Source organism: Eubalaena glacialis, chromosome 4 (genome assembly GCF_028564815.1).
Source record: "Eubalaena glacialis isolate mEubGla1 chromosome 4, mEubGla1.1.hap2.+ XY, whole genome shotgun sequence".
NCBI lineage: Eukaryota > Metazoa > Chordata > Mammalia > Artiodactyla > Balaenidae > Eubalaena > Eubalaena glacialis.
Window position 1 is genome coordinate 170,016,103 of NC_083719.1, and position 69,861 is coordinate 170,085,963.

General features: G+C 47.2%; 3 protein-coding genes across 12 annotated transcripts; 2 read left to right on the forward strand and 1 right to left on the reverse strand.

Annotated features, from left to right (window-relative positions):
- The first annotated feature begins 8,720 nt into the window (after positions 1-8,720).
- Positions 8,721-17,695, forward strand: ZNF692 (zinc finger protein 692). Of its 5 annotated transcripts, none has more exons than XM_061188560.1 (12): positions 8,721-8,807; positions 9,490-9,677; positions 9,959-9,990; positions 10,335-10,598; positions 11,152-11,200; positions 11,293-11,418; positions 11,761-11,982; positions 12,070-12,147; positions 12,245-12,323; positions 13,785-13,899; positions 16,975-17,074; positions 17,217-17,695. In XM_061188560.1, the coding sequence occupies exons 2-12, from the start codon at positions 9,502-9,504 to the stop codon at positions 17,512-17,514; spliced, it is 1,539 nt and encodes a 512-aa protein (XP_061044543.1). In that variant the 5' UTR covers positions 8,721-8,807; positions 9,490-9,501; the 3' UTR covers positions 17,515-17,695. The 5 variants fall into 5 exon arrangements, with proteins under 5 accessions (XP_061044543.1, XP_061044546.1, XP_061044545.1 ...); XM_061188563.1 differs by having other exon boundaries at positions 17,024-17,074; positions 17,217-17,345; XM_061188561.1 differs by lacking the exon at positions 8,721-8,807 and adding an exon at positions 8,920-8,983.
- A 1,199-nt stretch (positions 17,696-18,894) lies between these two features.
- Positions 18,895-27,449, reverse strand: ZNF672 (zinc finger protein 672). 4 transcript variants are annotated; one of them, XM_061188568.1, is made up of 4 exons: positions 27,175-27,449; positions 23,037-23,159; positions 22,054-22,157; positions 18,895-20,750 (listed from the first exon to the last, which is right to left on the reverse strand). In XM_061188568.1, the coding sequence occupies exon 4, from the start codon at positions 20,511-20,513 to the stop codon at positions 19,116-19,118; it is 1,398 nt and encodes a 465-aa protein (XP_061044551.1). In that variant the 5' UTR covers positions 20,514-20,750; positions 22,054-22,157; positions 23,037-23,159; positions 27,175-27,449; the 3' UTR covers positions 18,895-19,115. The 4 variants fall into 4 exon arrangements, with proteins under 4 accessions (XP_061044551.1, XP_061044550.1, XP_061044549.1 ...); XM_061188567.1 differs by having other exon boundaries at positions 18,895-20,610; positions 23,037-23,192; XM_061188566.1 differs by having other exon boundaries at positions 23,037-23,192.
- An 8,784-nt stretch (positions 27,450-36,233) lies between these two features.
- On the forward strand, positions 36,234-48,549 carry SH3BP5L (SH3 binding domain protein 5 like). 3 transcript variants are annotated; one of them, XM_061190109.1, is made up of 7 exons: positions 36,234-36,334; positions 36,780-37,393; positions 42,424-42,486; positions 42,653-42,781; positions 44,268-44,429; positions 45,898-46,071; positions 46,638-48,549. In XM_061190109.1, exons 2-7 carry the CDS (start codon positions 37,211-37,213, stop codon positions 47,082-47,084), a joined length of 1,158 nt encoding a protein of 385 aa, XP_061046092.1. In that variant the 5' UTR covers positions 36,234-36,334; positions 36,780-37,210; the 3' UTR covers positions 47,085-48,549. The 3 variants fall into 3 exon arrangements, with proteins under 3 accessions (XP_061046092.1, XP_061046093.1, XP_061046094.1); XM_061190110.1 differs by having other exon boundaries at positions 36,246-36,324; XM_061190111.1 differs by lacking the exon at positions 36,234-36,334 and adding an exon at positions 36,341-36,379.
- Positions 48,550-69,861: the final 21,312 nt, after the last annotated feature.

Consider the following 69,861-nt stretch of genomic DNA (forward strand, 5'->3'; position numbering starts at 1 on the left):
TAATCTCCAAAATTTACAAGCAGCTCATGCAGCTCAATCTCAAAAAAACAAATAAGTCAATCCAAAAATGGGCAGAAGACCTAAACAGACATTTCTCCAAAGAAGATATACAGATTGCCAACAAACACATGAAAGGATGCTCAACATCACTAATCATTAGAGAAATGCAAATCAAAACTACAGTGAGGTATCACCTCACACCTGTCAGAATGGCCATCATCAAAAAATCTACAAACAATAAATGCTGGAGAGGGTGTGGAGAAAAGGGAACCCTCTTGCACTGTTGGTGGGAATGTAAATTGATACAGCCGCTATGGAGAACAGTATGGAGGTTCTTCAAAAAACTAAAAATGGAACTACCATATGACCCAGCAATCCCACTGCTCGGCATATACCCTGAGAAAACCATAATTCAAAAAGAGTCATGTACCACAATGTTCATTGCACCTCTTTTTACAATAGCCATGATATGGAAGCAACCTAAGTGTCCATCGACAGACAGATGGATAAAGAAGATGTGGCACACATATACAATGGAATATTACTCAGCCATAAAAAGAAACGAAATTGAGTTATTTGTAGTGAGGTGGATGGGCCTAGAGACTGTCATACAGAGTGAAGTAAGTCAGAAAGAGAAAAACAAATGCCATATGCTAACACATATATATGGAATCTAAAAAAAAAAAAAATGGTTCTGAAGAACCTACGGGCAGGACAGGAATAAAGACTGAGACATAGCTAATGGACTTGAGGTCACTGGGAGGGGGAAGGGTAAGCTGGGACAAAGTGAGAGAGTGTCATGGACATATATACACTACCAAATGTAAAATAGATAGCTAGTGGGAAGCAGCCACATAGCACAGGGAGATCAGCTCTGTGCTTTGTGACCACCTAGAGGGGTCGGATAGGGAGGGTGGGAGGGAGATGCAAGACAGAAGAGATATGGGGATGTATGTATATGTATAGCTGATTCACTTTGTTATACAGCAGAAACTAACACACCAGTGTAAAGCAATTATACTCCAATAAAGATGTAAAAAAAACCAAAAAACAAAAGAGTGGCCCAGAAGGAGTGGACTAGAAAGAGAGGTGGTGTTAGAGCAAGATACTTGAAATACCTAGAATACCCTTTGAGAGGAACTGAAATGTTGTCAGGAAGCAAGAAGATGCAGTGCTTAGGACTGCTGGGCAGGACTGAGGAAAGCTTTAAAGCTATTTGGCTAAATTCTACTACTGATGTGTTATTTTCTTTTCTAGATTCATTTATTCTCGATTTTTCAATTTTAAAAAATGTTCAAATTCCATAAAATATTTCATGCATAAACTAAATTCTGTACTCACCAAACATATTACACTTTGTAGTTTACACTGTTTTGCCACTTTAGCTTCCAGGCAAGTGGCTATGTAGAATGACAGAATTGTTTAACCCAAGTTTGAATCTCCATCTTTACAACCACTGTGCTATGATTTATTTTGAATCCACTATTTAAATGCAGGTGTATGTGGTACCTTAAGCCATGGAGATGCTATATGTGCCCAAAGTGAGCTCAAATGCTTCCAAACCAAACTGTTAGGAACTTACTTTGGAAGTGAGCATGTGTAGCCGAGTGGGCCAACCCAGTAATGGGAGTTCTCCAAATTAACTTCCATGTAGAATGTAATGTTTACTAAAGGACAAATAAGAATGTGCTACTTGAAGCATAAGGATCTTGAGATAGACTAACTGAACTGTAATTCTACAATTGTTTAGAATTTAGACCACTAGGAGATTTTACCTGGGTGAAGTGTTCTATCACTAACATTGTTTATGATTGATAGGGTATGATGGTAATTAAAAAGCACTGACTTATTTGGTCTTATTTTTGTATTTAAACTCTTTACAGGCAATGCCCCTGACTCTGGTTCTAACTCCACTCGGCTGCCTTTTTGCTGTTTCGCCTCCTGGATGTAGATGCACATGCACAAGATAACAATGCCCTGGGACTTAAGGTGTCTTCTTACCTTGCTGTAGGGAGCTGGGTGAAGTGGAGATGATTGGCAGAGCAAGAATTGGGGGCAGGCTGAGGAGGAGGTGGTACCAGGCTAGGGCAGGGTAGGAGTTATGGGGTGGAGGATGGAACAATAATGAAGATTCAGGGTCATCTGATTTAGAGGAGTCTTTTCTTCCTGCTCTTGGAACTTTGTCTCTTTAGTGCCTCAGGGTCCTTCCCCCAAGCTTCCCAGTTGTTTCCCTGCTCTCCTTTGACATTCCTTTTCCCCTGTCCTGCCCACCCCCAAGACAAGATTCCTTCAAGATAAACTGAGCTTTAATAGATCAGCAAGGCCCAGACCCTCAGCTAGTAATGGCTTTGGAGATCCTGGAGGACTCACCAGCGTCACTTCTGCTATCTCCTAGGCTCCAATATATGGTGTTGGCAGGGAGTAGGTGACTCAGTAGGTCTAGATGCTCGGGTTACGAAGGGGGTCTTATAATAGCTTCTAAAAAGCCTCCCACAGTGCTCTGCCATCTCTCCTCCTCTCTCCGTGTTGGACTGCAGTGATGCACATGGCAAGGGAGAAAATGTTTCCTGCAAGCCATTCCCCATGACCACCCCCATATCATTGTTCATTCTGTTGTCATGACCTTAAAGTGCTCCAAGAAAATACAGACTTATTTTCCAGTCTCAGTGGAGATGTGAACCACCTCACTTGTCTCCAACAATTTTCTTGTATGCCCCTTGAACACCATCCACTTCTTGCTACCAAGCAACTTTCAGATCCCATCTCCTTTTCCCAGTGTCCAAGAGCTCAGTTTTGCTTTCTAGTCTGAAATTACTGCCTTCAGAATATCAAGACTTCAGTTAATAAACTTGAAATAGTCATCTCAAAAGATGCAATAGCCAGACTTGGGTTTTCTTGGTGGAGAGGGCTGAGGGGTAAGCATTTTGTTTTAGGCATCATGTTGGGTGTCTTTACAACCCAGGGAGAGGGTTGGCATAATCAGAAGCAGGCCTTACAACAGAAGTTTTTCCCAACACATGTCCTCACCTACTAAACATGCTTCTCACCTTATTTTACTGCTGGGGCTGTTAGCAGGTTACCTCCTTTCCTCCTTTTCCAGGGCTTCTAGATAAACAGGGCTATGGGAAGGACACTGATGGGGAGCATTTTTACACACAGCTATAGCAAGCTTCTAGGATTCTTAAGAGTTGCTTTGTGATCAAGTCCTGTCTATTTAGCGCTCAAGGTAGAGCATTTTCATTAGGGTTTGGGGCTAGGAAAAGAGGGATGGTGTGGTTAGCCTCTGCATGAACTTCAGAGAAAGCCTAAAGGGTGTCAAGGCTGATGAGGCATGAAGACCAACACTCTAATCCAGCAGACTGCAGTCTCTGCTCAGGGCTCCCAACGGGAAGTTTAGCCACAGCTGTTTTAGATACTCCTGGAGAAAGTAAACTGAAGATTGACAATGAGGGAATTCCATCCATGTTTCCCAGTTCTCACTGGTGGAAGTGGCTTCATTTCTCACCAGTTGAATGGACAGTCTGTGGAGGGCAAGATTCACCAGGTCCTGGTGTGGGGAGGGTGGAAGCAAGGAGAGATGGTTCATTTTGGGAACCATCCAAATATGGCCTGGTGAGTGGACTGAACAGACCAGGAGGGGAATGCAACAAGAACAGAACTAGAAGAAAGGACTTCAGAATGCTGGTAACTCACAAATTCTTCTGTATTAGAAGCCTGATGATGGAAGATGGCAGTAGAGGATTGGTTGGATCCATTTTTGGCCCAAATGTAAAACTTTCTAGGTACAGAGAAAAATAGATGAAAGACAGGCAAGGAAAAGGGGAGAAGACAGAAAGAAAAGGGAGGCAAGAATATGCATGGAGGGCCAGAAAGGAGGAAAAAGGGGTAGTCAGAAGTAAAACAGAAGAAATGACAGTAAATGGAGAGAATAAAACAGGAATAAGAGAGAACAGAGATGAAAGGGAAAGAATAAACCCAGGAAGTGGAGCAGGATGCGAGGAAAGCAGCAGGGAGCTCTAGATGGGGAGTCCTAGCTTGCCAGGAAATAGGAGAAAAATGTGTGGGAATGGGAAGGATTCTTCCTTACCCTTCAGTCCTCATTTCAGGCTCCTCTTCCCCTAGTAAGCTTGGTTTGGGTGGCTAGTGTTTTGTCAGCACTCTCTACTTGCCCTTCTGGCTTCTTCACCTCTCATCTACATTTGAATACACAAGCACAACAGTGCAAAGACCTGGTACAGGGGATGAAGATGACTAAGAGGAGAAATACTGAACTAGGGATGGAGGGGAGGAGACAGGACACTTCCTCTATTGGAGGAACCCTATCTTTGTCTGAGCTTTCCTCACCCATCACATACACCCCACAAAGCAGCACATAAGAAGCCAGGTTCTACTGAGAGCAAATCAGATTTCCCTTTATTTCCATCTTCACCAGGGGGTGAGCCATAAGGAGTGGTCCAGGTGCCTGGATTCTAACCTCCCACGTTTGCTTGGACCTTTACCTGAGCCCATGACATCCCTGCCTGATTTTAAATATTTCTTCCTTTTCTGGGTATTTACTCTGCAAACACCTTCATTTCTTCCGCAACACACCAAAGGCCAAGGTGCACGTATCTCTGCTACAGCCTGGATGATAACCTAGTTATATCTGTAAATCTGCGATTTTCCGCAAGCATTCGGCAGCAGGGCCTGTCCCAGGGAGACCCCAGGCAGAGCCCGCTCCTCCGGACTAGCGCGGGCAGTGCGCGGAACACCCTCCGGCTACACGCCAGGAAGGAGGACGTGTGGGCACGAAACGCAGCTCTCGCGGACAGGAGCGACCGGAGGGCGGCGCGGATCTCAGCAGTCCCGGTGGTCCGGCGCTCGTCTCGTAGGTCCGCGCCCTCCCGCCTGAGCCGGGTCACCTCGCGCGCTATCTGGTTGAAGAGGTCCCGTTCCACCACGTACAGTATGACCACGGCGTCGCTGGACAGCTGCTGCTTCAGCACCTGGAACACAATGTCTCCCTGCGACCGGCGTCCTGTGCTCCGCCGCGCCCCCTGCCGCAGCGGCCGAAAGCACCCCTGCTGCTGCAACATTCCCGACGACGAGTCTCCCGGGAGGCGGCCTCCTTCTCCTTCATGTCCTCAGCCCTCCCGGGCTGGGACTTGGGTCTCCAGACGCAGGGCGGGCGAGCTATCCTGCCACGAGCCGAAGCGGCCCGCGTCTCTTATCTACTGTCCCGCCCCGCCCACATGGCGTCACGGAGGGCAGTGGCGGGCCACGCTCGGGTGTGACTGTCCGCAGAACGCAGGCACCGCCCGCTGATGGTCAGGGGGCGAGGACAAACGGGACAGGGCTCCTGGAGATGCTAATTGGCTGGAGAAAACAGATGCCGGACGTTGATTGGATGAGGAGGAGACAAAGGGTGGGAGGAAGGGCTCGTGCATAGACTTGGGGCCTGAGAAGGTCTAATCCTGTCTGTGGGTCTCATGAAATTTGGGGCATAAACTGCCTGTGGAGTGCTCCTTCTCCACTTCAAATGAGCCGTCTCAGGATTTCGGATCACCGGTTTGTTACCACGCTGTAGCAGTTTGGCTCTTCTTGGACCAGGGGAGTGGAAGGTGGTTTTTCTATTTAGAGAGAAGATACTGAGAACTAAGAGGATACAGCAGTATTATTAGATATGGCTTTTCCCAAGGCAGGGGATAAGGAGGAAGCTAGGGTGCCATCTGGAGTCCAGGAAAAATAAATGTCATGAGGATAAATGTAATGTCCCCCACATGGATCCCTACGCCTAGCTCACAAGTTCTTCATAGGGAGACTTAACGAACTTAATGTGAAAAAAGAATTGGCAGTTTCAGGAGACTGTAAACTCTGTGTAACTCAACAGAGCTAAAGCTACAAAAAGCTCAAATTTAATCTTAACCTTTGCAATGGGGTGATAAAATGGAACTCTTAAAGTCTCATGTTGGGCTAAGGTATCACTAAAGGCAGAGAACAAATATAGAGAATCCCCCCTTCCCCTCCATGCCAAAGAAGTTAGTGCTTATCTTCAGGATTTATTACAAAGGATGAGGCTTGGCTCATCCCTTACTTCAATGATGTAAGAAATTGAAGAGAGGCTGAGAGAAAAAAAGAGGATTTCTTTGGAGGGGGTTATTGGAGGATTAAGGAGTTTAGAGCTTTATTATTTTGAACAGTATCAGACTGACAGAACCAAGAGTGTTCTTGGGTCTCAAATCAATAAAGGACTTTTTGTTATCTAAGAGTAACCAAGAATTATGGAACCTGCTTGTGATTTCATCCATGGGACAGAGAAATTAGGATTTTGCAGATGTCTAGTAAGGGACCATGAGGGGAAAGAATAAAGTCTTTTTTTCTGTTTGTCCCCTGTGGAGTCCTGTTCTTTTGATTAATGAAGGATCTTCACTAATTAGTAAAGTATCTGGAATAAGGTGGGTGATCTTTCTTCCAACCTTATACTGGGCAGACAAATATCATGTTGAGTCATTGGTACCACAATTCAAGAGTATGATATCGACAGGACATAGTGGCTTCATCCTAAAGGGTAGCTTATGATCGGACAGCATGTCATTTGGGCTGTTTAGGCCACAGAGGAGAAGCTTGGGATAGCCGACAATCATCATATACGAACAACAAACACACAAGCAAATAAGTTCCTAAACTGATTTCAGAGAACTATGAGTGCTATGAAGGAGAAGGAAGAGGACACAGTGGGGCAGAGAATGACAAAAAGTATCTGAGTAGGTGATCTTGGAGCTGAGATTTACATAAGAAGGAAACAACCCCAAGAAGAGCTGGAGAGTGGGTGCTCCGGAGAGAAGGAACTCCCTCCAGCATGCTTGGTACATTTGAGAAGTAGCAAAAAAGTGGGAATAGTAGGACACAGTGGACAAAGTGAGGAAAGGTGGGGGTGGCTGAGAAGCAGCCAAGGGCCAGACCATACAGGCCTTGAGGCCATAGTAAGGGTTTTGGATTGTACTGGTAAACATGAAAGGTTTTAAGCAGGAGATTTGCTCCTTCCTGCTTTGTGAGGGTGAGAGTGGAAAGAAGCAGATCAATCTGGCAAACACTTTGCACATGTGATTCTTTTAGGGTATTGAGTTGGAGAGATTATTTGGATTATCTAGGTTGGTCCAAATACCTTCACAAATGTCCCTATAAAAGAGAAGCAGAGGGAGATTTGATACAGACAAAAGAGGAGGTAGCAATGTGACCGGGGAGACAGAGATTGGAGTGATGTGGCCACAGGCCTGGGAATGCCAGGTCATCATTAGAAGCTACAAGAGGCAAGGAAAGGATTTTCCCCTAGAACTTTTACCGGAAATATGGCCCGGATGACAGCTTGATACGAACTTCCGGCCTCCATAACTATGAGTGAAAAAATGTCTGCTGTTTTTAGCCACCAAGTTTGTGGTGATGTTACAGCAACCACAGAAAACTAATACAGGTGACTTGGAGTAAGGTTTTAGCAGTGGAGAGGGCCAGAAGTGATTGGATTCAAGATATATTTTTACAGATAGTATCAGCAGGACTAGCTGATGTATCAATATATGGTGTTGGTATTACAGAAGAAGAGTCAAGGATCATTCCCAGGTTTTTGTTCTGAACAAGTGGGTGGATGATGGCAACATTTACTGAGATAGGAGAGGGGCAAGGATTGTTAAGTGTTATGTGTTGGCCACACTCATGTTTGAGAAAATATCAACTAGCTTTTGTCACTGCTATGTGCCAGGCACTGTTCTAGTTCTTAACTCAATTATCAGTGTAAAGTGGGCAGTTAGATATGAGTCTGGAGCTGAAAGAAGGCTAGGCTGGAAATACAAACTGGGAGTCATCAGTGTCCTGTATTTAAAGCCATGGGGCCAAATACATCAAACAAGAAGAAAGAAAAGAGAAGACTTGGTCCAGAAGAGAGAGGACTTGGTCCAGGGACAAAGCCCAAACCAGAGGACACTCAATCTGTTTTGCCTAGACAGTGGATGAAGATCCAACAAAGGAAAGGAGGAGCCGATGAGGAGGGAGGAAAACCAGGAGTGTGTTAAGTGACAGAAGCCAACCTGTAGTGGAGGTTGGGGCGTTGCATGGAGGGAAATATCTACATTGTCAGATGTTGCTCTAGGAGTAGAGAGGCAGAGAACTGACCACTGCCTTTAGCAAAGTGGCTACCCCAAGTGGCCTTGACAAGCGCCATTCCAGTGGCTCGGTGGAGAGAAAAGCTCCATGCTAGTCAACTGAAAAGGGAATGAAGTGCGGAATAGTCCGCAGCAAATCTAGGCAACTTTTCGGATGACTTTTGACGGGGAACAGAGGGAATGGGCCATAGGTGGTGGTTGCCTTGAGGGTCTGGAGAGAGCTCTAATTGGTTTTAAAGGTGTCTGATTCTGCAGCACGTGTTTGCTTCTTGGTGGCAATTGGGAGAGGGAAATCGAAGGTGAAGTACAAAGTAGGAACAACTGCAGAAGCCACGTCCCTGGGCAGATTGAAGGGGCTGGGGTCGGTGCACGGGAGGAGGGCTTGGTCCTACTTATTCCATTTCCCCAAGCCTTTGGTCACCAAGCACAGGCGGTCGCCGCGGAAGCGACCCGTCCACAGCCGCCGCAGGGCTCAGCAACGAACCTGAACACTTTGTGTGGGAACCAAGGCTCCCAGCAGGCGTTGCGCTGGGCGGCTAGTGCGCAGGCGCGCGCGGTCAGCCTCCGACTCTCCCCTCCCAGGCAAGCCCGGGCCCCAGTTCCAGGCTGGAGCCACCGACGCGAAGGGGGACGGGTTCCTCTTAAAAGAGAAACGGAGGCGGCGCGCGCGAGGTGGGCCCCTGTCCTCCCGCCGCTCTCCGGGCCTGCGCGCGACGCTGGGGAGGCGCAGGCGCAGTCGGGATGAGGGCGGGTGGGGGCGCTCAGGTAAGGCCAGGGTGGGGGTGGGCCGCGGCGGGAGCTCTGGGCGGCCTGGGAGCTGCCTTAGGAATTGGCCCATCCGACGCAGTGTGAGTGTTCAGTGGCGCGGCCCGAAACTGAGTGGGGGGCGCCTTCCAGACCCCCGTTCCCCGCCCCCCTGTCCCGGCTCCACCCACAACGACCGAACTATGAGGAGCTCTCCCAATGCACACGACCTCTCCTTCCCTCATCAACCAGTAAAGACCCATGCCCTTTTGAAGATGAAACTGTTACCTTACCCTCTGCCCCTTCCTAGTCGAAATTTCCTTACCCATAGCTCCAGTTCTTCACGTTAGTGGGCCCAGGATCAGGCCATTCTGACTTTGATGCAGTCCCCCTACCTCCCACCCCCAAGATACCCACCCCATAGCGCTAATTTACACGCCCTGTAATGGAAGCAGAGGTGGTTTGGACCCAGTGGCAGCGAATGCTATTGCAGTGGTTTAGTTCTGCCCCAATTCACCGTTGAGGAAACTGAGGCCCCAGCGGAGGGTGGAGCCGGGGCCCCTGGCCCCGGATCAGGCCAGCCCACACGCGTGTCTCCCCGACCCCGCAGGCCCTGGTACTCATGGCTGCCTCCCCTGCGGACGCGTCCCGCAGGCGGCGAGAGAAGCGGCGGCAGCTGGATGCGCGCCGCAGCAAGTGCCGCATCCGCCTGGGCGGCCACATGGAACAGTGGTGCCTCCTCAAGGAGCAGCTGGGCTTCTCCCTGCACTCGCAGCTGGCCAAGTTCCTGTTGGACCGGTTAGGGGCCGGGTCAAGGGTTCTGGCGGAGGGCACCCAGGCTGCAACACCCAGCACCCTACCCGCCCCCTTTCCCCCACATCAAGTGCTGGCCTGCTGCTCCTTCCCACTGGCAGATTTGTCACTTCAGCAGTAAAGCCAGTGTGATTTGTGGCCTCCCAGGGTCTCCCCCCACCTCTTGGTCCAGAGAATAGGGGACCCCCTAAGTGTGTGAATGCCCAGAGCTGAGGGCAGTTGGCCACATGGGCCCCCACCTGACCTGCCTCTTGTCCCCCTGGCAGGTACACTTCTTCAGGCTGCGTGCTTTGTGCAGGTGGGTAGGGAATGGCTAGGGGTAGAGGATTAGGAGCCAGAGAGAGGAAGAGGGGCAACAGGGAGTGGTGTGACCCAGAAACACCCTCCCTAACGGGATTGGATTAGAGGGAGCCTTGAGTGAGTTTGGGAAGAGGTGGGGGAGTTGGGGAGCCCAAGGAGGCAGCCTGTCGAGAAGGGAACAATATCTCAGAACCCTGGGGTTTGGGCTCTGAAGAATGGTAAACTGGATTAGGGACCAGGGTTGCCCAGGGGGTGGGGGTACAGGGCTGTCTGAGTGTGGCTCTGCAGGATGAGAGGAGAGGACCTCCCAGCTCACCCTGACTGTTGCTTTCACTGCTCTAGGTCCGGAGCCTGTGGCCCCCAAGGGTCTGCAGTATCTGGTGCTCCTGTCTCATGCTCACAGTCGAGAGTGCAGCCTGGTGCCTGGGCTGCGGGGACCTGGGGGCCGAGATGGGGGGCTTGTGTGGGAGTGCTCAGCCGGCCACACCTTCTCCTGGGGCCCCTCTTCAGGCCCCACATCTCCAGAGGAGCCCAATCCGGTCCCCCTTGCAAGTACTGGCCAGAGAAGCTGGTGCCCAGAAGCCAGGAGTGGGCCGGAGCCCGCAGGTAGGCTGGGGGAAAGAAGAGTTATGGAGAAAAAAGAGGGAAAAGTGTTCTTGTCCCTGTAGCTCAGAACCCCATTCTTTAAAAATGATCCTTTCTCCATGGAAAAACTCTATGGTGACAAGGAAATATATCCTCAAATATATTTTTAGGTGTGAAAAGCAAAATACAGAATTGGATGTATGGTATATTACCGTTGGTGGAAAAATAAGAGGAGAAAGGAAAATATTTGTATGTACTTATGAATGTATAAGATATTTCTGGAAGGGCATGTAGGAAACCAGGTTACCTGTAGGAGGAACGAGGTGGCTGGGGTATAGTATTGGAAAGGAGACTTTTCACAGTGTACTTTTCACATGGTTCAAAAATAAAACTTTTCTTTGAACCATGTGAATGTACCATCTCTAAAATAAAACAACCCCTCCCACTCCAGTAGCCTCTGCCCCCTCTTCCTCCTTCCTAAGAGTCTTCCTACCACTTCAGACCTTAGAACTCCACCTGTCCTCATCCCTCCAATACAGAGTTCCTTCCCCTTTGACCCTACCTATGCCAACAGGTTTGGAATCTAAGCATGATGAGAGGACTGAGGAGGCCAGGTTGCCCAGGTGAGTTTGGGGTTGGGGGGGACAGGATAGACCTGGGTGGACAATGGGAGTGAGGGAGCAGGACCTCATGCTTGCCTTCCTTGGACCTGCAGAGGGGTGGAACCCCCGCCGGAGGCCTTCCCATCCCTAGGAGAAGAAGACGGGGAAGAGGAAGATGAGGATGAAGAGGAGATGCTCAGTGATGCCAGCCCATGGACCTACAGCTCCTCCCCAGATGAGCAAGTTGGGGCTGAGGGAGGATGCTGAGCAGAGCAGGAGGAGGGAGGGGGTGACTGGCTGGGGCACCCAGAGCTTTGCAGACTTGAGGGAGGGGCTTGTTGGTGGAGAGGGCAGGGTAGGCTTTGGGGAAGGCAGAAAGAACTAGAGGCTTTGGATTGGGTGGAAAGGAAGTTAGGCTCTGGGGGAAAATGAAAGCTGAAAGTAGGTATGAACAGGGAGCCTGTGGTAGGGGTAGGGTTGTTCTGAGTTTGGGATCTTTGCAATTTAGGGGTTGGGGTTGGGCTGGGGCTGGCTGAGAATCCAGGGAGATAATGCCCTCCTCCTCTTCATTCTCCTTTCAGCAGTGAGCCAGATGCCCCCAGACCACCCCCTTCCCCTGTCACCCATGCACTTAAGGATGGGGAGATACCCCCGGCCCCTGCAGCTGTCCCAACTCCTCTTGCTTCGCCATCCTCATCAGCATCCTCATTGGGTTCTGGAGCTCCTCTGCCTGTAGAAGTCAGGATACAGCCAGAGCTCAGTGGGACCCCTCAAGCAGACCAGCAGACTGAGCCCCTGGCCAGGTAACCTGATGGCTGAGACAGAGGGCAGGGGCATCCTGGGACATGGCCCTCCCTCGAGGCCCTCTGCTCCCTCTTTGCTGCCCGTAGCCCTGGGAGTCAGGCTCAGTCTGCTCTGGCCTCGGCATGGGATGAGGACACTGCTCAGATTGGCCCCAAGAGAATTAGGTAGGACTCGGGGAAGTGGCTCTGGGTAGGGAAGGGAGCGGAGGGAGGTGGAGGAGAGCCTGCACAAGTCCTCATGTTTCCTATTCTCCTCCCCCAGGAAAGCTGCCAAAAGAGAGCTGCTGCCCTGTGACTTCCCTGGCTGCGGGAGGATCTTCTCAAACCGGCAGTATTTGAATGTGAGGATGTGAGGGGTACAGGTTGGGTTCTGCGTAGCCTCTTGGGTGGAGGAGAAGAGCTGAAGGAGAAGCTGAGGCAAAGAAGCCTAGGGTGTGGGGGGAATTCAGAGCCAGGGAGAGAAGAGTTGGGATGGACGTGCAGAGCTTGCCTACAGTTAATAATCACTAATCCAGATGACTAGCAGATAAGGCAGAAAACCAAGCCTCAGGTGCACAGCTGCTGCTCACTACTGCTTGTTACACAGGCCCTCTGATGACCACATGGAGATGATGGTGGCATTCCTCAGGCTTTTGGGGTGCTAGTGACTATTCTAAGCACTTGATATGTGTCAAGTCTTTTGATCTTCTCAGCATTCCTATGAAGTGGGTGCTGGTACTACTCCTGCTTTGGAAACCAAGGAAAACAGAAAGGTTAAGCATTGCCCAAGGCTTCTCAGCTAGTGTGTCATGGTGCTGGGTTCCTCACTCCATCGGGCTGCCTCTCCCTGCTGGCTCATGTGGGTGGTCCTTACTCCAGGAGGATTAGGAGACAGACCTGTCCCCAGCCTCACTGCAGGAGAGGTTTGAGGCACAGAGAGAGAAGAGTCCCAGCCCCACACTCAGCCAGAGCTCTCACAGGGTTCTGAGGCTGGGGGGAGGACCCAGACCTGAGGGATGGTGAAGTCTGGGTGGATGGGATTTGGGAGAGGGGGAAGGTCCCCAAGTGGTGGTGAAGCTCTGGGCTTCTGAGAAGAACATTCAGCAGGGCTGGTCAAACATACTTGCGTCTATTAATGGAGGAGACTGAAGTAGCCCCCAGCAGCAGTTTAATTATGGGAAAATGGGATCATGGAGAAAGGGAAAGCGCATGCAACTTAGTGAGCCAGGATGTGAAACTAGACCAGATAAAAAGAGAAATATTTCCCAGAAATACTTGGGGAGTTAAGGTTGAAGAACACACTATCCTTAAAAGTGTTCCAGGTTGAGAAAGAGTGTGTGTGTGTGTGTGTGTGTGTGTGTGTGTGTTTCCAAAGCAGATTTAGGAGAAAACGATATAATCCCATGGTGAGCTATTAATAAAAAGTAGGCCATCTGAGTGATATTGTTGTACATTGATATTGATATCAAGGAGAATAATCATACCCACCAAAAAAATATGTTCCCATCCCTGGCAGGTGGCAAATCCATAGTTAGGGAACCAAGAGTGTCACCAGAAGTGCACTTTTTTGAGGGACCTGGGCATTGCAAGGTGAGCTTGTGACAAGGAGGTGAGATAATGGAAGTTGAGGGCAGGATAGGGTGAGGGCAGAGTTTGGGGTCAGAAAGAGCTGGGATTGGGGTGCTCGTGTATAGGTGAGGACTGGCCAGGATGATGTGAGCTGGCGGTGACAAGGAGAACTGTTGTGGGAGAGGGCAGAAGAGCCTGCCTGCTGGGTCAGCTCTGGTGGTCGCCCTGAGGAGACCATGTGCTTCCTCCCCTAGCACCACAAGAAGTACCAGCACATCCACCAAAAGTCCTTCTCCTGCCCAGAGCCGGCCTGTGGGAAGTCCTTCAACTTTAAGAAACACCTGAAGGAGCATGTGAAGCTGCACAGTGGTGAGTGGTGGAAATGCCTCCTCACCTCCCCACTGTGGGTCCTGTCACCTCCCCCTGTGAGTCCCTTCACCTCCCTTTGTGTGTCACTTTACCTTCCCCCGTGGGTCCCTTCTCCTCCCCCTGTGGGCCCCTTCACCTCCCCCGTGGAGCCCATCATCTCCCCCTGTGGATCCCTTCCCCTCCCTTTGTGAGTCCCTTCACCTCCCCCATGAGGCCCATCACCTCCTATCTGCAGGTCTTGTCACACTGCTCTGGGATAACTCTCACTCACACGCTCATCCTGCACTCTCTGTGTGTTTAGATCCTGCCTGCTTGAAACTGTTCTAGGTGCTGGGATACAGCAGTGAATAAAGCAGGCAGTACTCACCTAAGATGTCCACTCTAGTGAAGGGCTACAAAGAGCTGTGAAAGGTGCTCTGAGCAAAGACCTAAGTGAAGGGAGGAATGGAGGCTTCGCCACATCCACAGGCAGCACATGAGAGGACCCTAAACTGGCATCTGAGGGCATGTTCCAGGAATGGAGAGGAGGCCAGGAGATTAGAAAGGAAGGAAGAGAGGTCAGATAGGTGGTAGGGGCCTGCAAGACCACCATCGGGTTGGCTTGGCTCCTGGCCAAATGTGATGGGCACCAGTGCGGTGGAGGGAGGGACAGAACTGATTTTAAAAGGAGCACTGTGGCTGCCATATGGAGAATAGGGGATAGCAGGAATGTGCAGTGCACAGCGATAGTGACCTGGACAGTCGAGTTGGTGAGAAGTGGCTGGAGACTGACAAGAGAGTGAGGATGGAGCCAGGGCTACTGTGGGAAGAACGGATTGTCCATGGGTAGGACTGTGGAGTCAGGGGTGACTTGGAGGGTTCCAGCCTGAGCAACTGGGCAGAAGGTGATGTGATTTCCTGAAAATGAGGGAGAAGCAGGCCTCAGGAAAGGGACATGACATTTTATTTGGGACATGCTACTTAGGTATCCCAGAAAATGTGCATCTGGTGTTCAGGGGAGATGTTGGGCAAGAAAGAAGTGTTCATCATGAGCACATGTGTGGTGTTTACAGCCATGGGTGGAGTGTTCCTACAGGGAGAGAAGAGGTCTGAGCAGGGCAGGTAGGAAGGGCAGCTACAGAGGGGCCGGTGGGGCAGGTGAAGAGAGTGGTATCTGAGGACCCAAGGGGAGAAAGTGCTCCAGGGAGGAGGGAGGGGTGAGACCTGCCAGTGCTGCAGAGCTGAGTGAGATGAGGATGCACACAGGCCCCCAGACAGGGTGGTGGGAAGCCATCCTTGACCAGACGACAAAATGGCATGTGACAAGGGAGATGACAGCCGGAATGGAGGGGGTTCAGAGCAGAGACCAGCTAAGGAAGTGTAGACAGCAAGTATGGACAACTCTTTGGAGTTCTCCTGTGAAGACAAGCAGAGAAATAGGTGTAAGTTGGAGGGCTGTGAGCCTGAGCACAGAGATGGGAATGATCCCACAGAGAGGAAAGGCTTGCTGATGCCAGGGTGGGCTGAGCAACCTTAAGTCGGTGAGGAGGGGTGTATCTGAGCACAGTTGGAGGGCAGCCACAGGGAAGCAGGGACTATTCACATATATGGGCACAGAAGCAAGTTGGCTGGTGGATTAGGTGGGGGGAGGATGTGGGCATTCTCTCCTGGCTCCTCTCTTCTTGGTGACTTATAAAACGAGGTCACTGCTGAGTGAGGTTGGTAGAAAGAGGAGGTCGTGTGGAAAATGCCCTTCTGAACTCTAGAAAGTGGGAGAGTGAACTGACCAAGGAGTTGCAGAGGCATTGTGTGTGTGCGGCGGGGGTGAGGCTTGACACTTGTAGTTGTGTATGAAAGTAAAGCTCAAAGTGGGGTGAGAGTGGGGGGTTGTAGGTTGTGTTTCTGCCCCCCTTGGCACACGTGTGCCGGCCTGGAGCAGGCCAAGGGTTGTATTTATCCTGAGTTGGGTTTTAACCAAGCAGGCACAGCTGAGGAAGAGAGGGACAGGTGAGTTGGTAGTGTGAGTGAAGGAAGGCTACAAAGATGCCCTGGGGCTTCCCTGGTGGTGCAGTGGCTGAGAATCTGCCTGCCAATGCAGGGGACACGGGTTCGGGCCCTGGTCTGGGAAGATCCCACATGCCGCGGAGCAACTGGGCCCGTGAGCCACAACTACTGAGCCTGCGCGTCTGGAGCCTGTGCTCCGCAACAAGAGAGGCCGCGATAGTGAGAGGCCCGCGCACCGCGATGAAGAGTGGCCCCCACTTGCCACAACTAGAGAAAGCCCTCGCACAGAAACGAAGACCCAACACAGCCATAAATAATAAATAAATAAATTAAAATACTTAAAAAAAAAAAAAAAAAGATGCCCTGGAAATGAACTGGGCAAAGAGAGGGGAGGGGGACAGTGGGAAGGCAGTGGGCTGCTGGACTGACAGCCTGGATAACTGTAACAGGACAAGGTAGGGGGCCCTGGCTGGAACTGGGATGTCTGAAATTGTGATTTCAAGGTGGTGCAGTGATGGGGCATGACCTGGGAATGGTGGCTGAGAAGGGTTGTGGGGGGCGGCCAGGTCAGTGAAGGCCAGGGAACAGGGGAGGGGAGTGCTGGACATGTAGAAAACGAACTGACAGCAGTGGTGGTGGCTGAGGAGAGGGCCTAGAGCCAGAGCTGTGTGGAGTGCAGGAGCGTGATGGGGATGAAGGCTGTAGGGGTGTGTGTGTGGTCTGATGGCAGGGTATACAGAGCAGCGGTGGGACAGAGGTCTACAGGATGCCATGAAAAGCAAGGCTACCTCCTCTGCTGCAGGAGGTGTAGGAGAAAAACCACAGCAGGCCTGTGAGAACTGCTGGAGATGGGCGATGGGCAGGTGCTGTTAGAGCTGGCAGGGGGGCAGGTTCAGGGAGAAAGGAGAGGGGATTGGCTCTTGACACCCACAGGGCGTCTGACAGGTCACACGGCACTGTTGGGGGTGGGGTGGGAGGAGTGAGATATGCAGGCTGAATAGGGACAGTACTCCTTTGGGGGACAGTGGGGGTGGACCAAGGAAGGGCCTCAGCTTGGGGATGGATGCTGGGCTGTCCCCCATGTGCCCACAGATACCCGAGACTACATTTGTGAGTTCTGCGCCCGGTCTTTCCGCACCAGCAGCAACTTGGTCATCCACCGGCGCATCCACACTGGAGAGAAACCCCTGCAGTGAGTGTGGGGAAGAGAACCCGGGGTGGGGGGAAATGGGGAGGTGCTGGCAGGACATCTGGGCAGTTGGGACCAGGAGGAACCCCTGGGGAAGTCAAGATGGGCTGAGGCCCCTTTCTTCCCTCTGCTGTCCCTGGCTCAGGTGTGAGATCTGCGGGTTCACCTGCCGCCAGAAGGCGTCCCTGAATTGGCATCGGCGCAAGCATGCAGAGACGGTGGCTGCCTTGCGATTCCCCTGTGAGTTCTGCGGCAAGCGCTTCGAGAAGCCAGACAGTGTCACAGCTCACCGCAGCAAAAGCCACCCCGCCTTGCTCCTGGCCCCGCAAGAATTAGCTGGTCCACTGGAGTCCTGTTCCAGCATCTCTGCCCCTGCATCCCTGGGGACCGACGAGGGATCCAGGCCCTCTCTGGCTCTTCAGGCTCCCACACTGCTCCCTTAGCAGTGAGCATTCCCCAGAATTTGGGGAGCCAGGGACTGGAAAGGAGCAAGAAGGGCCAGATGACTGGTCCCTGGGGACTAGGGTGATGGGGAGTGCAGGGCAGGGGCAAGACTGTGCTCTAGGGGAGCCAGGCTACTTTAGTCATCCTAAAGGACAGAATAAACCCAGTATTTTACATGGACGTGTGTGAGCAGAGCGAGTGTTTTGGCACCTGAGGTACAGGAATCTTGATTCCTTTGGAAGCAGTCTCTCCTGGAATGTGCCTGAGTGCACCCTAAGTGCAGGCCCTATTCTTCTCTCTGCAAGCCCCCATCTGCACCCACCCTTAAGACCCAGCTTTCTTTCCCAATTTGCTTTGGCACTCCCTCCACTCTTGCATTCAAGCAAGGCGCTAGGTAATTCCAGAGGGTTGGGCTGGAGTAGGATTAGAGGTATGTGTCCCTGGGCCACATTTGTACTCTCCACTAACCAAGAGAACCAAATGTATAGGGGCCTCTGAAGAGTCTTCCCTTCCAGTGCAAAAATGAGGGGGCTATACATGCAAGATTGCTGAGCTAACTTGGGAAGGGACCAGAGACCTTGGAATTTTGAAAGGGCCTGTCTCTTGGGTGACTCCTGAAGTCTGCAAATACAGCAGCCTCAGGTTTGACAAAGGGAGCTCTTGGCATCTGGAACTCAAATAATTCTTTATTTCACCACCTGCAAGCAAAACAATCGCTGGCCAATTACAGGGAATTTTCAGCCCTGCACTGTGGCCTCTGTGGAGCTCAGTTTCCTCATGGCTCCAAGCTTAATTTGTGTATAGCGTTCTTACTGCACTTGTCAGTGCCCAGCTTTGTGGACCCATGTGGTCTTGACTCAGGTCCCAGGGCTGATGTCCCCCACCTGGAGAACACTGTCCTGAGGCACCTTAATCTGTACACCAACAGGCCTGTCCCATGGGACAGGTGGGCAGCCATGCCGAGAGCTCCTGCCCACCTTTACATGGCGTGAAGCACTTCTCTGGGTGCTTCTGGTGTGGAGATATCTTTCAGTGAAGTGAGCTTTGCCACTCTCTCTCTGCAAATTTCCCATCTCTCAGAAGCTGAGGGAGAAAGCAGCAGAGAGACTAACAGTCAAGTGAAAGGAAGAGGCAAGAAAACCACAGGGCCTGTGGGATGTGACTCTGGCCACATCTGTGGTCATTACCTGAAGAGGCAGGACACCAAAAGTATCTGGAAAGAAGAGGTAGAGGAGACTCAGGCTGGAAAAAGGAGATGGGACAAGAGAAGACAGAATGCTGATGGGAAAACAGGAAACACCTGAGAGCACAGCAGCAGGGATGGGACACACCAATACCTGGGCGCTCTTCCACGCGTGGGGTCTGAGAGGTTCTCCCTGCACCTACACCTCAGAGGGGGAGGACGGACTGAGAACAGGCAAAGAGCTGACAGGGGAAGTAGGTGTAGGGGTGCAGCGAGAGGCCAGGTGAAGTGCTACCAACAGAGATGGAGAAAGGTAATATGCCACGCTGCCCTTCCACAGAACTCCATCTGCGAGTTGTCCGACCCGTCCCTATGGCACTATAAAAGTGCTTATCTAGCCCACTCCGGAGAAGACGCTCAGCAAGTCTTTCTCAACTGAGACACAAAAAGCCCTTGCTTTTCCTGTCCTGCTTGCCCAGCAAAGATGAGGGCAGTGCCTGCCTTGGCCTGAGTGGCACCGGCAGCTGTAGCTGCGGCGGCGCGAGCACGTGTGTGGGCCCGCTGGTGCTGCGACAGGGAGCGGCTGTGGCTGAAACACTTGCCACACTCCGCACATTCCGCCGGCCGCTCGCCCAGGTGCGTCTTGCGGTGTAGTGCCAGCTTGGAGCCCACACTGAAGGCTTTGCCACACTCAGGGCACTTGTGGGGCTTGTGGCCAGCATGGTTGCGCCGGTGCACGTTGAGGTTGGACACACACGTGAAGTGCTTGCCGCACAACTCACAGCGGTAGGGCTTCTCGCCTGTGTGTGTGCGCCTGTGCTTTGTGAGGTCCGAGCGGTCGCTGAAGCAGCGGCCACACTCGGTACAAGGGAAGGGCCTCTCGCCTGTGTGGATGCGCTGGTGCACCACAAGGTCGGAGCGCTGCCCAAAGCCCTTGCCACAAGTGGCGCATGCGTGTGGCCGCTCTCCCTGGTGGCTACGCCGATGGCGCAGCAGCGTCGAGCTCTCGCTGAAGCGGCGCCCGCAGTCGCTGCAGGCGTAGGGCTTCTCGCCCGTGTGCGTGCGCTGATGGCGCACCAGGGTGGCGCTCTCCAAGAAGCCCTTGCCACACTCCGGGCATTTGAAAGGTTTCTCACCCGAGTGCGTCTGCAGGTGTCGCGTTAGTGTGGAGCTCTTGCCAAAGCTCTTGCCACACACACCACATTGGTGTGCGTCCGAACTGCCTGGCTGCCGAAGTGTGGAGTCACCAGGGCTCCTGGCCGTGTGGACACGCAAATGGCTCCTAAGTCCCGCACCGCTGCGGAAGGCCCGCGGGCACTGAGTGCAGCGATGGAGCGTGTCAGCGGGCACGGCCGGTGTCCCCCACGGGTGTGCCCGTGCCTGGTGGAAGCGCAGTGCGCTCTGGCGGAAGGCACGAGGGCACAGCGGACAGCGGCGGGGCCGCTCGGGAGGGTGCCAGTGGCGCCTGTGCAGCAGCAGAGCCGGGAGGTGTGGGAAGCAGCGGCCGCAAGCTCGGCAGCGGCAGGAGCGGCTGCGCCGCCTGTGCGCGCTCTGGTGTAGGTCAAGGCGGCCGCTGTGATGGAAGCTCTGGCCACACTCATTGCAGATGTAGAGTGTCTGGCCCGCATGAGCGCGTCGGTGCGCACGGAGGTCTGCGGCCTGTGCGCAGAGCTCGCCACACTCTAGACAGCGGAAGCGGCTGTCGCCACCATGGGTGCGCTCATGCCGCAGCAGCACCGAACTGTAGCGGAAGCTCTTTCCACACTCACTGCACCCATAAGGCCTGCCGGCTGCTGCCTCTGAGGCAGCGAGCATGATGAGGGCCAGCCGGGCGCCCTCAGGGTGCAGCGTGCCACTCACACTCTGGAGTCCACCTCCTCCAGCTGAGAGTTATTCTCAGTTTTCTTAAGGCCTAGAAAGGGAACGGTAGCAGAGGGAAGAGAGGGAGGCCTGGAAAACTGGTCCGCGGATTCCAGGGTTCCTTCTCTCACAGCAGGTGCTGTGGCTGTTTCAGAGGTGGGCTGCAGCTAGGTTTACCGTGTACCGTGAGCCCTGCAGGGAGAAGGTCACTGTGAGCCCCGGCAACATCTATGACAGCTACACCTTGGGGAATGGAGGGGCAAGCACAGGCTCCCTGTTTTCTGTACCTTCCTCAGCTAGACCATCTCTGGAGTTCCATTCTCCAAGAGGAGGCAAAGCCATGGGAGTCCTAGAAATATGGGGGGGGGAGGGGTCCTTGTGCCACCAGGAAGGGCAGGAGGGATTCAAGAGGGGAGCTTTCCTCCAGTACACTGCTCGGAAGGGAAGGAAGAGTGTCCAGCTTGTTTTATGACCTTAGACCAGGGACCTTGGCCTGGAGATGCACTAGGAAACGACCAAGGAGGGATTGGTAATGAGAAGTCCCCTGGGCCTAAACCACATCAACACCTTCCTCTGAAGACCCAGGGTTTCCTGAGTAACCAGTGTGAACCCAGCCAGGCCTGGGCTGGAAGCGGTGAAGCATAAACCTATCCAGCAGCAGCCTGGGCAAAAGGCTCAGGAAGGGCTGGGACCTGGGCAAGGGAAGGTATCTGAGAAAACCCAAAGTATTGCTCCTTGGCTTTGGACAGCACCTGATACACAATCACACCACATCAGTACACAGTCTCAAAGTTCCCTGGCCTAGCCTTGAGAAAGCAACTCAGGACCCAGGAAAGGGGTAAAAGGAAGCATGAATAATTCACAAAGAATATTATCAAAAGTTGATGGCATTATCGAAGAAGTGATTTTCACATTTCTAGGGAAGGCTGGGGAGAAGGAAGGGACATCCTTTCTAATGCTCAGGGCATTCAAGTTGTTTGCAAACATTCTGCAGACTTCCCTCATTGCCCCAGCTCCAGGGATCTGAGAACCTGGAGTAGCAAAGAAGCCCCTTTATGGGGGTGGAATCTGCGCTGCTATTTTCTTTATCTCAAATGGTATCCCTGAATCCTTCTGACAAGTTGGTCCGGGTGGCTCTCTGTGAGCAGGGTCAGCATTTGTGCACAGAACCTCCTGTGCCCTCTATTTAGAGCACATATTGGGCTGCTCTCCTCACCTGACTGGCCTCACCACTGACTGTTCCCCTCAAGATCCATGGATCTGTCCCCAGTTCAGTTTAGTGGGACACAGGAGACAGGTATAGTCACTATAAGTTATAGGCCATGTCACCCAACAGATCAGTGAGAGAAAGCAAACAAAATAGTCATCAGTCATTTTCTTATTAGCAGATGGAAACTCAAATACCCAGAACTGTGGTTAAAACACCCCATAGATGGGGTCCTCATCTTTTGGATGCAAATGGAGTCAACTGAAAAAAGCCTTTAAAACCACAGACCTGCAGGGGTGGGCTCTGAAGCTTCTGTTCCCCTCCTTCTTGGGAAGGAGTGGTGGATATAGCATGTTCTCTCCCTGTGCCTCTGGAGCAGGATGTGCTGTGCCCTGCAGGAAGGATAAAATAAGAGGGACAATGTGAATTTAAACTGAGCAAAGGGGACAGACGCAGGTAGAAGAGAAAGAAGGAAACATTTCTTGGAAGAGGGTATTTTTAAAATGGATATTTTCAAATATAAAAAATTAACAAGAATAGTACCACAAATCACTCACTCACCTTCAGCATCTATTTACATTTTGATATTTCGTTTCATCTATGACACTCCCCCCACCCTACCCCAGCCCATACACTTTTTTTGGGGGGGCGGGGGTCTGGAGTATTTTAAATCCTAGACATCTTATTCAAAGAGGATGAGTTCTAAACAAAATCTGCAAGCAGGGAGGGAGGGAGGGTGGGAGGGAGGGAGATGCAAGAGGGAAGAGATATGGGAACATATGTATATGTATAACTGATTCACTTTGTTATAAAGCAGAAACTAACACACCATTGTAAAGCAATTATACTCCAATAAAGATGTTAAAAAAAAAAAAAAAATCTGCAAGCAGGGGCAAGAGCCCCTCTGCAGACCTGAGAGCAGACTTTAGAGGGAGTTTCTTGGTTCTTCCAGAGAGAGTTTTCAGCCCAGACACTTGCTTGGGCTGCTAATTCTAGCTGGTCAAATTCAAAAGAATGTTTGCCCTTGTGTGAATAAAACCTTCTCTCAAGGGTCAGTGGTTGATCCCAAATGCCAAAGAGAGCAATGCTTATGTCCTAGTGAGTATTCCCCCTCACCTGAGTGTCTCTGGAGACCCTGGCACCTCTCAGGCCAAGTTTCTGGGATTACACCCTCTGCCAGGCTACTGCCTTCAAGGGCACATGTCCAAGGAAGGTAAGACAAATGCACAAATGAAAACACACACACATAAATGACATATAAACAAAGATACCATTTTGCCCCATCACAGACATGGAATAAGAGACCCTGGTCAAGGGTGCAGGTTTTGTGCTTGAGTGCCAGGGTGTATCCTTCAAGTCTCTCTTCTGTACCTCACCCCATGCTGGAGCTTGCCCTGGAAGGAAAGCGTTTATGCTTGGGAGGAAATCTGAAAGAAAAAAAAAATATTACTGTGCCAAAAGAAGAACGATTTCTAGACTGTCCTAACCATCATTTTCCTGATTGAGTTCTGAAGTTGCTATACCACCAAATTTCTTTGATTTTTGGAAAAAAATAAGTACAAGGGAGGCTTCGAAAGAGGGAAGGGGGTAATTATGTGTGAATTGATGAAAAGTCCTAATTGTTCAATACTTTAAAGTATTTTAGGGCTTCCCTGGTGGCGCAGTGGTTGAGAGTCTGCCTGCTAGTGCAGGGGACACGGGTTCGAGCCCTGGTCTGGGAGGATCCCACATGCCGCGGAGCAACTGGGCCCGTAAGCCACAGCTACTGAACCTGCGCATCTGGAGCCTGTGCTCCGCAGCAAGAGAGGCCACGATAGTGGGAGGCCCGCGCACCGCGATGAAGAGTGGCCCCCGCTTGCCACAACTGGAGAAAGCCCTCGCAGAGAAACGAAGACCCAACACAGCCAAAAATAAATTTAAAAAAAAGAAAAAAAAGTTTAAAGTATTTTAGTACCTTTCAAGTATTTAATACTTACAAACTTATTATACGTAACTAATAAAAGACAATTACTAAGAAGATAAGCTAATGGCAAAAATTAATATTCACAGTAAAGATAAATTTCTGTTTCGTATACCACGAAACTTGTTTCTTAATAGATATTGCAGGCATTTCATGCCATATCTAACTGTTCACAGGAGTGTTGGACTTAATCAGGATTTAGTACATTTACTAACAATCTACTGTGAGAGGAGTGTAGTTCTTTTTCTTCTGAGTTGTGTTGTTCAGTCAGTATAAAGATTTTCTTCCCTGGTTATCTTTTCTGCCAGGCCAACATTTCTGGGGCATGATGAAGAGGCAAGTGATCATCTCACAATTCCTCCATCTTGAAGCCAGAGTTGGATAAAACTGGTCTGGGCTGCAGGAGTGGGTTTGAGGGCTGTCTCAGCTGAGCTGTCTGCTACAGTAGCCACAAGCCACATGTGGCAACTGAAACTTGAAATGTGGCTGGTCCAAAGTGAGATGTGCTATAGGTCAAATACACTCGTAACTTCAAAGACTTAGTATGAAAAAAGAATACAAAATATCTCATTAATAATGTTTAATGTTGACTATATGTTGAAATAATAGTTTATATATATTGGGTTAAATGAAATATATTTTTAAATTTTATTTCACCTGTTTTTAAGAAAAGTGATGATTACAAATGTGGCTCACATTTTTGTTCTATTAGATAGTGTTTGCCAAATGGCCTTTCCAAATCCTGGAACAATGTACAAAGGGAGGCTGACCCACCTCACAGTCCCTGAAGGGGATTGCATGGGAAGAGGCCACCAACTGCCCTGACCCTTAGAGCCTCAGTAACCAGATGACAGCCACTCTTCTCATCTCCCAAGATGTGGGGCTCTGGCCACACCCTCCAGAGGGCCCATCTGCTCTTCAGGAAAGTGAATATCTGTACTGCCATCTAGGAGACCTGTTTGGGACTTGGGGTTATAACTCATGCAAAGCCTATCACTGCTACTCTCCAGTTATTACTAGCACCAATATGGAATGGCTCTCATATGTTTCTGTGTATGTACCCCTTTCATCCTCCCAGTAGTCCTTTGAGGTGGGTCCTACTGGTTACCCCTATGTGACTTGAGGTTCCCCTGTGGTGCAAGCTCATCCAGAGCCACAAGGACGGCAGGTGGGTCCAGGGACAGGAAGGGGACGGCAGGCTGGGAGGCCCGTCTCTGGCTCTCCCCGATAGTCCCCAACCCTTCCTGGCCCTGGCCAGCTGGCAGCAGTGCGGCAGGAAGCCCCAGGCAGCCCCAGGGACCACCATGGGACCGGGGCTCACTCTGTGTACTCTGCAGTGGATTCCTTTGCGGTCCTGGTAGAGGAAAGGAAACAGTCAGCCTAAGAAGTGGTTTGGGGAGCAGTAGCTGCATTCGGGAGAGAAGATTCTTCTTCTGGCCTCTCTATATATACTTAACCCCCACCCTGGTCCCAGTCCTAAAGTCTGTTGCCCAGCCCTAATGACAATGTAGTCTCCAGGACTCTGAGACACCCCTAGAGGCTGCTGAAATTTACATCCATCTAGAAGCAAATAACCCACTTCTCACTGTTGGGAGGAGGAGGGGGGAGGAACTAGATGGATGGAATAGTTTCCCTGACCCTCTGGAGCCTGCTTTGGGGCCTTTCCACTTGTAGTTCTTTCTACCTGAAAGCCCTTTCTCCTCCTTCATTCAGGGCTCTGCTCCAATAATCCCTCCTCAGAGAAGCCCTACTGAGCACCTTCACTCCTCCAAAACAGTGATTCCCAATCTACTCTGGAAAGGTTTCGGTCTCTTTTCTAGGTGAGCATGGGGTATGAAATCCAGAGCACCAGAATGGCCACTCCTCACTTCCCTTTTTCCCATAACAGAAACAAGGTCCAGTACTTTAAAAGACATTGCCCCTTCCAGCTTCAGATCCAGTCTGACATGTTTAAGGAGTTGGTGGAAACAGGAATGACAGCTCCCTCCCCGTTCCAAGTACCCAAGCCCGATCATGATCCAAACAGATTCTTTTGCAAGGTTTTTTCACAAAGATTTTCCTGTGAAATCTGGGAAGTGTGGAGAATGTATGTATGTTGACAGGGAGAGAACATAGTAGGATAGTTTATTCTCTATGTTCCTTTGACACATGGGCAAGACTACAGCCCAGAAGAGCCAGAGGAGCCCAGAACTGGGATGAGGAAGGGACTATATGGTACTTTGCACTCTTCCTAGGCCTAGCAAGAAGTTGGGCACACATAAGGCATCTAATGCTTTTTTAAAATGATGTATTAATCTGGAATACAATTCTTTCAAACGTTAGGTCCCTGGAGGAGAGGGCCTCTCTCTAGTCATCTTATCCTCCACAGCCCTATCCACTGCATATACTGCAAATACTCTGACTTGGTTTACTAAGTCCTTAACTGCAACCTGTGTAGGAGACCGGAGAGGCAAGTGTCCAAATTCTGGGTCTTCCATTACCAGCTGTGTGACCTTGGACAGGAGACGTGGGGTGTCTAACACTCCTGCCTGAGAAAACTCAGTAAAGGAAGCTGTAATAATGTTTCCTATGAAAAGAGGGAAGGTGTTAAGTCTGAGAACTGCAGTTGCCGAGTTTTTAGGATTTACTCTCCCCTGGTAAGTTTTATGGAACCCTGAAAAAGAGGTCTGACTGTTACCACCTAAGCATCCTAAACGTTCTGCAAGACCTTTTTTAAGTCTTTTCCCCCCGACACCCCCCCCCCCGGCCAAAGAACCCTACTTAACAGGATTAGAGCAGTGTGGGGCTTTCGTAGACCCTCCCCACACACCGGCAGCTTCGAGAGTAAGTAGTGACATTGGTTACTCATTTTAAGACTTGGTGCCTAGTACTTAACGGGAGCTGAGCACAACTATTCGAGGAATGAGGAACGCCCCACCTGAGCAGGTCGCCTTCCCTGGCCCTCCCGCAGCGCAGCCAATCCCGGGTGCAGTCAGTTTTCCTCACGAGTTACTGGTCAGATTCTCCTTGCACGAAACTTCCCACCCCGGGCCCACCCCAGCTCTTCACACTTGGCGCCAGCCCACGCGAAGGGCAAGATAGGGCACCAAAAACGTAGTGGAGAGTAGGGGGCGTTTAACATCGACCGAGCCCAGAGGCTGCCGCTGCCCTTTTAAACTGACTCAGCCTGGCGATGTCCGCGTCGTGGGGCCGCCAGCCACGAAGGTCACCAGGGGAGGACTGGCGAGGACAGACGGAGGGCAAGGCCTGGGAGGAGCAGGCCGCGAGGCAGCAGCGGGGGTGCGCCGGCCAATCGCTTGCTCCGCGGCGCCGCCGCGTCACTCGTTGCCTGGGCGTCGTTCCCGACGGCTGCAAACGCTAGCCGCTCGGAGCGGAGGGAAGAAGCCGGGCGCAAGTTGGGGACCACTGCCCAGCGCTAACCCTCCCTCCCAGCCCTTCGGTCCCCTCACCGGTCGCCGACTGGATCCTCGGACACCGCGCGGCTCCCACTCAGCTGGCTCGCCGACCCCAGCCTCCCGCACTGCGGGACTGGGACGGGGAAGGGAGAGAAGGAGCTGGCGGAGCGCGGGGCCGCAGAGTGGGGGGAGCTGGGAGGCGCCTCGGGATTGGGGGGGTCACGCTCCAGCCCCGCTCTCCCGGGTTGGCCAGTGGTCTGCCTCATGAGGGCCGCGTCACCGGTTGCTGGGAGGACTAGGAGACGTAAGAAGGCTCCACTAAAGGTTCAGGCTCGCCTGCCCAAGCCAGAATCCCAGTAAGGGGGCGGAGCTAAAAGGCGGCGCCTAGGGAGACTCCGGTCCCGCCTCCCACCCTTGTCAAGGCCCCGCCTTCTTCCCAGGCTTAACCAATCCCTGCCTTCTCCTTTGTCCACGTCCCCTCCCCGGGCCTCTTCCAGCCCAATCAAAGGAAAAGGCGCTGACCCACGTGCACCGCCTCAGCATCCAGTGGCGGGGTCCGGATGCTCTATATGGTGTTCCTGCGGCTCACAGGCGGCCGCTGGGTCGCCGAAGGGGGTCCTCGCGCGGGTGCCCGGCGCTGCGTGGCCTTGGGGGCCACCCGCCCGAACAGTCCCGGCAGTAAGTTGTGACTTCTTACAATGAGGCCAGACTTGATACCTATTATCTTACTCCTCGCCACAGGTCTGCCAAGGAGGCACCCACAAATTAATGACCCATCCAGGGTCGCACTGCCAGGGTTGGGGGTACTCCTGGCCTGCTTGCCAATTGTCTCTACAAGAGCTTACTGGCTGAGCTCTCTGTGCAATGTCTTGTTCCACTGAGGTGTGCTTTTAGTGTTGGTTTCCGGAAACGCTTTTGGGAATGTGACCATCCCCTCTTCAGGGCTGCCTATCAGACTCTGGATGATGGCTCTCAGGACCATTCTTTACCAGTTCTAATCTTCCTTTCAAGGTCACTTAGTACCACGCATCCTGCCACTCATCCAGAGCTTCAGCCCCTCTTCTCTGCTCAGGGGTTCCCTAAATCAGTGTACACTTAGATCCCTCAGACCTTCCCCTTGCTTTTTTATAAGCTAAACAAACCCATGCATAAGCACACATATTAAGAAATGGAATATTTCCAGAACCCCAGAAAACCCTTTGGCCCACTTCTTGTCTCTACTCCCACAGAAAGAGTAACCATAATCTTGACACCATAAATTAGTTTTGGCTAATTTATAGTTTTGACTTTATATACATGGAATCATACTATATGTACTCTTTTTGAGTCTGATTCTCTTGCTTAACTTTACATATGTAAGGTTTATTCATATTGTTGAGTGTGGTTGTAGTTAGTTCATTTTTGTTGCTGTATAGTATTCCATTGTGTGAATATACCATACTTGATTACCTGTTTTACTGAATAAATACAGCTGATGGACATTTGGGTTGTTTCTAGTTTGGGGCTTGTATTAGTTTCCTAAGGCTGCTGTAACAAAGTACTACAAACTGAGTGACTTAAGCAACAGAAGTTTATTTTCTCACAGTTCTGGAGTCTAGAAGTCTGAGCTCAAGTGTCAGCAGGGTTGGTTCTTTTGGAAGGATATGAGGAAGAATCTAATCCATGCCTCTCCTCCTAGCTTGTGGTGGTTTTGGAATGCAATTGAACTCTGCTTTGAAATCCACCCATTCTTAACAGTTTAGTCAAATGCCATCTCCATAAAGCTGGAGATGCCTATGCTAGAATGTGCTCTTCTCCCCCATAGTTTAAGGGAAGGGCTTTGCCCCACTCACAAACAATGCCCTGAAGCATGAGCACAGTGCCTGCTCGTCACAGATACTCAATGAATGTCTGCTGATCCATGTATAGCATCACGGTGTAAGGAGTACAAGTCTGGCAGCAGGAGGCAAGTAAGTGGAAAACAGACACAGGATGCAGGCCTAGGGTGATGACAGCCTGAACCAGGAAGGAATGGAGGTGGGAGATGTAGATACATTTTAAGGTAGCATTGTGTAGAGCAGTGGTCCCCAACCTTTTTGGCACCAGGGACCTGTTTCGTGGAAGACAATTTTTCCACAGACCGGGGTGGGGGGTGGGGGACAGTTTCGGGGTGATTAAAGAGCATTACATTTATTGTGCACTTTATTTCTATTATTATTACATTGTAATATATAATGAAATAATTATACAACTCACCATAGTGCAGAATCAGTGGGAGCCCTGAGTTGTTTTCCTGCAACTAGATGGTCCCATCTGGGGGCAATGGGAGACAGTGACACCCGAAGTGTGTTGCTTATGTCCAACCTACTCCGTAATCTCGTTTTGGTCGCTGTCACTGCAGAAAACCCTGCTTCACAAAGGTAGGATGCTGGAAATGGAAGCAGGCTTTTCAGTGCTTTTGTGGCAATCTCAGGATATTCTGCCTTGACTTTAATCCAGAATGTATGGAGATTTTAAGTTGTCTCAAACATACTTTTAGGGGCACTGTCATTTGCAATCTCAAGCAGTTGATCCTCTTCTAGCATGAAGTCGATTCACCTGGCTTATTCACAAGTGGGTCGCGGATCCATTCCTTCCCAGTTCGGGGATCTTTTGTGGTTGGGAAGTAATGCACAAACTCTTTTGAAAGCTGAGACAGGTGATCATGCACCAGCTGGGAGAAAGAAGGCCCTGGCTCAGTCTCTTTCAAAATCTCTGCTAATATTTAAATGTCAAAAATCCCAATGTTCACTCATCACCCCCTTAATTCCAGTTTGGCTTTGAATGCAGCCACTTTATCTGCTGACTTGAAAACAGTTGTCGCTCTCCCCTGAAGTGACAGATTGAGTTCATTGAGCAGGTTGAATATGTCACACAAGTAAGCAAGTTTTGCAACGCATTCTGTGTCACTGAAATGTGCTGCCAGTGGTGACTGTTTTTCTAAAAATCTCTGGAGCGGCTCTCATAACTCAAAAATTCTGGCCAGTGATCTATCTTTAGAAAGCCATCTCACTTCTGTGTATCAGAGAAGACATGTATGCTCTGAGTCCATCTCCTCACAGAGCTGCATGAACAGACGTGAGTTAAGGGCATGTACTTTAATGTGGTTGATGACTTTAATCACATCCTGCAAAACGTTGTTAAGTCCAGGTGATATTTTTCAGCTAGCCAGCATTCTTCTATGGATGACACAGTACGTAGACTCACATTCAGAAGCGAACTCTTTGACCCAGGTAGTGAAACCAGAAAGCCGTCCAGTCATGGCAGCTGCTCCATCCGTGCAGATACCAACACAAAATGACCAATTCAGTTTTCCTGATATGTAATCATTAAAAGACTTGAATAGTTCTGCAGCTGTGGTGTTGGTTAGCAACAAAAGTGCACATAACATATCCTGATGCACATCCTCCTGAAAAATATATTGCACAAAAACAAGCATTGTTGCCTTGTTGTCAACATCAGTAGACCTGTCAACCTGGATTGTGTACCACGGTGACTCATTAACCCTAACAACTGTGCCTCAATATCCTCTGCTATTTCATCAATTTGTCTAGTTATGGTGCTAGCCAAAAGAGGAACACGTGCCACCTTTCGAACTGCAGCATCTCCTAAAAGTTCACGACAAATGTCCTTAGCAGCAGGCAGGATCAACTCTTCACCGATAGTAAAAGACTTCTTAGCTTTAGCAATGCAGTTAGCCACTAAGAATGATGCTCTCAGTGCAGAAACATTTGCTGAAGCGGTGGCCTTCAATAATTGCTTCTGTTCTTCGTGTTCACATTTTTCTCTCTTGAAAAACCCCAGAGGCTTGTCTTTTAATGCAGGGTGCTTGGTCTCCATTTGGCGAAGCAGTTTTGAAGGTTTCATGGCTTCGCTGGATAGCCAGTGGCCGCATATTATACAAAGCGGGCTTGGAGAATGTGAATCACCTGTTGCAATGAACCCATAATTTAAGTAGGACTCTTGGTATTTTCTTTTAAATGCAGCTTTCTTTTTGTTGGCGTCTTAGAGTCTTCTGCTGTCCCATCATTGGGTCTTTCCCCCTTTTCAAAGAAGCTCTCCAGCGACATTTGTTTTTTACTCATTTTGGCTAGGGTTAGCTTGTGGGCTTACCAAAACATGACTGAGACAAGTGTACAGTGTGGGAAAGAGGCGCAGATGGAAGTGGTAAATAAAATAATGGGCAGGCCATGCGTGGACTAAAATGTGTCCAATTCTGACTTAAAGTCTGCCAGCAGATGCAGCTGTACAATTGAAGTACATCAACTCACTTGCCACTATAAAGCCTGCCACCAGCTGCAGCTTAATTGTCACTTGCCACTCACTGATAGGGTTTTGATATGAGTCTGCAAGCAATTGATTTATTATGGTCTCTGTGCAGTCAAACCTCTCTGCTAATGATAATCTGTATTTGCAGCTGCTCCCCAGCGCTAGCATCACCACCTCAGTTCCACCTCAGATCATCAGGCATTAGATTCTCATAAGGAGCACGCAACTTAGATCCCTCACATGCGCAGTTCACAGTAGGGTTCGCGGTCCTATAAAAATCTAATGCTACCGCTGATCTGACAGAAGGCGGAGCTCAGGTGGTAATGCGAGTGATGGGGAGCAGCTGTAAATACAGATGAAGCTTTGCTTGCTTGCTTGCCACTCACCTCCTGCCATTTGGCCCAGTTCCTAACAGGCACAGACCAGTACCGGTCCGTGGCCTGGGGTTTGGGGACCCCTGGTGCAGTGGATGACTGGTTGAGAATAATTCCAAAGCTTTTCAAGCCAGATAAATGGACTAATTAGGATATTTCTGGACTCACTGTTCAGTACTGATGTCAGGTATTTAAGTGACATTGGCCAATTCCAGAGGAGTGACTAGGATGGTGATGGATACATCACATAATTGAATGGGCTGAGAATATTTAACCTGGAAAAGAGAAATTGTACATGATGACTGTACACAAGGTTTGACGCACTGTCATGTGAAAGAGGGCTTGATTACAGAACTTTCTTTTGTGTAGCTATGGAGGGAAGAACTCAAACCATGAAGAGAAAATACAGGAAGGTGTATTTTTGTTTCTTATGGGAGTCATTATAGAGGGGAATGATAATTGGAACAGTAATAATGAGTGTAGTGAGAGAAAGTTAGAAGGTCAAGAATAAAGTTATGGGCATATTTGTCAACTTGAAAATATTGGATCCAAATGGTTGTCTTTCCCTACAAATCTACATCAGTAAATAACTCCCAACATGGTTCCATAAATATTCAAGATATTTATGGAGGGCCTACTATATGCCAGGTAGTGTTCTAGGCATTGGCGAATACAGCTATGAACTGCCATATGAATTTCCCTAAAATAAGCTCTGGCTGTGTTGTACTCCTGCTCAAAAACTGTCAAAGGTTTGTATTAACCACTAAATGAAGTTTACTCTCCTGATATGATATTAAGTCCCTTTTTCACCTGTCCCAACCTGCCTTTCCAGTCTGTTCTCTCTAACTCTCCACTAAACTGGATCAAGTTATTTAACCTCTAGTTCCTTAATTGTAAAATGGAGGTACAATATACCTCAGTTTGTTGTCATGAGGATCAAATGAATAGATATAAACCGCTCAGAACAGTGCCTGGTACACGATAAGCACTGCATAAGTGTTTACTTTTTTTATTGTCAAATGACATAAGCAAGTCAGGGAAAATAATTTACTTCTGGAAAACCCAGTAGATTTAACAAGGGTAGAAATAATTCCGGCATTTGAGTAAAGGCTGTCCCTTTTATCAACCTTTATTGGTAGACTCTATTTCTGGGAGCAGCAAGTATTCAATCAGATTTTTTTAAAAAACAGCTTTACTGAGGTATAATTGACATACAAAATTTCAGATATTGAAATGTAAAGTTTGTAAACTTCTGACAAACGTATACACAAATCAAATCTTCATAACAATCAAGATAGAGAACACATCCATTACCCACAAGTTTCTGTGTGCCACTTTGTAATCCCTCCTACCACTCCCCTAGGCAACTACTGATCTGCTTGCTATCACTATACACTAGTCAACTAATATGTTTAATGAGCAACTGATGGTGGTATTTATTAAATATTTGACTGATAGTAGGAAAAAAACCATAAAAGGTAGTTTCTACTGGTAGAAAAATACAAACTAAAAAAGGTAGCTTTTAAACATGAAGATAACAGAGTTTTTGTATGAAGAAATTAAAAGTTACTAATAAAAGAGATGAGTTGTGATACTACCTAGTAATTGGTGATGTTACTAACATCTTTATATGGCTTTCATATTTTTATATTTCATTCATTAGTCAACAGGAGTTGGTTGGTCGTTTGTGTCAGGGACTGGAAGGCGGTACACTTGTGGTGGGGAGAACATTGATATTGTGCTGTCCAATATATTAGTCACTAGCCATGTATGGCTATCTTAAATTAAAATTTTAGTCCCTCAGTTGCACTAGCCACATTTTAAGTTCTCAAGCACCCCTCACATGGCGACTGACTACCATATTGAACAGTGTGGTTACAGAAATTAGCATCATTGCTCAAAGTTCTATTCTACAGAGCTAATTTAGAAGATTCTTGAGGTATATCATCTACAGGGGAGGTGAGGAAGGTCTAAGCTGAAGCAATGGCAATGAAATGGAGAGGAGGGATCTCTCTGAGATACTTAATGTGATGCAGAGTGAAGACGGGGGGATTCATTTAGGATGCCTTCTAGGTTTCTCCTTGGAGTAAATAGGTTGATGATTAGAACGATTCACCAAAAAAGTAAATATAGAAGCAGCAGCAGGATTTGGGAAAAGGGGATGAAATCAGATTTGTACTCAATGAGTGAGAGGCAGCCATGGACTGGCCATTGGTCTGAGAAGCTTCTGGATCTCAGAATGTGATCTGTGGGGATTCTGGGTAGAGACAGAGGTCCAAGGAAGGAGCAGTAGCCATGGGTAGGAGTCAGAGCCATGCACTTGGTTGAGGGCTTTCAGAGAAATTAGGCTGCATGAGGTAAGAGGCTAGCATCAGGGCCTGGGAAGCACTGACATTTAGGGCAGGGTTTTCAAACTGTGAGTGGCTCATGAAATCAACAGAATAGGTCTCCACCAGCATTAAAAATAATAGCATAGCAAATATTAATACGCTTTGCATAGAGTAAAGATCTTTTCCTGAAACTTTTGTTATGAATATATTTACATACATATATGTATACTAGGTTGCAAGGTAAAACATATTTCTGAGTTGTGATTAGTTTGAATATCACCAATTTATAAAATGAGCACCACAGACTATAAGTTACATGCTGCTAGTGCCTAGCATGTAGAAGACACTCAGTAAACACACTGTATGAAGGATTAACCAACAGGTCAGAGAAGTAAGAGGAAACCCAGGACAAGGGTGACTCAGAAGCTAACCTCTTGCTACCTGAAACATTATCCAAACTCAGCAGAAAAACCGCTGGGGATTATATTACAATCTATACATGATGAGATCATTTTTGCTCTTGGTGAGTGAGAGTTAACCCTGGGGGAGGCCATTGGAGACATCAGGGAGGCTACTGAACCTCAGGATGTGATCTAGGAGCAGTCTGTGCGTTACATGTATTTAAAATGTTTTCCCACCAAATGCAACAGATACGTGACAACTTGAAGCTCATGCCTGCTAAGGAATGAATGCACAGGGAAAAGAAGCTGTGGGACAAAATATAAGGATAATAGATATTGTAGTAGTGCTGAACAGGAAAGGTTTAGAAAATTCAGGTTAGGGTACACAGAAGATGGTAGGTTAAATGGAACCATTACAGTGAAACTCCAGTTTTGCAAAATTAAAGAGACTGGTAGACAACAAATAAGTAGTTTCTGATTTCTGTATGTAATTTTCATGGTTTTTGTATGGCACCTTAATAACAAAAAGGAATGTGATATAAGTCTGAGGCATCATTATCCATCAGATCTGTCTACTTAGAACTGTTACTCAGGGTCTCGCTGATTCACTGGAGAAAAATCACTTCTGGAATTTAAAAAATAAAATTTCCAATTTTGTTGAAAAACATCTTTTAAATCACTTAAAAAATATATTTGGCTCTACTTCTTTAAAAATCCTTTTTTTTTTTTCCCCCTGATGTGGTTATTCATGGGGCAAGGGGATGTAGGGAGGGGTTCCAAAGGGAAGAAGGAAAGTTCAGTCCATTTGACTTGCTCACCTCAGAGGAAGTTACGTCTTTTGCAAAAATAAAACATCCATCCTGAAGCCTTCCCCTTAGGTCTCTCCTGGCGACACTCATTAGTGGTGACTTTAGGTCAGGTCCTTTCATTGATACACAAAGCCATGTAACAAACTCCTCCTCCTCGCGAGCTTTTGAGCAGGGTGCACGAGAGCACTGAGTTCAGATTAACGAAACTTCTAATCAGTGCTCATGGGGTAATCAGTGACCCCACTGCAACGACGTTCAGTGGGACAGGGCCTGGCTCGGGAAGAGGCTGGCGAAGTGCAGCGCTGGGGCCATGGTGCGGACGCCGGCAGGAGAGATTTACCTATCAGGGCTGCCGTTTAGACCCCGTTACTAACGAAGGGCACCGCTGACTTCACTTGAGTGAAGACAGTCATTTCCGGAAAACTACGCCTCGTCCCAGCGGCAGAGTCCCTCGGCGCCTGCCTCGAACGACAAGAACTGCTACGGCGGGAAGCTCACAAGCCCACAAGCCCACTTCCGACTTCCTGGGCAAGGCCGGAAGTGGCTTTGGGCGTAACCAGAACCCAGCGCCGTAAAGTAAGATGGCAGCAATCTCTTTGAGGCGATTGTCCAATCTCCGTTTTATTTCTAGCACTTCCTTACTCACCAGGGATTCTCTACTTCCATTACCCGCCCTAGTTTTTCTCAGCACAACCCTCTCATATTGCAACGTCATTTATCAGTTGTGGAGGATGGGCCGGAGGCAACGTAAGGTGAGCGTCAGCGCTGTGAGGCACCATTTTGTACGGAAACCGAAGGCCGGGCGGGGATGAGTGCTGGGGAATCCAGATGTGGCCTAGTTAGCGGGCGAGCGTGAGGGGGAGGGGCGAGAGGGCAGGGGGGCGTTGCCACGGGATGATGTATTTCCGCTTCCTCGCGGCCTCGTAGTACTTGGTTGGACCGGCTTGTTGCGGGGAGGGCGGGGGAAGATTGTTCGCAGTAGAAAAGGTCCGCGCAAGGGAAGGTAAACTGAGGTAATGCCGAGAAGAGGGGGGCCTTTGCGCCCGGCTGCGTAGGAGGTCTGGGGCTAGGGTCCTTGGGATTTAGGAAGAGCGGGGTTGGAGATGGGAGGCTCGGATTGTCCACGGGGTTAGAGAGAGAAGAGGAGGTGGGGTGGGGCTGGGGGTTACAAGGTGATTTGCAAAGCTGGGCGGGGGTGGAATGGGGCGGCCAGAACAGAAGCGGGGAGGGTTGGGGGAGACGGTGGAGAGGATGAGAGTGCGGAGGGAAGTCTGGAAGGCGCTGGTGGGGGAGGGGCTGGGGCCCGAGAGCCTGGAACGCGGGAAAGAAGTTGAGGGGGTCGGAATGTGGGGGTGTGGGAGGAAGGGAGCGGAGTTCTTGGGAGGCTGAGGGGTTGGAAGGGGCTGGTGGCCGACGTTCAAATGCTGACCATGTACTTGGCCTTTGTTTCCCCTGCAGCTCCCCAGAGACTCTCATCCAGCAGCCTCTGCTCAGGCCCAGCCTTCTCTCTCCAGTTGCCACCACAGCCTGGAGGCGCCTGCCTCCGCCCTCCCGAATGGTGCTCCTCCTCGCAGGCCTCGGCCCAGGATCCAGGCCCCCTTTGCCTCCTACCTCGGAGCTGTTGCTCCGGGTCTCTTCTGGTGGACTCCCCGTGACGGGGAGGGAAGGACTTTTGCACATACAAGGCTATAGCTCTTGGGACCCCACCGGCAACTTGAATCTCGGCCTCTAACCGAGTGTGAGGTTCTTCCTGTGCCCTCTTTTTCCACCCTTTGAGAAGAGAAACCCTTCTTCTTGCCACCCAGAGCCCAGGAAGCCCCAAGCTGGGGCCCTGGTCCCAGCATGTCAGTCCTCTTTTTTGCATAGGGCTGTGCCCTCTCCCCGTCAGCATGGCTGAACTCAGGCAGGTTCCAGGGGGGCGGGAGACCCCACAGGGGGAGCTTCGGCCTGAGGTTGTAGAGGATGAAGTCCCACGGAGCCCAGTTGCAGAGGAGCCTGGAGGAGGTGGAAGCAACAGCAGTGAAACCAAATTGTCCCCAAGAGAAGAAGAAGAACTGGATCCTAGAATACAGGTGAGAAGACTGAGCTGGGGGAGAGATAGGGAGATTAGATTCCAGCTTTTCTGAAGAGCTGTCAGGTAAATGAGGGGTTAGACTTACTCTTTTCCCAGTGCACGGGCAGGAAAGGAAAACAAGTTTGTCAACAAATCATTGCAATATAGTGTGACAAGTGCGAAAAGGGTTGTGTGCGGTGGGAGTACAGAGAGAGGCCCGGCCTGAGTGCCTGGGGTGTGTTGCTGAAGGCTTCACTGATGAAGTGAAGTGACAAATTGACAGTAGATGCAGGAAGCACACTTTAGGTCAGTAGAGAGTAGAACTGTTGTTTCTTTTCCAAATAAGCAAAGGGGCTGTTGGCTCAGAGATGCAGCATGAGTGGGATGTGAGAGAAGATGGGTTTGAGATCGGGAGGCAGTTTTGAATCTTTTCCTCTCTCCCGCTTTCTCATCAGTGCCTCCCAGGGACATTCATATTTGTGAGAGGTGAGACCTTTCATGTCTTATAAAGGTGGCATCAGGCTTAGGCCTGTAAGGAAATCTGATGTATTCAGAACGTTGTATCAGTTGTGGTCAGTCCTTAATAATACAGATTTCTGGCTCTGAGGATGCTGGGTCAGTCAAATGAATGGAAGAGCTGATTTGTTGCCTTGGAGCATTTACAGGCTACTTGGTAGAAGGGCAGAACTTTGTGAAGGAGACCTCAGAGCAGTAGGGGAGGAGGGCAGGCACCATGTATAGTAGATGCATGGCCAAATGAGGCTGGATCTCAGTGTTTCTGGGCAGTGGCAGGGAAGGGCTTCCGGGAGAAGCTGTTTGGGCAGGTGAGGGCCAGGGTGCTCCTGTGTGTTTGGGGCCTGAGTCTGCCATTTGGTATGGTAGCATCTCCAAGATTCTGATGTGGAGGTGACTCACACCTGTGTAGGTGAGCAAGAGCATCCTGGGGCTCTCATTCCTGGGCTTCTCTGTCAACAGACCTTTATTGGATTACTTCAGTGAGTCAAGGAGATTTCAAAGCTGGCCCTAGCATCTTTCCTGCTCTCTCTTGGTGGGGTTTCCCAGGATGTGTGTGGAGAACCCGTGTCTGTGCTTACAGCGGAGCAGTAATGAGCCATTTGTTTACTGGCATGAGTCAGTAATTTATTTCTGCTGTGTTTCATGGGCATTGTATTGAGAACAGCTCAATTTCTCCTGCTAGTTCTATATAGATTTGTTGTCCACTGAGGAAACAAGTTGTGAAAAAAGCGTTGCGCTGAGATTCAAGCAGCCTCTGGCCGAATGATTTGCGATTTTCATGTAAGTTATGTAATCTTTCCAAGCCTCAGTTTCTTCATCTGTAAAGTGAAGGGTCGGTCTAGCTGATTTGCTCAACTCATTTCTGCTCTGCTCTGACATAGTGCTATGATTCTTTTCTTTCACAAACTCTTTTGCCTGTCTCTGATGAAAGTTCGTAGGTTGTGCTTTGGGAAAGAGACCTCTGTCTGTTTGTCAGGGAGGAGGGCCTGGCTGATGTCCTTCATACACCCCTCTGCAACATTCCTTGCCCCCCTCCAGAGGAGAATCCACTGCAGTTTCTTTGCTCAGTCACTCCTGTGTATTTTCCCATTGCCTACACAGGCAAAGGTGGTAGTATGAAAAGGCAGCTTTCATGTTGTGCTGTCCAGTAAAGTAGCCACTAGTTGCTTGTGGATACTTAAATCAGTTAGGAATAAATAAATATTAAAAATGCAGTTCCCCAGGTGCTGTTGGCAGTTGCAGATGTAGAACATTTCCATCATCATAGACAGTTCTATAGTATGAGCTCTGTGAGGGTTGGAGAATACTGAGCAGAAGTAAGATTCACCTCGCCTTCAGTGAGCTTGCAGTGTTACTGGAGCAAGAGGGGCAGGCGGACCTTAGTCTCTCTTGCTAAACTGGGAGGCACGTTGTGGAATGTTGTGGGCTACGTAGGGAGGCAAGGTCATGTTGTAGAGGCCTCCCTCGCTGATGAATCTGGGCCAGTGCTCTGACCTCAGCAGGCATTCAGCATCTTCTTGCCATGTGGGAGAGGCAGCTTGGTGTGAGGGGTACCTTTCATGGAGGAGGCTGGTGGCATTCAGACCTTCTGGGTTTGGGCTCTTCTGGATGAGAAAGACATTGGGGTATGTGTCTTTTGAGTTTCTTTTTAGTGTTGACAGTGTACAAGATCATGTTATCCTGATACTATATTTCAGCACTTTGAATGGATCAGTGCATTCAGTCCATCAGAGCCTACCAGGGAACTTTAAAAGCTCCCATTCCTGAGCTGTGCCCAGCTATGTGAATTCTCCTTCTGGGTGGGGCGAGAAGTGGTTCTAATTGTGGCCTGTGAGAGTCCACTGATCCAAGGATATCCCAAAGGTGGAGACCCTATTCAGGTATTTTCTCAACTCCCAGAAATGGTCCCTTAGGGCAAGGCTCTTTCTGATGTGCAGAGTGGGGATTCTTGGCAGGCAGGCAGCTTGTGCCTCCTTGTCTGGTGGGATCCTTCTGGAAGTTGGAGGGAAGCCAGGTAGAGGCCAGCTCTAGGCCTGCGTGGAGTGTGCTGCCCCCCAGGGAAGTCCACTGGATGTGTCTCTGTGTCTTGACCTCAGCATACTTCTCTGAGGCCTCCAGGCTGGTCCTCAGCTTTCTGAGAGAGACAGGGTCCCAGTGGCGGGAAGGAATAAAGGAGGGTTGTACTAGGATGGGCCTGGGTCTCCTCTCCTACGACTTTTCTCAGCCCCCTTTGTGACGGGCACAGTCTTTCCTCAGGTAAGTAGATGTGTTCACTCACCTGCTCCTCCTCAGAGTGACTTTGCAATCTTTGCGTCATCCGACGTGTCGGTTTAGCTTTTCCCTGGGCAGTCATTTTTACCTTATTTCTGAGTCTTTGGGTCATGTATCACCCTGGCCCTGCTGACTGACTGTGGGCTTGAGTGTTTTTCTTTTTACTTGAGATATAGTTGATTTATAATATTATGTAAGTTTCAGGTGTACAACATAGTGATTCACAGTTTATGAGATTATACTCCGTTTTGGGCTTGAGTGTTTTAATGGCTTGCACAAGTTGGGCAGGAGCATCTGTAGCCCGAGCGCCCGTGCCTTTGACTCAGTGGCCTGGCATCCTGGGAATGCGCCCGGTGTGCTCTGGGGAGGTCGCCCTCCCTGCTGGCTGCAGGCTCACTGATGGATGATGTACGCTGACTCAGACTTCATCCTCCTTGAATTCCATTTCAGCTGGGTGCCGGGAGTCCCCTGGTGGAGCTGGCCAAATGGAATGTGTTGCCAGCGGCCCAAAACAGAGCCCTGGCTGCTTGTTGGCTTCCTGCTCTGCTTTGCCCTGGGTCTGCCTCAGCCGGGCTGCCCCCATCCCCCACCCCCTTGCCCACCTTGCCCTCCAGCCTGCTCTGCTCCCCAGTCTCTTTGTCCTGTTAGAAAGAGCTTTGTGACTCCGCGGGGAAGACCTCAGAGTCAACAGGAGGCCTTTTTTTAAATTGCTGGAGGTGCTTCGTGGATATGAGTTTCTGTATAGAAAGACATGCCTGCTTCTGTGGGCCAAGAGCCAGAGCCTTTCACATTCCTGGATTTGTTATATGTTTCTTTCTTTGTGTTCTACCTTATACTGTAATTAGAGCACATAACTTGGTTTCTTAGATTCTTACTTGCCGACTCAAATTTTTTAGGGCTTGAGATGGGGTATAGAAATAGAAGGACTGAAGGGGGATCACACACTGGGTTGTTGGAAGGGCCGAATGAGGTGTGAGAGCAGTGATGGCAGTGTCGCTCACTACCAAGTGCAGGTTGTGTCTGGGCCATGGGCAGCAAGCAGACACCATGCTGGCTACTGCTGGCCTGTCCAGGGGCTGCAGGGCTCCTGGAGGAGGATCCTGTAGCCGAGCATCAGGCATCTCTCTGGGTATGGCTCCTCCTCAGGAGTGTCGTTGGCTCCCTGGACCCCAGGAACTTGACCAAGGGGAGGGGAGGATACTCAAGGCCAGCACCCTCCCTGCTCTCTGCCGCTGAAAGGCCTGGGTGGCTTGCTTCTTTTGCCAGCCCTGGGACCAGTGAGGCGTTCAAGCCAGCATGTCTGGTGACTTCTTCCTGAGCCTCTCCCTCCCTCCCTCCCTCCCACAGAATCTACCTGGGGTCCTGTCACCACTGCCCAAGCAGGCCTAGAGGCCTCTTGAACCATGCGTTCTTCTCTAATCTTGACCTTAATTGTCCACGAAGCCCTAATGATTTTGCATCCTGTATTTCCCTAGGATCTGCCCTCTCCTCTCCCACCTGGAGAACTACAGACAGCCTCCACTTTTGTCTCCCTGGCCCCTCCAAGCTTTCCCTACATTGCCCAGCTCTGCCTTCCTAAACCACCAAGTGGCATTAGTCTCTGAGGGGTTCCCCCTGCCACTGGGAGAAGCCCTAGTATCCTGTCCCTGTGCCCCAGCCTCTCTGGCTTCTCACCCAATAATCTGCCTGCCCCGGGCACCTGCTCTCCTTTTGATTCCCAGCCCCTACCATGCCCACCCCTCACGTGGCTCCTCACACCACTGGGGGCCTGTTGCTTACTTATTAGGCCGGAGCTGCCACCTCTTTGTGTTCTGAATTCTCCGGTCTCATGGTGCTGAACTGTGATAAGTGTGTAGTAAAAGTATGCTGAGTGAGTGGCCCAGGGGGGTTGTCCTGTCTGGGACAGAGACCGTTAGCTCTGAAGGAGACTCCTCCTGGCTGGAGTACGAGGAGGAGGTGGTGCAGTCTGGTGGAGAGAGCACAGGCTTGTTGCCACTTTGCTGTGTGCACAGGAGTTTTCCATACTCTGAACCTCAATTTTCTCATCTTTAAAATGGGGGTTTAGAGGTGGAATTGTGAGGATTCCAGGAGGCTATATATGATTCTGTCTCTGACAGGAGGCATTTGACAGTGACCTCCTGCTCCATTTCTTCGCTTCCCTGGTTGGCTGGGCTTTCCCTCTGTGCACTGTGCTCCTACCCTGCCTGGTTCATGTGAGGCTGCTTGCTTCCCCTGCTCTAACTTTCTGCCCCTCTCTGGCAGGAGGAGCTGGAGCATCTGAACCAGGCCAGCGAGGAGATCAACCAGGTGGAGCTGCAGCTGGATGTGAGTGTTGCTCCTTTTCCTCACACTCTTGGGCTGTTTCCAAAGGTGTTTTCATCATTTTCCCTCTTTCAGTACAGTGGCAGGGGAAGAGGCATGTATGGAAAACAAGAGGGGCTGGGACCCACACACATGCCTCCCTCTGCCCATGTCCCTATCCTTTTGCCAGGAGGCCAGGACTACCTACCGGAGGATCCTGCAGGAGTCAGCAAGGAAGCTCAACACGCAGGGCTCCCACTTGGGGAGCTGCATCGAGAAGGCCCGGCCCTACTATGAGGCTCGGCGGCTGGCTAAGGAGGTATGACCCACATTCTGGGGTAGGGGGCCGCATGCAGAGCCTGGCCCTGTACTCCTCTATCTCTGTATGGGGTGTGAGACAGATCACCATTCTTTTCCTCTTCTGTTCCCCTTGGTTCATGTCTCTCTTTTCTTTGTTCGCTCCTCCACTCCTTTACCCATTTCCTTCTTTTTAAATTTTTCTTTGCACAAATAATGTGGGCTCACTATTGGAAGGCTGTAATTGTAACCTGAAACTATAAAACAAGGTAGGAGAAGAAAACCGATATTTCCCCAAATCCAACCACGTGCATGTTTCATGATTTTTGTACCTGGGATTTGTTTAGTCAAGTATGGTAAGGTGACAGACACAGAGACAGCTGCCTTCAAAGAAGAATTTATTACTTACAGTTCCTAAGAGAAAAGGACCTGCCACATCATGCAGGGCTACATGGGGAAGGGCTACATGGGGAATGGGTGAGGAGGCAGAAAATGTGAGGGGAAAGCTTGGCTTAGAGCTTTTATTGTAGAGCCTTTATTGTGGTTTTCATGGGACGGAATGGGTAGGGCAGAGTAGGCAACTTTGAGCCAATTTAAGATTGGCTAGTTTGAATAATTGAGGCAGGTTCTGGGCTATAGGGGTGGTCTCTAGTTTTCTGGTACCTGGCCCTTCAGTGATTTAGGGCAGGGGAAATACTGGCTTGCTGTGTGACAGATGGGCTTCGGATTGGTTGATTTGCATATGAAAAGTGTGCTCACATTCCTAGGAGTGTGTCTCTAGGAATTAGCCAGCAAGGCCTCCAAGATATCAAAGCATCATAAAACATAGAAAATAAAAAACGTGATTAATATAGCACAAATAATTCCTTAAATTTTTTTTTTGTATATATCCTGCCAATATGGGATCACATATGTACAATTTTTATTCCTTTATTATATTAGGACATGGTTCCATGTCAGGAAATACCCATACATGCCATTATTTTTAAGGGCTTCTTAATATTTCTTTATATTAGATGTACTATTATTCGTTTAACCAGTTCTCTGTAACTGAAAACTTAGGTTTGTTTCCAGTTTTTTGTTTGGTAAATATGGTTGTGATGAATATCTCCAAGCACTTGTCTGGTTATTTCATTCAGATTACCTGCTGGATTGGAGTTGATGGTCTCAACCATCAACTAACCATCTTCCAACTAAAGGTTGTGGATTTTTCTCTGTTCTCCCTAGGGCAAAAGGCCAGCAGCCTTCGAGAGTGCTGGATTTTACACACTCACCCTCCACTGGCAGTATCCTTCTTTTTCTACATATATTTCTTCTCTGAGCTATATCCTTGCAACATATTCTTCATAGAATTTTACTTCCTCAGCATTTATTCTTAGTGCAGTTTGGGAAGTGAAGCCAACATTGCAGTGGGCCTTCCTCCCTCTCTTGTCCTTGCCCAGGGCGGGTCTCCATGGGCAGCCGGGGGTCCTTTGAGGCTCCCTATCCTGATGGTCCTTTCCCCCCAGGCCCAGCAGGAGACACAGAAGGCAGCACTGCGGTATGAGAGGGCTGTGAGCATGCACAACGCTGCCCGGGAGATGGTGTTTGTGGCTGAGCAGGGCGTCATGGCTGACAAGAACCGGCTGGACCCCACGTGGCAGGAGATGCTCAACCACGCCACCGGCAAGGTGAGCCAGGCAGTGCCAGTAGGTCCCTCCTGCCAGTTCCTGTACTTCCTTTCCTTTCCCTGCATCCTGTCACCTTCCTTAATCCTTTCTCTCCTCCACTCCAGACTTCCCTCCTTTTTGATTCTGTTTCAGGCAAAATCTGGTCCTTGCTCTCTGCCCTGTTTGGCCTCCACTGTGTCCCATATACACTTCCTTCTGACTTAGAATGTCTTTCTGGGCTCTTCTTGAACCTTTGCCTCCAGATGTGGGACTAACCCAAATAGTTCATTCCTGCTGATTGCTCTGGATTCAACACTCTTTTGTTATGTTTAGCTGTGACCCCTTGTTTCTATTTGCTGAATGTTCTCCCTTTCTTGCTTTTGAGCTCTGCCAGTGTACCTTGGTTTTTGAAGTACAATTTGTGTATTATTTCCAAGCTACTCTGGCTACCGGGGAGCGGGAGGATCCCTGGCATCAACTCTAGTCTGCCACCTTCACCTTGTAAAGGGCAAGTGTCTTAGTCTATTAGGGCTGTTACAATAAAATAACAGACTGGGTGGTTTAAACAACAGATGTTTATTTTTCACAGTTCTGGAGGCTAGGAAGTTCAAGATCAAGGCATAGGCAGATTTGGTGTCTGCAGCGGGCCTGCTTCCTGGTTCCCAGATGGCCAGCTGTCTTTTCACTGTGTTCTCACATGGCCGAAGGGGCTAGGGAGCTCTCCAAGGCCTCTTTTATAAGGAAACTAATTCCATTTGTGAGAGCTCCCCCCTCTTGACCTAATCATCTCTCAGAGGGCCCACTTTCAGGGTTAGGATTTCAACATAAGAATTTTGGGGGGACAGAAACATTTAGTCTGTAGCAGTAAGTGTCAGCTCCTGAGGAGTAGTCATGTCTTGAGGTTCTTTGTGTGCTCCTTAGTCCAGGCCCATGGCCTCACGCAGAGCAGGAGCTCCACTTCCACTCTGGAGCTCACACAGAGGAGAGCATGACACCGAGGGAGGGGTTGTTGAAACTGTGTGTAGGCGGGGTCAGCCCCTTGGTCCTGGTAGATGAGGTGGCTGGAGCCCCTGCCTGCTACCTGCTCAGGCACAGAAACCTGGAGAAGTCAGTGCAGAGCTGTGGCTCCCCGCAGTGAGGCTCCTCCCTTCCCCCAGCCCTAGCCCCCAGCACTGAGGGCGCTCTGAGGACCATGGCTCTGGCAGATGTGCTCACAGGTGGACATTCCCTACGTGCTCACAAGTGGTCCAGAGGGCCCCGGCACCTCTTGGTAGCAACGAAGCTGAGAGGCGGGTGGTACAGGTAACAATAGGCAGGTACAAGGCCTCACTGTTCTCTTTTGTGTCTTGGGAGCTCAGTGCTCTCTCCCGGCTCTGCAGTGGGGGCTCTCCCCCAGGGTAACATTTGGAGTAGCAGCCTGAGCAGGCTATGGGGGCAGGAGGGCGGGACCGAGTTCAGTGATGTGTGCCCTCCATCCCACCTGGGCCAGGTGAATGAGGCCGAGGAGGAGCGGCTTCGTGGTGAGCGGGAACACCAGCGGGTGACACGGCTGTGCCAGCAGGCTGAGGCTCGGGTTCAGGCCCTGCAGAAGACCCTCCGGCGGGCCATTGGCAAGAGCCGCCCCTACTTCGAGCTCAAGGCCCAGTTCAGCCAGATCCTGGAGGTAGCTGAGTGGGAGAGGGGGAGGGTGAGTGGACGGAGGATGGGGGAGGGGGCAGGCGTAGAAAGGGAGGGCAGGTAGAGGGGACACCAATCTGCTTTTCTGGGCCATCCACCAGGCCAGTGCGGTGGAACAGGTGTGCTCAGAATGACCCCGCAGGAGTGGGAGGTGGGGTTAGGGAGTGAGTGCTGGCAGAGAAGGGAGGTAAAGGAGAAAAGGTGAGAATTGGGGGAAACCAGGAAGAATGGGGCAAAGGAATCGGCCAGATAGGGAAAGGGAACAATGGGGAGAGGAGGAAGAGCGGGTGGGAATGAAGACCTGGGAGGAAGGCCCTGGAAGGTCAGGCAGGAGCAGGGAAGGTTGCTGGGGAAGGAGGGCCCCAGGAGGAGGAGGAGTGGAGAGGGGCTGGGTGGAGCACTGCAGATGAGTGGTTGGTGGTGAGCAGAGCCGAGGGCCTGGGAGGGGAGAGCCCAGCGCAGAACGCTGAGTGGGCCTGACAGGACTTGGCAGCTTCAGGGGCCTCGGATAGTTGCCCAGAGGGTCACCTGACTCTGACCCTCCCTCTGCAGGAGCACAAGGCCAAGGTGACCGAGCTGGAGCAGCAGGTAGCCCAGGCCAAGACCCGCTACTCAGTCGCCCTGCGCAACCTGGAGCAGATCAGCGAGCAGATTCACGCGCGGCGCCGGGGCCAGCTCCCTCACCCCCCGGGCCAGCTGCGCTCTTCCCCGGTGGGGGCCGAGGCCGGGCCTGACGGTGGCGAGGATGGGGACAGCGGGATCATCGAGGGGGCCGAGGGCGGGGGGCTGGAGGAGGGTATCAGCCTGGGGCCTGGCCCTGCCCCCGACACGGACACGCTGAGCCTGCTGAGCCTGCGCACTGTGGCTTCAGACCTGCAGAAGTGCGACTCCGTGGAGCACCTGCGGGGCCTCTCGGACCACACCAGTCTGGATGGCCAGGAGCTGGGTCCCCGGAGTGGGGGCCGTAGCGGCCGCCACCAGCGCAGTATCAGCCTGTAGCCCTGTGCTCAGGGTGGCTGGTGCAGTCTTACCACCACTGGCCCGTGGAGGGCCCTGCAGGCTCCTAGCTCCCTCTCCTCGGGTCCTCGCTTCCCCCAGAGAGGTCAGGTTGGCTGTGTCTTGAGTCTGTCCTGTCTTTCTCACCCTGCCCTGCCCCCCACAGGTGGCAGCTCTCTTTGCCTTACCCTTTCAGAAGGCTTGTCTTTGGCTCTCACATCTCCCCTCCGCCTGCTGGCCCCTCACAGTCTGATACCGTTTGCTGGCCTCTTTTTGACTTCTTCCATCTGTCTGGTTTTTCCCCTCAGGGAAATTTGTGTAGAAGGCACAGGGACGCCATCAGAGAAGGTGGGCGCTGGACCTGGGTCCTGGCATCTTGGCCCCCCCAAGCTTGAGTGAATGGACGGGTGCCCTTCCCACCTACCCATCTGAGTGGTCCCGAGTGGCAGGGATGCTGCCGAGCCCTCCTAGCAGCCCAGCGCCCCAGTCCTCTGTCCCAGCCTGCCTGTGTGTAACATGTAAGCTGCACTGTGGGACTGTGTGCCTCTGGAAGACACCACCCATCCCTTTAGTGCTCCCTCCTCATGACCTAAGCCACTTTGCTATGCGTGCCTCAAAGCAGGACTTGAGGGTTACTGGTGTCAGGGAAGGTGAAACCCAATCTCATCGTTGACAAAGGGGGCACCACCAACTCCAAACAGACTCCCGTGTGTGTGGTGTTTCCCCAGCTTGGCTGGGTCCTTAACATTGCCAAGGTGCTAGTGAGTCCAAGTTGGGGGATGGAGATGTAGTGAGGTCCTGATGGCTGAAGCCCTTGCCATTCCTGCTGCGGAGTTAGGTTTATTTACTTTTTCTGGGTAGAGGATGCTGAACCAAATCTCAGCGTCCTCCTGCAGGGTAGAGTTGGGGAGTTTGGTGCTCAATTGCTCTCCCTCGCTCTTCCCCAAACCAAACAATACCTAGTCCACGATCCCTTGGGGGATGCTCAGGTTTGGCTGCAGAGCCTCCGCTGATATGGGGAAGGTTTGGCCTGGGGTGAGGGAACCCCCCCTCCATCGGGAGCTGCTTCAGGTGTCTGGTGGTACTCCTGTGCTGCGTGGGGCGGGGGAAAGGTAGGGAAGCCACACTGGATCTAGGTGCCTTGGGAGCACCGATCCTCCTGTCCCACCCCAGGAGGGCTGAGAGCTGGACTCCGGACAGGAGAACTTGTGCCTAGGCCTGTGTGCTGCTGCCATTGACTGGGGGAGGAGCAGGCCTTCGAATAGGAGGTGTCTCCCTGTCCCAGGGTTGAGGCAGTTTGGTCATGATGAGAACCGCCAGGTTTGAGGTGGCCATGGGGGGAGGGAAGAAGAGGGAGGATGTGGGCGTGCGTGCGTGCATGCATGTGCCTGTGTGTATGGGGGGAAAGGGTCTGCCCCTGATTTTATTTAAATAAAATAGTTTATGTAACAGTAATGTTTATTGTCCCTTTCAGGGAGGGAAGAGGAGAAAGGGGTGAGGATGGAGAGTGGGGAGGAACAGGGTGAAGCGGGACGCTCTTTTGATGGGGTAGTCAGAGGAGGTCTCTTGGGAGGTGAAGGATGAGGTGGATCAAACCCAGGCAATGAGAGGAGGGAAGGCTTATGGCCACAGGGCTGGGGTGAATGCGCACCAAGTTGGTGGTGCCCTGCAACCCCCTACCCTTCCAGCTTACTGGCCAAGGAGGGTTCTGCAGGGTGGAGTGGGTGTTGTCAGCCACTGGTGGTGCAGACAAGATGATGGTGCCATTCCTGGATGTGAGCATGAAGAAAGGGGAGGGACAAGTAGGGTTGTGGGATTTAGCAAATAATACAGGATGCCCAGTTAAACTTGAATTTCAGATAGACGATGTTTTCGGCCCCTGCAGTGTTAAGGACATACTTAATACTAAGTTGTTTGTCATCTATCTGAAATTAAAATTAAACATAGATAAAAGGTGACTCCCAAGTCAAGGCTTGACCCGTTGGTGGGTCAGGAGGGGTTTGAATACATTTGGACCCACTGCTTGTGAAACATCTGGTGGAATCAGGTTGGGGAAGAGATGAAAACTTCAGGAGCTGAGGAAGTGGAGAGTGAAGGCTCTCGACCAGACCTCACCAGGGGTGCACCTACATTTATAGCCAGGTGAGGAGGGAGTCAGCTAAGGGATGGAGAAGGTGCTGCCAGGGAGGAGGAGGGAGAGACCCACTGGAAACCTGGTGGGAAAAGGGTGTCCTGAAGACCTTTAAGGGGCCATGTGAAGGCCAGGAGTTGAAGGGACAGGAGGGCAGAAGAGTGATCCTGGTGACCTGAGGTGGTAGATGGGCCATTAGGAGCCACTGTGTACCTTTTGACAAGACCGTCCAGGTGTGAGACTGCCTTTCCTGACCTGGCTTATTAATTGAGAAATAAGCAAAGTGTGATAAGGCAGATGGGTGCCAAAATACTTCCTTTATCACTGGAAAAGCGCTGTGAGTGTATGTGTGGCTGGTGTCCTTGGGCAAGTGGGCTTTCTGAGATGATTCCCCAGGGTCATACTTCCCTACCCAGTCTGTGGCAGTGTGGAACCTGTAAGGCTCCTGGTGCAAAGGAACCCCAGAAAAGAAGGGCAGGCTGTGCCCACCCAGTTTCTCCATGCAGAATCACCTACCAGAAAAGGCAATAGTGGAGAGAGAACAGGAGGGTTGGCGCTAATGGCTAACCATGGCAAATGTGCCCCCTAGCCCTATTGTAACAATAGTGGATTGCACTCACCCAGTTTGTCTCACGTGCCAGGTATATGCATCGATCCATTTAGTACCCATAACAATATTATGGGGTAGGTAGCACCACAGTTGCTTTTTTCCAGGTGAGAATACAGGCATAGTAGGGGTGCCCAGTCTGCCCTTAGCCTTGTAGAAGGTAATGGAGGCAGTTGGACTCTAGAGTCTAAACTCTTCAGCCCTTGAGTGAAGCCCCTCACAGGAGCTAGAGGTGAGAAAGTAGAGGGAGTGTGTGAAGTCAACTCTTAGGAAGTTTTACTGGGAAGAGGAGCTGAGAAATAACAGGATGGTCAAGGAATTTTAAAGTAAGCAAGAGATGGTCAAGTTATGGGGGATGTGGAGTCTCTTCTCCCCATGTCATATGTCCTAGTGGTAATGACTTCTTTTGAGCTGTGTCCCCCTCAAGTGAGCAGCTGGGCCTCAGTCTCCCTGGCACCTAGCTCATGCCCAGCACCTAATAGATGCTCAGAAAATGTGCTTTTGCATCTCCCTTCTCCCTGCCCCGATCCAAATCTATACCAGATTATAGGTTGTCCCTGACCTATGATAGTTTGACTTGATCTTTTGACTTTACAATGATGAGAAAGCAGTACACATTCAGTAGAAACCGTACTTCACATTTTGAATTTTGATCTTTTCCTGGGCTAGTGATATGAGGTACAATACTCTCTCATGATGCTGAGCAGCGACAGCAAGCTGTAGCTCCTAGTCAGCCACACGATCATGAGGGTAAACGACTGATGCACTTAGAACCATTCTATACTCATACAGCCATTCTGTTTTTCAGTTTCAGTACAGTATTCAATAAACTATGTGAGATATTCAACACTTGATTATAAAATAGGCTTCGTGTTAGATGTTTTTGCCCAACAGTAGGTTAATGTAAGTGTTCTGAGCACATTTAAGGTAGTTTAGGCGAAGCTATGATGTTCAGTAGGTGAGGTGTATTAAGTGCATCTTAAAAAAAATATTTATTTATTTATTTGGCCACGCCGGGTCTTAGTTGTGGCACACGGGATCTTTAGTTGCAGCATGCGAACTCTTAGTTGCAGCATGTGGGATCTAGTTCTCTGACCAGGGATTGAACCCAGGCCCCCTGCATTGGGAGCACGGAGTCTTAGCCACTGGACCACCAGGGAAGTCCCCTAAGTGCATTTTTGACTTAGGGTATTTTCAACTTACAATGGGTTTGTCAGGATGTACCCCCATTGTAAGTCTAGGAAGATCTGTACTTTGTTAGTACTGCAGTTAGGAGATAAGATCTGTATCCACAGTCCTAGGAACTCCATGCCTCCAAGTGGGGAGTTCCCAAATTTCTCTATGCTTCAATTTTATGACCTGTATGATGAGAAAATCTGGATGTGCTTAGCACGATGCCAGGTTGATAGCCACAATGATGCATGTTAGCAGTTCTCTGAAGCTTCAGAATGCAGTGAAGTTCATGAAAGGAAGCCTCATCCCATCTTGTGCTAAACAAGGAGGCTCTTTGTAAAGACCCCACTGAGGGCTGGGTTTCCCTCTTTGGATATGATTTTGGAAGTCTTCCTTACTCTGCCTTGTGCATGGAGGGGAGATGGGCTTCTAGTGCTGTCATGGTCCTGCTCTGTCGGCAGGGGGCAGCAACCACCAGAAAGCAGGCGAAGTGAGATCTGGGTCTCCAGCTCTGTGGGCATTACTGTGTTAGTCCTACAGGACTACCAGGTTCACCTCTTGGACACTGGGCAGCAGGGCCTGGGAGCACGGTGGGGTGTGGGTTAGGGTCCATACTCCAGAGTTGAACCCTGTCTGTCCCCACACAGACAGGGGCCTCTTGCCTCCCTGCATGTCATTGGAACCATCAGCTGTGTAAAAGCTGGGCCAGGTCTGCTGGGGCTGGTGTCATTTGAGACCAGATGTTCTGTGCCTGTGGTGTGCCCTGTCTCTTCAGAGCTCACCTTCTTTATTGACCTCACTAGTATCCTATCCCTTTCCCTTCCTCACCCTCCTTCCATATTCCCCTCTTGGGAAATCCCATTGACTTCTCCCTACCACCACTCCTGAGCCCCAGACTACCACCCTGTGCCATAGCCTGAACTAAGGACACCAGGGGACCATTTCACAGGCTGGCGAAAGTATGTGTGATTTATTAAGAAATATTTACCAGGATCTTTCAGATTGCAAAACACCGTGGTAGGGCTTGCTAGGAACACCAGAAAATATAATACCATGGGTGGGACATCCAGGTAAGGAACACGGGGGTGCACATAGCTAATAGGTGATGCAGGGCAGCAAAAAAATAGATAACTAAAGAGGGATGCAATCAAGAGGGCTCTGGGAGGTTATTTGAGCTGGGGATACTCTCTGAAGCTCTGAACCAGCCCCTGGCCTTAGGCTAGAGAGGTGGTAGCAGGAATCCCAGTTCCTCCCCTGCCCCTGCCCCCGCCCCCCATGACCCCCACCTCCAAGTCCTCCTGTCCCCATGCTTCACTCTTCTGAAATCTGGCATGAGCTCTTCTAGCCAAAGCCTGTGTCTGCCCCATCTTGGTATTCTCGGGGCCTGGCATATGGCACTCTCCACCAAACATCTGCCCACAGACTTGCTTTCACTTGTGCTACTCTTGGCACAAGTTTCCCCCCTGCTTAACCTGTTAGACTTCTGCCTGTGGCTTGAGGCCCAGCTCATGTGGAATTTTGACCAAAGGCCTTTCTGGTTCCCCAGCTCTCCAGCCAGGTCTGAATTAATCCCACCACCCAAGTTCCCGAAGGCTCATTTGACTTATTGTGGGGCTGGCCCAATGTCACCCCTGGGGTCTTCCCTGACTCCATCTTACTCAACACCTAACATGGTACAATAGACATTGTGACTATATGTCACTTAATACAGTGACTATATGTCATGTATGGTCTAAAGTGGGACACTTGAGGGAATTCCCTGGTGGTCCAGTGGTTAGGACTCCAAGCTTCCACTGCAGGGGGTATAGGTTTGATCCTTGCTTGGGGAACTAAGATCTTGCAAGCTGCGTGGCCAAAAAAAAAAAAAAAGTGGTACACTTGAGTGTGAAAGGGGACAGATGTAACTCAGGACTGAAACGCACTGACCACACTATCCAGAGGGCTGTCATTGACCTGCCTCTGCCACAAGGGGGTTGTGTGCACATTGGATGAGCCACTCAGCTCCTCTGGGCTTTGGTGTTCCAGTCTGCAAGAAGTGGGGCTGAACTGGGTAGATAACCTCTGAATGTTATCTAAAACACTAAAATTATATGGCCAGTGGAGGAGGTTGGGGCCTGTCAGGTGTTTTGGTGGAGAATGTGAGATAGTGGATGTGTTTGGGGTCAGAGCATGAGAACACCAAGGCTAGGGTTGATTAGGGCCCAGCCCAGAGGCAGTGGAGGGCTGCTGGACATTTCTGCTTTGGGCATGAGGTGATGACTGTCCACTGTGGTCAAGGAATTTGGAATGCTGGGCAGTGGTTTCTCCCTCCTGATGGCAGGCAGGTGGTGGTCACGACACATCAGGGATATACCAGCTTATTCATCAGCATAGCTGGGAAGAGGTGGTGGCAAAATGAGTTTCTTTCCCATTTAGGACAGAGGAACATTTTGATCTAGGATGGAATGAAGATCAGGGCCATGGAGTTTGGCAAAAGAAGACAAACCCTTCCTTAGTTGCTGCTTCATCTCACATGCCTTGTGTGCCACCATGTTCCTTTTCCCCTCTCCTTATGATTTCCATGATAACATGCAGAAGGGAAGGGTCCTCTCCACATCCAACAGGAGGGAATTTCAGTCATGCCTTCTCCAGAGGTGATGCAGGAATTCTTACAAGTGTTGGGGGGACTGGGGGAGGAGTGAGGGAATAGTGGAAGCTCCTGGCATGAAGGGCTTCCTGGCAGGAGGCTCTTAGGGCCTGCTGCTATTTAGGGGAGAATGAGAGGCCCTCACTTAACATCACCTCTCTCTCCTTCTTCTAACCTCAGTGTTGCCGCTGTGGTTTCAGCCTCCCACTCTCCTCAGAGAGAGAGGCCAGGAGCCCACCTGCCCCTGCACCCCAGGGTGGGAGTGTGAATTCCCACTCTCCTCCCATTTGGCCTTCCTCCAGCTGATCCTTACCCAACCTCTGTTTCCATGTTGGACAGGATTTCCAAAGCCTCGAATCACAAGCTATTGCTTCTCTCTCAAACAGTTGCACTTAGCAGAGGGACTGTGGCTACCCAGTAGGAAGGGACCTGTCAATAACAAGAAAGTCATGAGGGCTTAGAGAGAGGAAAGCTATGTCTTCACAGAACCAACAAAAACCAAACTCAAGGTTAAAAAAAGAAAAAAAATGCAGCCAGGTATTTAGTTAACCAGCCATCTTAGGTATACTATTCATTTTTGCTCTGAATTGAATTATTTTTTAAAAATCTATTTTAAAGACACATCCAGAGAGAATGTGACAGGCAAAAAGGCAGAATCTGAAAGACAGGAAAATTGATCTGGACACATACATGGAAAGGGATAAGAGGAAACACTGCAACTAGAGAAACCACAGGAATTGGAGAAAGTGAAAGAAGTGGAGTAGACGAGAGGAAGAGAGATGTGAAGATAGCTGTGTGCACTCAGCTGGGGGAGGGACCACAAGGATAAGAAGAGGAAATCACCCCCAGGTGACTGAGCTAGTAGCAAAGATGGTGCTCAGAGGTGCCTGGACACTAATTGAGCCAAGTCAGATTTATAGCCCTCCCTTATCTTGACCTGTCTTAAGGTTCGTAGGCGTGGGACCATTCCTGGCGCTGCCTACCTTCTGTAGCCGTCTGCTGGCCAGAGGTTTATGGCTCTGACGTCAGGGAAATTACTGATAAATCTTGTATTAGACATGCACCACCCTCCATTGGCTCCAACAGTGTTTGATACCCAGTAATAGAAAACCAGATCCTGTGAGTTGTTAAAAAGCAAAATTCAACTGAGTAAATTTTAAAGACCGTATTCAATGATTCATGAATCAGGCATCATCCCATCTAGCAGACGGAAAGGAACTCCAAGGAGCTGTACAAATGAAAGACTTTTATAGGCAGAAGGGAGCAGGAGCAAGGAAGACATATTAGCAAAAAATGGACTGGTTGTGGCAAGGTCACCTTCCTTTAGGGGCTGCAGAGGTCTATCAGGCGGATTACTTCACTAGTGCTGACCAGGTAATTCCTGGTTGGTCTAAAAGTCCATTCCTGGGAGAGGCCAAAACTACTTTAAGTCCTTGGGGTTTAGCATAAGTGACTATATTTGGGGCCTGTTGTCTTGCTTTTAATAGAGTGAATTCAAGACATAGGCAGGGCCCATGGAAGACCTAGGGGAGAGGGGTTGCCATCCTAGGAAATTCTTGAATTCTTTCTTGGAAGTAGCTATCCTATTACCAGGTAGCAGAGGACCAAGGGGAATGTGCCTTAGGACATGCCCAAGGACCTCTTGGCAGCTCTGCACCGTTAATTCCGTGAGGATATGTGTGCCGGGAACCCAGCCAAAGCTGAACAAGCCTCTCTAATCAAAATATTGTTGTTTTCTTGAGGACTTGTGGGTTCTGAGAATTTTGTGCTTCTTTGTGGGACATACTCTTTCAGTTATGAGCATGAAAATCTCAGTGCAATGAGGACAGAAGAAATATTTGCTTCTCACCCATCCTTCATCTTAAACATGGCTCAGTAGGGAAGCATCGCCCAGAGACTCTGGCCCAGAGAAGATTCTTCTAGAACCCTGGTTCCTAAAGTATATTCTTCAGACCAGCAACATAAACATCACCTGAAACTTGTTATAAATGCACATTCTCAGGCCCCACCACCTTACACTAACCCCACCACTCCAGAGGTACTGGATCAGAAATTCTGGGGTGGCACCAAGGACCTGCTTAACAAGCCCTCCAGGTGATTCTGATGCTCACTGGAGTCTGAGAATAGGCAGGTATAGGGGATGTGGGAAATGCATACGGGGCACCTAAGACTTGCACTTCATTCACTTTTTATTTGCCAAAGTGAGTTACTTGGCCTAACTTCAAAGGAGTGGGAAGTGCAACTTACAATGTGCCCTGGAAGAGGGAGTTCTGGGTATTTTAGGCCATAGATAGTGTTAAATAACGAAAATTAAACCGAGTAAATTTTCAAGATCTGATTGGTTTTATTGAACGAGTCATGAATGAGGCATCATCTCATCTAGCAAGTAGAAAGGAGCTCCAAGATTGGAAGAACTAATATTGTTAAAATGGCCATACTACCTAAAGCAATCTACAACTTTAATGCAATCCCTATCAAATTACCCATGACATTTTTCACAGAACTAGAACAAATAATCCTAAAATTTACATGGAACCATAAAAGACCCAGAATTGCCAAAGCAATCCTAAAGAAAAAGAACAAAGCAGGAAGCATAACCCTCCCAGACTCCAGACAATACTACAAAGCTACAGTAATCAAAACAGTGTGGTATTGGCACAAAAACAGACATATGGAACAGTGGAACAGAATAGAGAGCCCAGAAATAAACCTGCACATCTATGGACAATTAATCTTTGACAAAGAAAGCAAGAATATGCAATGGAGAAAAGACAGTCTCTTCAGCAAGTGGTGTTGGGAAAGCTGGACGGCGACATGTAAATCAGTGAAGTTAGAACACACCCTCTCACCATACACAAAAATAAACTCAAAATGGGTTAAAGACTTAAATATAAGACAAGACACCATAAAACTCCTAGAAGAGAACATAGGCAAAACTTTCTCTGACATAAATCGTAGCAATGTTTTCTTAGGTCAATCTAAGAAAACTTCTATCGCTACTTCCAAGGCGATAGAAATAAAAGCAAAAATAAACAAATGGGACGTAATAAAACATAAGCTTTTGCATAGCAAAGGAAACCATAAACAAAAGGAAAAGACAACCTACAGGCTGGGAGAAAATATTTGCAAACAGCGAGACTGGCAAGGGCTTAATTTCCAAAATATACAAACAGCTCACATAACTCAATAACAAAAAAAACCAAACAACCCAATCAAAAAATGGGCAGAACACCTAAACAGACATTTCTCCAAGAAGACATACAGATGGCCAATAGGCACATGAAAAGATGTTCAACATCACTAATTATTAGAGAAGTGCAAATCAAAACTACGATGGGGTACCACCTCACACCAGTCAAAATGGCCATCATTAAAAAGTCTACAAATAATAAATGCTGGAGAGGGTGTGGAGAAAAGGGAATCCTCCTACACTGTTGGTGGGAATGTGAATTGGTGCAGCCACTTTAGAAAACAGTATGGAGGTTCCTCAAAAAACTAAAAATAGAGTTGCCATATCATCCAGCAATCCCACTCCTGGGCATATACCCAGACAAAACTATAATTCAAAAATATACATGCGCACTATGTTCATAGCAGCAATATTTACAATAGCCAAGATGTGGAAGCAACCTAAGTGTCCATTGACAGATGAATGGATAAAGAAGATGTGAGATATATATATATATATATATATATATATATATATATATATATATATATATATATATATATATACACACACACACAATGGAGTACTACTCAGCCATAAAAAAGAACGAAATAATGCCATTTGCAGCAACCTAGAGGTTATCATACTAAGTGAAATAAGTCAGAAAAAGAAAGACAAATACTATATGATATCACTTATGTGTGGAATCATGACACAAAAGAACTTATCTACAAAGCAGAAACAGACTCATAGACATAGAGAACAGAACAGACTTGTGGTTGTCAAGGGGGAGGGGTTGGGGAAGGGATGGATTGGGAGTTTTGGATTAGCAGATGCACACTATTATATATATATATCATATATATATAATATATATATGATAAATATATATATAATTGAATCATTTTGCTGTATGCCAGAGACTAACACATTGTAAATCAACTATACTTCAATGAAATATATTTTAAAAAACATTACAAAATTAAAAAAGAACGGAGCTCCAAGGAGCTGTACAAAACGGAAGGCTTCTATAGACAGAAGGGGGAAGTGATAAGGAAAGAGCAAATTACGTCTTCCTTTTGGAGATGGAAAGGGTCTGTGTGGCAGATCACCTCATTGGTGCTGACCAGAAAATTCCAAATTGACTGGTTAAGACTACATTCCTGGGGAAGGTTGAAACTGCGATTAGGTTAGGTATTAAGCCATGGTTTGGTGATGTGGGCTTAGCACAAGAGACTCCATTTTAGGCCTGTTTTTTTTTAACTGTAGGAAAAAACAGTAGCCATGAACATTATCAGGGGAGGTGGCAGAAGCTTGGATTTGCTCTTTCTATTTTCATAATGCATTTCTGAAAAATAGAGCCTTTGGAGCATAAGCACAGTGTCATTATAATTTCTTGGTTTTATCTATTAGGCCAAATTAAAGCTTCCTCAATTACCTCATAAATACCCCATTTACAGTGGGTGGTCTTCAGGGTCCAAACATTGCACTGGGGATGTTAAGTGGCTTTAGTCTAGTCTGTGTTTCTGAGGTTGTCATTTCCACGGATCAAGTGGGGACATTATTAACACACTGTGGAAAAAAATTTTCCACAGTATTTTATGGCAAGACAAGAAAAATTTAAACAAAAAAATTTCTCTGCCCTTTGGCCTCTTCTCTCCCCTCTCTGTGCATTGTGTATCTGTGTTATGCATCAACCAAACCTCTCCCATTGGCAGAAATACCTGCTCAACCCTAAAAAGCAACATTCTCCTAGCATCAACAAGACAACTGCTTAAAAGATAAACCACTTTCTTGATTTTGTAAGGGGTCACATGACCCACTACTTCATACTTGCAGATTTGGATTGTGTAAACTGTCGATAATACGTCATTTGATATACAGCCCTCTGTCTCAAAAAACTTACATAAATGTGCTTTGGCTTCTATTGGGCAGAGCAGTTCTCAGAGCTTTCTGAGATGCTGTTCCTAGGTTATAATCCTCAATTCGGCTCAAATAAAACTTTCCATTTCTTTCGTAGAGTGACTGATTAAGTTTTCGTCGACAACACAGATTCTGACTTAGTGGGTCTGGGGCCAGAGTGTCTGTGTCACACTTGGAAGAGTGAGGCCTTAAGTCCTCTCCAGAGCCCTATTGCAGTGCATGCAACAAAATTCCTGCTGGCAAGGAGCTTCCACCTAGCTGTGCACCATACTGCATGGTTTATGTTATTAAAAAGACCCAGGCCTGGGGAATATATTTGTGGACAAAGAATGTCACCTGCCATTTCAGTAAACAAAATATGTTGTGGCCATAAAGTCATCAGCCACTGCAGCTGCCCCGAAGGTGCACCCTGAGGGGAACTGGAGAAAAACAGGACAGTTAAGGTGCATATCAAAGGAATAATTTCAATGAGCACAGACTTTTACATCTTCCCATATACAGAAAAGCAGTAAAATCATTAACTTGAGATGTCTGTTTTTTGTGATTAGCAGTAATATTTTGATGTCCGACTACATTTTTTTTTTCCAGCAAAAACTATATATCCTGGCTCCTTCCTTACCTTTTTGTAACAGTTTCTCAGAGCTATCTGAGAGGCTATATCTTGGGCTTAAAGTCCTCAGTAAGTCTGCCAAATAAATCATGATTCTCAGCTTTTAGGTTGTGCATTTTTTTCAGTCAACATATTGATTTTGGCTTTTGTGATATTGTGATTTATAAAATATATAGATATACATTGGTCTTCCTCCTGTTCCTGGCACAGAGCTCCTAAAACTCTTGGAATTTCCTAAATGATAAGCGCTATAAACGTGTCTTTCATTATATTGATGAGGTGACTTTTGGAAAGCCTCTAGGTAACTCAAGGCCGGGGGCTGGTTGCCAGGGGAACCAACCATGTGATTAAAGAGTTGGAACTTTTAGTCCACCACCACCCCCACCCCCAATCCCCTAGGAGGAGAGAGGGGCTAGAGATTGAGTTCAATCATCAGTGGCAAACCATGGCTATGTAATGAAGCCTCCATAAAAACCAAACACAATGTTTGGAGAGCTTCCACGTTGGTGAACATGTGGAGTTTTTGGGAGAATGGAGATTCCAGAGAGCATGGAAGCTCTGCACCCCTTCCCACATACCTTGCCCTATGCATCTCTTCCATTGGCATTTCCTGAGTTATATCCTTTTCTAATCCAGTAAGTAAAATATTTATCTGTGTTCTGTGAGCTACTCTAGCACATTAATCAAGCCCAAGGAGGGGTCATGGAAACCCATCTATAGCTGATAGGTCAAAAGCATGGGTGACAACTTGGACTTAGGATTGGTGTCTGAAAAGAGGTGGGGGCAGTTTTGTAGGACTGAGCCCTTAACCTGTGGGATCTGGTGCTGTCTTCGGGTAGATTGTGTCAGAATTGAGTTAATTCCTTAGTGATGTTGGAGAAAAATACATATCAGAGGGACTTCCCTGGTGGTCCAGTGGTTAAGACGCCATGGTCCCAATGCAGGGAGCCTGGGTTCAATCCCTGGTCATGGAACTAGATCCTTCATGCTGCAGTGAAGATCCCTCACATGGCAACACAGATTCCGTGTACTGAAACTAAGACCTGGTGCAGCTAAATAAATAAATAAATAAATATTAAAAAAAGAAAGAAAGAAAATACATATCAGAGGTTTGTTCCTCTAGAAATTACATTTTGATTTAGAAGAAGCCTAAAATTTTGCAAAACAAACTGATATATTAATAAAATTCTTAGAACCATATTGATTCATTAAATAACTAAAAAAAAAACACCCCAATTTCTCGAATATATAGCAATATACTATTATTAAGATCCTTATTCTAGAAGACTTCTAATTTCAACTCAGACATGTAGAGAACTTGGAGTTCTTACAGTCCTATCCATACACCAAGAAAAAGCTGGACAAACTGAAAATCAATGACTTTTCTTGGACTCATCAGAGAACTGAGTTTCAGAGAAAATTGCCAACCCCAAATCTGGAGAGACAGGCAAATCAGAGGACATAGCCAAGATCTGTTAACCTGGAAGGCACTTGAGCCATAATCTGGTAGAAACACTTATATGGTATTTTTGATGAATTGCCTGAGTTTGAGTGTGAATCAGTGTGAGATTGAGAAACTCCTAGAGCCACAATCTCAGGGAACCCCTTACTCTTACGGGCTTCAACTCCAGAAATCCCAAGAGGTTTGCCCAGGGCATTCTACATAACAGACTACTATCCAGGGAAAACACATTACCAGAGCTTATTCCACCAGGGGAAGGACATTTTTCCAACCCCAGCCCTTTCTAGTTTTCCTATCTCACCTAAGGAGGGAGGGTTTTGAAGCTATAAAAGAAGAAACATTTGTGAAGGTCACAGGCTCACTAAAAGACTAAAATTTAATTGGAAGATTATAGAATGCTTCTCCTCCCCACACCTTGCAACCACACCAATGTGCTCCAATATACTAATCGTGAATTACAGTTAAAAGAGCTACAAGACAAAGGCTCTCTCTGAGGAGGAATACTTAGTAATAATAATAAAGTAATAAAGTAATTTAGGTCACAAATTTAGGACCGAAGTAATAAAGGTCACAAAAACAAGGAAACTAGTGGAATTTGAAGCCTCTAGTATCTATAAATTTAGAATACATTAAACAAAGCCCAACTCCAAAGCCCAAATCCTAGTCAGGTTAATTCAAATCCTCATACTAAAGGATTTACCTCAGTTCCTATTACTGGATAAAACATTTTAAGGTTTCTACAAAATATTACATATCATGCAAAAAGGCAAAAAAAGAAAAAAAAAAAAACAGTCTAAAGGGACAAAATGAGCATCAGACCAGACTCATATGTTGAAATTATCAGAGAATTTAAAATAACTATTATTAACACATTAAGGGCTCTAGTGCAAAAGGTAGACATCATGTGAGAAGAGTTGGATAATGCAGAAGAAAGAGGGAAACTTAAGAAAGGATAAAAAAGAAAGGCTAGATGTAACAGAAAATCCAGGAGAAAGAATAAAAAGGGAAAGTGATGTAACAGAAATAAAGAATGGCTCCTCAGTAGTCTTGACAGGGCTGAGGAAATGTGATCTTGAAGATAGGTCAGTAGGAATTTCCCAAATTGAAATGCAACAAGAAAAAAGAATTGAAAAACATCCAGAACACCTAAGAACTGTGGGACATTTTCAAAGCATTTAACATATGCATATTTGGAATACCAGAAGAAAGAGAAGAGAAGGAGACTGGTGCAAAATAAGTACTTGAAGTAATAATGGCCAAGAACTTTCCAAAATTAATGGCAGACATTAAATCATAATTCCAAGAATCTCAGCATCAAACAGAATAAATACCCAAAGTAACTACACTTAGGTATTATATTCAAATTGCAGAAAATTAAAGAGGAGAAAATCTTGAAAGAAGTCAGGAAAAAAGAAAACAAAAGCCAAACCTACCTACCTTGACTATAGAGAGACAAGGTAAAGAATTACAGCAACTTCTAATCAGAAACCATGTAAGCAAGAAGAGAGTGAAGTGAAATATTTAAAGTTTTGAAAGAAAAAAAACCCCTAGCATTCTATATCAACAAAATTATTTTTCAAAAGTGAAGGATAGATGAAGACTTTCTCAGACAACTGAAAACTGAGGTGATTCACCAGCAGAAATGTTAAAAACATTTTCTCAAGGTAGAAAGAAAATGATAAAGGATAATGAAGGATAATGAAACTTGGATCTATATGCAGAAAACAAGAACACTGCAAGAGAAATATATTAAATTAAAAGAAATCTTTTCTTGTAATTTATCTAAAATATAACAATTTGTTTAAAACTATAAAAGAGCAACAATATATTGGATGATTAAGCATATGGATAACTCTGTCATCCATGCTCCTGCACTATGTATAAAGTGGAATAGTGTCATTTGAATGTGGATTTAAATTATTTAAAAATGTATATTGTAAGTTCTACAGCTAATTTTTTAAATATTTATTTATTTTACTTATTTATTTTTGGCTATGTTGGGTCTTCATTGCTGTGCATGGGCTTTCTCTAGTTGCAGTGAGTGGGGAGCTACTCTTCATTGCGGTGCACGGGCTTCTCATTGCAGTGGCTTCTCTTGTTGTGGAGCATGGGCTCTAGATGCATGGGCTTCAGTAGTTGTGGCATGCAGGCTCAGTAGTTGTGGCTCACAGGCTCTAGAGTGCAGGCTCAGTAGTTGTGGTGCACGGGCTTAGTTGCTCTGCGGCATGTGGGATCTTCCCAGACCAGGGCTCGAACTCATGTCCCCTGCATTGGCAGGTGGATTCTTAACCACTGCACCACCAGGGAAGCCCCAACAGCTAATTTTTTAAGGAAGTAGAAATGAGAGAGAAGAGATCAAATAGAATTATTTCAAATGCTCAATTTACACCAGAGAGGGCAGATAAAGAAACCTCTAGCAATGAATAGAAAAAAGTTACAAACATGGTTGATATTAATTTAAATATGTCAATAATTACTTTAAATGTGAATGATCTTAGTATGCCAATTAAAAGACAAAATTATCTTTTGGATAAAAAAAAACACAACAAGACCCAAATATGTACTTACAAGAAACTCTTTTTAATATAAAGACCCTGATGACTTACAAAGTTAAAAGTAAAAGAGGGAGAAAGATATAGGATGCTAACACTAATCAATTGAAAGCTGGAGTAGTTATATAAATTTTAGACAAAGAGAATTTAGGACAATGAAAATTATCAAGAATAAAAAGGAGTACTATTATTAATAATGATAATGGGGTCAGTTCTCCAAGAAGAGAGCAGTTTTAAACACGTATGTTACAAAAGAGTGTCAAAATGTGTGAAATGAAAACTGATAGAACTAAAAGAAATAGACAAATTCACTTTTATAGTTGAGATTCCAACACCTGCTGTCAGTAAGTGACCAATCAAGCAGGCAGGAAATCAATAAAGATATATTTGACATGAATAGAACTATGAAGTAACTAGATCTAAGTGGCATTTTTTGAATACTCCATCCAACAACATGTCAAACTTGGGTGGAATATTCACTGAAAAAGACCACTTCTGGGTCATAAAAAGTACCTTTCCAGCAACTCCACTACTGGGTATATAGCCAAAATAATTGAAAGCAGGATCTTGAAGAGATATTTGCACATCTGTTTTCAAAACAGCACTCTTCACAATAGCCAAGAGGTAGAAGCAACACAAATATCCATTGACAGATGAATGGATAAACAAAATGTGGTATATACAATACATACAATGGAATATTATTCAGCCTTAGAAAGGACATTCCGGCACATGATACAACACGGATTAACTCTGAGAACATTATGCTGAGTGAAATAAGCCAGTCACAAAAAGACAAATACTGTCTTATATGAGGTACCTTATGTGAGTAGACAAATTTATAAAATCAGAAAGTAGAATGGTAGTTTCCAGGAGATGGAGAGAGGAGAAAATAGGGAGTTGTTATTGAATAGGTATAGAGTTTCAGTTTTGCAAGATGATAAAGTTCTGGAGATTTGTTGCACAGCAATGTGAATATGTTTAACAAAACTGTACTTTACACTTAGAAATGGTTAAGATGGTAACTTTTATGTTATGCACATTTTAATACTAACAAATTTGAAAGGTTAGAAATCAAAGTATAGTTTCAGACCACAATTTGTAATTATCAGCAATCAATAACAGGAAGCTGGAAAATCTTCATATATTTGAAAATGAAACAAAAAACTTTCACCCATAAGGGAAGAGAATCTGAAGAAGAATATATATATATATTCTGAATTGCTGTGCTGTACACCTGAAACTAACACAATATTGTAAATCAACTATACTTCAATTAAAAAATTATCATTTCAAGAAAACAAATAATCAATGTATTAAGAAGTCTAAAGAGAAATCAAAAATGTTTTTGAAATAAATGAAAATAAAATTTATCAAGTTTTGTGAGATGCAGTGAAAGTAACGCATGGAGGGAAATTTATAGCATTTAATGTATATATTAGAAAAAAATCTAAAATCAATAACTTAAGGTTTTCCCTTAAGAAACCAGAACAGACAAGCAATAGCCTAAAGCAAGCAGAACAAAAGGAATAATAAACTATAAGATTAAAAATAGGAAACCAGTAGAAAACAAAATCAAAGGAAACCAAACCTGGTTCTTTGAAAAGATCAGTAACATTGATAAACCAGGCTAACCAAGAAAAAAAGAGAGGAGACACAAATTACCAATATCAAATGTTCATTACTGATGATCCCATGGACATCGGAATGATAATAAAATGATACTATGAAAAACTCCATGCTCAAAAATTAGATGATTTTAATGAAAAGAACCAGTTTCTTGAAAGATACAAATGGCTAAAACTCACAAAGGAGAAATAGATAAGCTGAATAGTTCTATATCTATTAAAGAAATGGAACAAGTAATTATTAAACTTCCAAAAAAGAAAGCACCAGGCCCAGATGGTTTCACTGGTGAATTCTAACAAACATTTAAGAAAGAATATATAACAATTCTCCACAGTCACTTCCAGAAAATAGAAGCAGTGGGAACACTTCCAAACACATTCTATGAAGCCAGCTTTATCCTAATACTAAAATCAAATAAAGATATCACAAGAAAGGAAAACAACAGACCAATATCTCTCTTGAACATAAATTCAAAAAATCCTCAATAAAATAGTAACCTATCAAATCAAACAAGGTAGTTATACACCACAACCAGGTGACATTTATTCCAGGTATGCAAGGCTTATTCAACATCTTAAAATCAATGTAATTATTCACATCAACATACTAAAGAAGAAAAATCATATGATCATATTAACTGATGCAGAAAAACAGACAAAATCCAACACTCATTCCTGATAAAAATTCTCAGCAAATTAGTAATAAAGTAAAACTTCCTCAGTTTGACAAAGAATATACAGAAAACTTACAGCTAATATCATACATAATGGTGAAAACTGGATGCTCTCCTAAGAGCTGGAAGAAAGTGAGGGTGTCTTCTCTTAGCACTCTTCTTCAAAACTGTACTGGAAATCCTAGCTAGTGCAATAACACAAGAAAAAGAAATAAAAGGCTAAATATTAGAAAGAAAGAAATAAAACTATTTGCAGAAGATACAATTGTCTATATATAAAATTCCAAAGAATTGACACACAAAAAAACAAAATAATACAAAACAATTCATGGAACTAAGCAAATATTGCAAGATCACAGGATACAAAGTTAATATACAAAAGTCAATTACTGATCTTGAGGACATTATACTAAATGAAATAAATCATTCATAACAAGACAAGTATTGTATGATTCCACTTATATGAGGTACCTAGAGTAGTCAAATTCATAGAAACAGCAAATAGAATGGTGGTTACTAGGGACCTAGGAGAAGGGAAATTGGGAAACTATTACTTAAGTGTATAGAGTTTTTTTGCAAGATGAAAAAGTTCTGGAGATTGGTTGCAGAACAATGAGAATATATTTAACACTTGAAAATGATTAAGATGATATTTTATATATTTTACCATAATCAAAACATAAAAATAAATGGTATTAAAAAAGAATTACATTCTATATACTAGCAACTAACAATTGGAATTTGAAATAAAAAATTCCATTCACAATAACACCCTAAAAAAGGAAATAGGCATAACTAACAAAATATATTAAGGATCTATATGCAGAAAACCATAAAACACTGATGAATAAAACAAGATCTAAATAAATGGAGATATATTCCATATTCATGGATTGGAAGTCTCAATATTGTTATGTCAGGTCTTCCCAATGTGATCTTTGTATTCAATGCAATTTCAATTAAAATCCCAGCAAGCTATCGTGGATATTAACAAACTGATTCTAAACTTTATGTGGAAAGGCAAAATATCTAGAATAGACAGCACAATACTAAAGAAAAAAAACAAATTTGGAGGACTGACACTACTCAATTTCAAATCTTACTAGAATGCTGCAGTAATCAAGATAGTGTGTTGTTGACAAAAGAACAGACACATAAATCAGTGGAACAGAATACAGGGCCCAGTAATAGACCTGCACAAATATAGACAACTTATCTTTATCAAAGGAGCAAAGGCAATTCAATGGAGAAAGGATAGTCTTTTCAACAAATGATACTGAACAAATTGGACATTTATATCCAAAAAAAAAAAAAATCACTTTGACAAAGACCTTACTTTACACAAAAGTTAAATCAAAATGGATCATAAACCTAAATGGAAAATGCTAAACTATAAAGCTTCTTGAAGAAAACATAGGAGAAAATGTACATGACTTTGGGTTTGATAATGTGTTTTTCAATACAACACCAGTAATACCATCCATGAAACAAAAAAATAAAAATTTTCCTGTTAAAATTAAAGCCTCTGCTCTGCTAAAGACGTTGTTCAGAGAATGAACAAATTTTACCCAAAGACTAGAGTAATATTTGTAAAACAGATTTTTGATAAAATATTTGTATCCAAAATATACAAAGAGCTCTTAAAACTCAACCAGAAAATAAACAACTCAATTTAAAAATGGGCAAAAGATCTGAACAGACAGTTCACTGAGAAAGATGGCAATTATTTGAACATATGAAAAAGTGCTTAAGATCATATGTCCTTAGGGAACTGCAAATTAGAACAACAATAAGATACCACTACACACTTATTAGAATAGCTAAAATGCACATAACTGATAATACCAACTAATGGAAAGGATGTGGAGCAAAAGGAACTCTCACTGATAATGAGAATGCAAAATGGTACAGCTTCTTTGAAGACAGTTTGGCACTTTCTTACAAAACTAAACGTAATCTTACCATATGACCCACGATCATGCTCCTAGGCATTTACACAACAGATTTGAACATTTATGTCCACACAGGAACCTGCATGTCAATGTTTATAGCAGATTTATTCATAATCACCAAAAGTGGGAAGCAAGCAAAATGACTTTTAATAGGAATGTATAAACAAACTGGTACATCCATACAGTGGAATATTTTTCAGTGATAAAAAGAAATGAGCTACCATGCCAGGAAAATAAATGTATAAATCTTAAATGCATATTGCTAAGTGAAAGAAGCCATCCAGAAAAAGCTAAATAACAAAAATTTCCAATTGTATGACATTCTGGGAAAGGCAAAATTGAGAGACCTTCAACAGATTAGAAGTTGCGAGGGATCTGAGGGAGGAAGGAAGGGTTGAATAGGTAAAGCATAGGGAAATTTTTAGGCTGGTGAACTTCTGTGTAATATTGTAATGGTGAATAAAAAACAGTAAGCATTTGTCAAAACCCATAAAACTTTATAGTACAAAGAGCAAACCTTAATGTATAAAAAATTTAAAAAATAATTTAGGAGATGAGGAGAACCCCTAAAAGACATTAAGATTGTTACAAAGTTATCTAAATTTATTATAAACATATGAGGCAACATCATTGAAGGGGGTGGGGGAATAAGGTGCTGACCTAGATAAGTAACTTCAGAAACAGGTGGAGTCTGTAAGCCTAAGGCAAAAGGAACTGTTCACAAGCACTCTACTCTAGTTGATAAAGCGATTTTTCATAGGGATAACAATTCCAATACCGCTATACATGTTTATATTAGAACTGAACAATTAAGAAAAAGGATGGCCAATGGTGGGAGTCCTGTTGTTGGACTAGGAGCTTACAGTTACAGATAAGAAAGGGAAAGAGGCTAGTATGATCTACGTGTTAATGGAGTAGAATTTGAGACATCGGTGTGAACTCATGTTTAGCTTAATATAGGTACTGACAGTTACGTATAGAAATATTTATGGATATATGTATATACATGTGTTAGTATACCACATGTATCTCCTTGTTTTGTTAGCTGAGAGAGTCTAGTAGCAATGACATGCCAGTATTAAAGCAGAGTCACTCACTGGTGAGACTCTAGATCTTGGTATGTTCCTTCTGATGCATGAGCTATCCTTGAGGTATAAGATGTAGAAAATGACACATACATCAGCACAAGACTCCTGGCTACATCCTCTATTCTGACGCAGCTTCCCCAGAAAATTCTCCATCCTTAAAGTGAACTGAAAGCCTGTCATGTGTACCTCACTCCCATCCCCATTGCTTTACAAGAGAAACAGCTGCCTATATATCTTGGCACCAGCTTACAGAGGGATTCTGGGATGAGACAATGAGAAAAGCCCTTTCACCAACTCACTCAGCACCAGCTCAGGCAGGAAAAGGAAACTGCTCAGTGGGAGCTTCTTTTCACATTTTAGCTGAAGCATCCACTCTAGCAGATATCACAGAACAAAGAACTTAGAAGTCTTAGTTAGTGCAAGAAAACTTCTCATGGCTTTTAAGTGACATCTTTTAACTTCTATCAATTAAAGATAAATAAAACCTGAGGGTCAAATACCTGCAGAGCACCCTGTCATAAACATTCTGCAAGGAGGCTCCAAACTGTTGATTTTTTGTTGGTATTATTTTCCTGCTAGGTAGTGCTCTAAGTGGTTAGAGGGAAATTTAACATCTCCACTGTCATTGTGGAAGACATCCAGGAAAAATATGGGAAAAATTAGAATCTATGAGGACACTTGGGGAAAGCACCACATTTGCTGAATCCCATATATTTGGTATGTTGTGTGTTCATTTTCATTTATCTCAACTATTTTCTAATTTCTCTTTTGATTCTTCTTTGACCCATTGATTATTTAGGAGTTTGTTGTTTAATTTCCATGTATTTGTGAGTGTCCCAAATTTCTTTCTGTTATTGATTTCTAATTTCATTTCATTGTGGTCAGAGAACACACCTTGTATTATCTTTAGCTCTTTAAATTTATTGAGGTTTGTTTTATGGTCTGGCATATGGTCTATCCTAGAAAATGTTCCAGTGCACTAGAGCAGAATATATATTCTGCTGTTGTTGGTGGAGTGTTCTATAGAAACCTATTAGGTCTAGTTGGTTTATAATGTTGTTTAAGTCTTTTATTTCCTTGTTGATCTGTCTAGTTTTTCTATCCACTATTGAAAGTGGGGTTCAAGTAGAAGTCTCCAACTATTATTGTTGAATTGTCTATTTTTACTTCATTTCTGCCATGTTT

Bases quoted from the DNA above. Each gene is read 5' to 3' on its own strand.
- ZNF692 (XM_061188560.1), top strand. From the start codon at position 9,502: ATGGCTGCCTCCCCTGCGGACGCGTCCCGCAGGCGGCGAGAGAAGCGG. The intron at 9,678-9,958 runs GTTAGGGGCCGG...TCCCCCTGGCAG, and splicing joins GCCAAGTTCCTGTTGGACCG to GTACACTTCTTCAGGCTGCG. The intron at 9,991-10,334 runs GTGGGTAGGGAA...TCACTGCTCTAG, and splicing joins AGGCTGCGTGCTTTGTGCAG to GTCCGGAGCCTGTGGCCCCC.
- ZNF672 (XM_061188568.1), bottom strand. From the start codon at position 20,513: ATGCTCGCTGCCTCAGAGGCAGCAGCCGGCAGGCCTTATGGGTGCAGT.
- SH3BP5L (XM_061190109.1), top strand. From the start codon at position 37,211: ATGGCTGAACTCAGGCAGGTTCCAGGGGGGCGGGAGACCCCACAGGGG. The intron at 37,394-42,423 runs GTGAGAAGACTG...CCTCTCTGGCAG, and splicing joins AACTGGATCCTAGAATACAG to GAGGAGCTGGAGCATCTGAA. The intron at 42,487-42,652 runs GTGAGTGTTGCT...TCCTTTTGCCAG, and splicing joins AGGTGGAGCTGCAGCTGGAT to GAGGCCAGGACTACCTACCG.